General features: G+C 37.8%; 7 protein-coding genes across 12 annotated transcripts; 4 read left to right on the forward strand and 3 right to left on the reverse strand.

Annotated features, from left to right (window-relative positions):
• Positions 1–10,840: 10,840 nt before the first annotated feature.
• Positions 10,841–17,370, reverse strand: LOC137732355 (growth-regulating factor 5-like). Of its 2 annotated transcripts, none has more exons than XM_068471664.1 (5): positions 17,287–17,370; positions 16,977–17,182; positions 16,463–16,811; positions 11,320–11,744; positions 10,841–11,226 (listed from the first exon to the last, which is right to left on the reverse strand). In XM_068471664.1, the coding sequence occupies exons 2-5, from the start codon at positions 17,167–17,169 to the stop codon at positions 11,213–11,215; spliced, it is 981 nt and encodes a 326-aa protein (XP_068327765.1). In that variant the 5' UTR covers positions 17,170–17,182; positions 17,287–17,370; the 3' UTR covers positions 10,841–11,212. The 2 variants fall into 2 exon arrangements, with proteins under 2 accessions (XP_068327765.1, XP_068327766.1); XM_068471665.1 differs by having other exon boundaries at positions 16,977–17,175; positions 17,287–17,347.
• Positions 17,371–18,713: 1,343 nt separating this feature from the next.
• Positions 18,714–20,635, forward strand: LOC137732941 (uncharacterized). Its single transcript, XM_068472178.1, has 3 exons — positions 18,714–19,655; positions 19,958–20,106; positions 20,443–20,635. Exons 1-3 carry the CDS (start codon positions 18,714–18,716, stop codon positions 20,633–20,635), a joined length of 1,284 nt encoding a protein of 427 aa, XP_068328279.1.
• A 3,694-nt stretch (positions 20,636–24,329) lies between these two features.
• LOC137730777 (cyclin-dependent kinase F-4-like) lies at positions 24,330–32,112 on the reverse strand. The gene is made up of 18 exons (XM_068469737.1): positions 31,908–32,112; positions 29,768–30,074; positions 29,072–29,674; positions 28,920–28,998; positions 28,759–28,827; positions 28,587–28,676; positions 28,354–28,492; positions 27,802–27,904; positions 27,644–27,696; positions 27,477–27,543; positions 27,167–27,275; positions 26,854–26,919; positions 26,649–26,717; positions 26,485–26,548; positions 26,269–26,382; positions 25,295–25,326; positions 25,099–25,180; positions 24,330–24,853 (listed from the first exon to the last, which is right to left on the reverse strand). Exons 3-18 carry the CDS (start codon positions 29,125–29,127, stop codon positions 24,633–24,635), a joined length of 1,413 nt encoding a protein of 470 aa, XP_068325838.1. The 5' UTR covers positions 29,128–29,674; positions 29,768–30,074; positions 31,908–32,112; the 3' UTR covers positions 24,330–24,632.
• A 532-nt stretch (positions 32,113–32,644) lies between these two features.
• On the reverse strand, positions 32,645–37,423 carry LOC137731029 (probable methyltransferase PMT21). 4 transcript variants are annotated; one of them, XM_068470079.1, is made up of 8 exons: positions 37,067–37,423; positions 35,547–35,817; positions 35,306–35,454; positions 34,981–35,176; positions 34,495–34,705; positions 33,606–34,281; positions 33,391–33,468; positions 32,645–33,189 (listed from the first exon to the last, which is right to left on the reverse strand). In XM_068470079.1, exons 2-8 carry the CDS (start codon positions 35,796–35,798, stop codon positions 32,967–32,969), a joined length of 1,785 nt encoding a protein of 594 aa, XP_068326180.1. In that variant the 5' UTR covers positions 35,799–35,817; positions 37,067–37,423; the 3' UTR covers positions 32,645–32,966. The 4 variants fall into 4 exon arrangements, with proteins under 4 accessions (XP_068326180.1, XP_068326181.1, XP_068326182.1 ...); XM_068470080.1 differs by having other exon boundaries at positions 35,547–35,833; XM_068470081.1 differs by lacking the exon at positions 37,067–37,423 and adding an exon at positions 37,020–37,039.
• A 15,318-nt stretch (positions 37,424–52,741) lies between these two features.
• LOC137732243 (uncharacterized) lies at positions 52,742–56,351 on the forward strand. 2 transcript variants are annotated; one of them, XM_068471543.1, is made up of 5 exons: positions 52,742–53,075; positions 53,400–53,530; positions 54,189–54,314; positions 54,491–54,618; positions 55,874–56,351. In XM_068471543.1, exons 1-5 carry the CDS (start codon positions 52,883–52,885, stop codon positions 56,172–56,174), a joined length of 879 nt encoding a protein of 292 aa, XP_068327644.1. In that variant the 5' UTR covers positions 52,742–52,882; the 3' UTR covers positions 56,175–56,351. The 2 variants fall into 2 exon arrangements, with proteins under 2 accessions (XP_068327644.1, XP_068327645.1); XM_068471544.1 differs by lacking the exon at positions 54,491–54,618 and having other exon boundaries at positions 55,874–56,004.
• A 4,381-nt stretch (positions 56,352–60,732) lies between these two features.
• Positions 60,733–62,642, forward strand: LOC137732445 (protein BUD31 homolog 1). Its single transcript, XM_068471753.1, has 4 exons — positions 60,733–60,802; positions 61,449–61,549; positions 61,668–61,855; positions 62,278–62,642. The coding sequence occupies exons 2-4, from the start codon at positions 61,456–61,458 to the stop codon at positions 62,431–62,433; spliced, it is 438 nt and encodes a 145-aa protein (XP_068327854.1). The 5' UTR covers positions 60,733–60,802; positions 61,449–61,455; the 3' UTR covers positions 62,434–62,642.
• Positions 62,643–64,575: 1,933 nt separating this feature from the next.
• Positions 64,576–69,280, forward strand: LOC137730474 (protein CYCLOPS-like). The gene is made up of 11 exons (XM_068469463.1): positions 64,576–64,929; positions 65,298–65,347; positions 65,513–65,656; positions 65,762–65,810; positions 65,877–65,929; positions 66,106–66,782; positions 67,218–67,261; positions 67,369–67,417; positions 67,907–67,955; positions 68,465–68,593; positions 69,046–69,280. Exons 1-11 carry the CDS (start codon positions 64,627–64,629, stop codon positions 69,167–69,169), a joined length of 1,671 nt encoding a protein of 556 aa, XP_068325564.1. The 5' UTR covers positions 64,576–64,626; the 3' UTR covers positions 69,170–69,280.
• Positions 69,281–69,668: the final 388 nt, after the last annotated feature.

Below are 69,668 nucleotides of genomic sequence, written 5' to 3' on the forward strand. Positions count from 1 at the left end.
CTAATGCACAATGGACGGCTGAGATTAAATCTCAGCCGATCCAATGGTCACCAATTTTTTAAATATAATTATAGTTTTTAGGGGTATAAAATTGTTAAATTAATATATATAATTATTATAGTATTTTTTTTGAGTTATAAAATTATAAAATTAATATTTTGCTTATCGTATATCGTTTTACCCACGTGTATACTCAAACCAACCCGTTATCTTAACAGGTGCTTATCGGGTTGCACAATAACGATCCGATTTGTTATCATGTCAACCCGAACACCTGTGTCGTGTCGAGTTATCAGGTCGTGTCAGGAATTGCCAGGCCTACTTGAGATTATCTTCGATGGTATAATTCTCATCCTTCCTTACTGTACTTTACTTATGCTCTGACATCACGTGTGAAATGAGTTCGCTCCCACTCACTAGCACACTCTTATACTTAGGCACCTTTAAGTTTTAATTAATTCACATCTTCCACATCACTACACTTTATGACTTCGTCACCTTCGGGTGATGGCCAGCACAGCTCAATTCGGAGTCCAGGTGAACATTCCGAGTCGGGGTGTGTCATTTTTCAACACCAATAGCCAGTAATAATATCCCTATTAGAAAAAATAATTTAATTATCTAATTAGTTTTAAATTTAGCTGAAAAATTAGGTCAAGTTGAAGAACAAATAGCATAAATTAATCAAGTTTTACATAACGCATCTTCATTACTTCCACCACCTTTGTTAGAAAAATTAGAAAATTTAATTTTAGGTACAAATAATCATATTAGAAGACCTAAGATAAATCCTTTTGATAACAGAAAATAGAACTCTTTAGAAGAAAAGGAAAAGAAGTAGTTAGAGCTAAAGATGTTTATCCAAACAAAGAAGAAGCACAAGAATTTATTAGAAAAGGTTTTGAAAGTACACAAAAAAAATAAATATAATTTGTATCAATTAGGTTTATTTGAAAATAGAAGTAGAATTGTAAGTAGCATCAGTCAACAAGAAGTTATACTTAATTTACTTAGTAAAGAAGCAGTTACCTATTTGAGAAAATCACATTTTAGTCATATTCACATAAGAACAAACTTAATTGGAATAACAGGATTAACCAGAGCACAAGTAGGTACAAAATTTTTAGTATACATATATGATGATAGATGGGATAATCACCAGCAAGCAGCAATAACAATAGCTGAGGTAGACTTAAATTCAAATTTAGTAGTCATAGGTTGCATTTCTAATTATATTTATGACGATTAATGAATTTAGTAAATATATTAAAGTAAGCATAAGAACAAAAAATTATAATAGGAAAGGAGAACATAAAAATTTGTGTATTAGCTTAATGTATATTGGTAAAGTTTCTGATAAATACAATCATAAGTTTAATTTAGAATTTCAAATTTTAGTTCAAACATTTGGTAGTAAGCATGACAAATATGGATGAAATTCTAATGGAATGACTAAATTGATGTGTGTAGTGAAACTCAGGGACTAAATTTATCGATTTTTGAAACTCAGGGACCAAAATGAGGAGTTGGACCAATGTCAGGAACCATTTACGATAAAAATCCTTATTTTGTGTAAATCCATGTGTCACCATTTTATTGGATTTATGGGTCCCACATACAAACTAACTGAATAGTTGAGGGAATGACCAAATTGATGTGGGGTAGTGAATGTTATGGACGATATTGATTGATTTTGAAAGTGATGGACCAAAATGATGAGGTTGATCAATCTCAAAGACCATTTGTGATAAAAACCCTAAAAGAAAATATATAGGTCATTATTATTTGAAAGCGACTTACCGAAGCAAACCCCGACCCTGCTTTTTGATCTTATCTCCTCCACTTTCTTCCAAGTCCTCTTCCTTCTACTCTAGTCAACTGTCAAAATCTCACTCTTCCTTCTGATGAAAAACAAAGTTGAGGAAAAGAATCATCTTTGTATATGGTTTGAATTGATTACAAGATATGTTGCTTTCTTTGAAGAAGAAAGAAATGGCAGACCTAAAGCTCAAAACATAAAGAGTAAAACGATAGTATTTATACACATGACTACATTTGAAACCTTATAAGAATATTCTTCTTACACATCCTTATCTATGCACAGTTATCCAAGCCTTGCTGTCATTGTACCGTTGAGGTGACGCTAGATGAGTGATGGGTGTTTTGATCAATTGAATAGGTGTCTTGGCAAGGTGAAACACCATGGGCTTTGTTCACTGAACTATGGTTAATATTCCCCCTTAAGCTAAGCTGCGAATATCAAGCAATTAGCTTAGAACTAAGCAGCTTGAAATGAGCTTTGGGCAAGCTTTTAGTGAATATATCAGCCAGTTGATTGTGAGAGGTCATATATGATTTGACAACTAACTTGTTGATGCCCAATTCACGAATGTAATGATCGTCATTCTCAATATGTTTTGTTCTTACGTGAAAAATGGGATTGGCAGTAAGAGCACTTAGATTGTCACATAAGAGCAGCGGTGGATTATGGAGATAGAAGCAAAGGTCATGGAGGGCGTAGCAAATCTATGATACTTCAGCAGCTATTTGGGCTAGAGAAGAGTATTCACTTTCAGTCGAAAACCGAGCAACAATTGGTTGCTTCTTCGCACTCCATGAAATAAGGTTGTTTCCAAAAAATATGCAGAACTAGGATTTAGAACGACAATCAATGGGACAACCAGCCTAGTCGGTGCCCGAAAAAACAGTGATGTTTATAGAGCCTTTGGTGAGAAGAAGTCCATGATCTAGCGTCCCTTTAAGATAACGAAGAATCCGCTTGACGACTATGAAATGAGTTGTTCTAGGATTTTGAAGATGCTGACAAACTTGATTAATAGAAAAGGCGAAGTCAGGCCTTGTCCATGTAAAGTATTGCAAAGCAACCAATGATCAGTACATGGTAGGATCTTGAAGCAATTCACCATCGTAAGGAGCAAGTTTAGAAGCAGATGAAGGTGATGCTCATGGTTTGGAATCCACCATGTTGGCTTTTGTTAGGAGGTCTTGGACATACTTGGTTTGACATAAACAAGATCTTGTCTGATGTTTGATAAGCTTGAATACCAAGAAAAAAGTGCAATAGACCAAGATTCTTTATAGCAAACTGAGTACTGAGCTTGTTGATCAGAAATTCACAATGAGGAGAAGAGTTACCTATAATCAGAATATCATCAACATAAACAAGTATAAAGGTGAGTAAGTGATGAGCCTTGACAAAGAGTGAAGGATCTGCTATAGAAGAACGGAAACCGAAAGCTATAAGATTGCGATAGAGCTCCTCATACCAAGCTCGTGGAGCTTGTTTGAGACCATATATAGACTTGTGAAGCTTGCACACAAAATGAGATCTCAGAAGATCTACAAATCATTGAGGTTGCCCCATGTACAAATTGTGACAACCCGTCCCTAAAATTTCATTTTTATTTATTTTAATCGAGGGAATTGACGAAAATGCCTAGAAGCAAGGATTTTGATTTCTGTTGACCATTGTCTAGAGGAATGTATGACATATTCTTTTGGTGTAATTATGTAGTATTCGTTTGTACGAACGCATAGACGAAAGCCGTTTGCGAGTTCGGATTTTATTGGTATAGTTACGAATGTTTGAAATTGGTTATTTGAAGTTTAATTATAAATTAAATTGAACTTCCATCTCGTGGGAGTGGTAACCAATCGGTTTTAAAAGGAAGGAGAGGAACCAATAAGTTAAAAAAAAAAAAAAGGAGGTTGCTTGATGGCAGCGAAGGAGAGGGGAGGAAGAGAACACATAAGGGAGATGGACGAATTAGGGGAGGGGAGATGAAGAAACTGCCCAATTAGAAAGAGAAGGAAGGAGGGGGAAAAAAAGAGAAAAGGAAGGGAAAACAAGGAAGGGAAAACGGGTCATCCTATGACCCGCGCGACCCGAAGAGAACCATGGCCAAATTCGGTCATTTTTCCTGCAAATCAAAGCAAACCACTACCTAGAAACTACTCCCTAGTCTTCCCTCTTCCATATCCATCTAAAATTTGAAGGAATTTGGGTGTAAATTCATCAAAGGGTCGACGGCAGGGCTAAGAGTTTGTGGTGGCCATCCCTCAAATTCTGAAACAAAACCCTCAAATTACCACCACCAAAATACTCCTTTGAAGCTCAGGAACAAAGCCCAAACAAGTTTGGGGGCGTCGGAGTTGCTATGGAGCCGAATTGAGGGCACCTAAAACTAGGGTTTCCGACAGGTTTTAGCATTGGGGCTCTTTCAGGCCAAATTTGCCTTGGCCACAGGTATGAAAGTTGTTTCTCTCTTTGAAATCTTCATTCCTGTAAATTTTGGTAATTTTTAGAAATAGTTGAATTTTCTAGCAAGTCGGGGCAGCCGACTGCCACTTGCGGCGGCGCGTGGGCTAAGGTACCCCTTGACATTCCTAAGTTAAATTTGATACTCCAATTCTATATGTGAAGTTCGATTGACGAAATTTCAGTCATTGGAACCTAGTTCCATTAAGGTCCACCACTTGAATATTATAGCAACCGACAATCCGACCGTTGGATCGTCATCAAACTTTATTTCATTATAGTACATAATATTTGAGGACCATAGAAACTTACGGATAGGGAATCCGACATATGGATTTTCCCGAATTGGATTTGTAAGTTATAAAATAAAATGTTGACCGCTATTTGGTTTTGGCAATTAGCGGAGATCCGACCGTTGGATCGTAATGAAACCTTAGGACGTTATTCTAGAAACAAAATGTGGATCCTTGGAAGTAACTGATTGGAAATCCGTGATGCAGATCTTTCGAATTGAATTACATAGGGATGTGTTTTTATGTAAATTATGTATTCTATCGGTACGAACTCTGAGATGTGATTTGATAATTGCTCTAGGTGATGATGGTTCGTGATGTCTCGATATTCATGCTAGAGAGTCGTAGCGCGGACCTAAGGTGAGTGAGTCTTTTCCTTTCTATTGTGTGTGTGTGTGTGTCTATATATATATATATATGATTGACAATTCCTTAAACGTTTATAAATTGATTATTTCATGTAATTACTATGAATGCTTTGAAGTACTAATGTGAACTATGAATGGCTTGATCACTGTTTAGGGTATGTAGGCAGTCTAACGAGACGTTAGATGCAACCATACAAGAAGTGAGATTAAATAATTGAGACAATAGCCTTGTTTAGGGAATTGAGTAATGTGAGGGACATTGGTGGAAAATGTGAGATTTAACCTTATGATTGGTGGTTAAATGTTGGTCATAAATCAATGTGTGAAGAATTAAGAATTTGAAGTAAGGAAACGTAAATAATGATAGTTAATTAAACTAGTGTCTAGTTGGGCTTATGACCGATAATTATTCCCGAAAATAAATAGTTCGGGAGTAGGGCGTTACAGCTTATGCATTTTTATGCCATATTATATATATATATATATATATATATATATATAGGTATATAATTGAAAATGCTATAACATAGTTGAGTATTAGATTGCATCATGGTTTATCTATATGTATATTACCTGCACATAATTATTGTGAACGCTTTGAAGTGCAAAGGTGAACGTAGGACACCCAGGTAAGTTCAGGTGAGTTTATGGTATTAGTTGAAATGATAGAGTTATGGCATGACTACATGTATGTTTTAGGCAACTCCGACCTTGTCGTACATGTTGCAATGATAGGCAACTCCGACATTATCGTACAGGTTGCCCATAAGTCGTATATGTTACAATAGATGCAGTTAGAGCTTACAAACCTGCACCCCGGTGTTAGTGCTCCCGCCCGTGGTCAGGGCACAATCCTTCACATGATGTTCACCTCCCGCACCTCACGCTTACCTTGGATCTAAGGTAGGTGCACCATTTTTTCGTACAGACCACTATAGGTTGTTCCAACTCGTAGATGACCTGCGTTTATTCGCACAATCTTCACGTGATCGTAACACTTGTGCATACTTATTTACACCCACTCCTGTCATACAGACCACTATAGGTGGTTCCAACTCGTGTGCAGGGATATGTGATGAGCTATAGGTTCAGCCGTACAAGCCACAAGAGGTGAATCCGGCTGACATATTACAGGGATATATGATGAGCTATGGGTTTAGCCGTACATGCCACAAGAGGTGGATCCAGCTAACATGTTACAAGGATATGTGACGAGATATGGATAAGTCGTACAGGTCACTATAGGTGACTTCGACCTATGTGTTAACATTGATTGATGAGATATGGATAAATCGTATAGGTCACTATAGGTGACTCTGACTTATGTGCTAGTATTGGTTGATGAGATATGGGTGCAGTCGTACAGGGCACCATAGGTGATTCTAACTTGCGTCCTCGTATGGGTTATTAAGCACATGATTATTTATATTGCTAATGAGATGCTGAGTAGTGGTATATTTCTGGATTTACTGTTAGTATACATTTGATTTCATACTTCTACGTAGTCTGATTTTCTGGAAACTATACAAGTTTTACAGCGAGGGGTTACTACCTTTGATAATTGAAATGATTTTGAAAATCTTTGTTTTTTCCCACTCACACTTTCCATTTTGCACCCCTCCAAGTTCTAGTAGCAAACTTCTGTATCAATGAAGACTTGTGGCACTCCCAATTCAGGTGACTCCTTGTGATGGTATAATTATCATCTTACCTCACTATACTTTTCTTATGCTCTGCATCACGTGTGAAATGGGTTCATAACCGCTCACCGCGCACTTGTGTATATATGCACTTTTAGATTTAAATTTATTCACATTTTACACATTATCACATTGTATGGCTTTGTCACCTTCCAGGTGTTGGCCAGCATAGCTCGATTTGGAGTTCTAGTGAACATTCCGAGTCGGGGTATGTCACACATCTTCATGAAGTGTGCCATGAAGGAAGGCATTAGAGACATCCAATTGAGTCTGATAGTTGTTGGTTTAGCGACCGGATTGAATGTTTCATGGTAGTCAATATCATGTTGTTGAAGAAACCCTTTAGCAACGAGTCGCTTTGTATTGATCCAAACTACCATCTGCCTTGTATTTAACTTGATACACCCATTTAGATCCAATAATGTTGTGAGAATGAGGTGGTGGGACAAGTGTCCAGGTGCGTGTAGACTTGAGAGCTTCGATTTCAGCAGTCATTGCTTCTTTCCAGTGAGGATTAGAAGAAGCTTGTTTGAAGGTGGTAGGAGTAGATGTTTGGAGAGTAGTGGATAAGGCACTAGAAATGGGATGACGGGTAGATAAAAGTTTAGGCATATATATACCTGATTTGGAACGGGTTTGCATGGGATGAATGTTGATAGTTGTTGGTGGGAGTGGGGGAAGGTGGGTCAAGTGTAATACGAAGTGGTGAAGAAAGATTTTGATCAATTGAATGGGTAGGAGGTCCGAAAGAGGATTGAGGAAAGGTTACGGTAGGTGTTATATTTGGCGGTGATGTGGGTGAAGAGGTAGGTGAAAAAGTTAAATTTGATATGTGAGTGGGTGATGTTTCGTTGGTATTTGTGATCAGGTCAGTGGGTGATGTTTGGTTGGTATTTGGGATCAGAGGGCTATGAGAAGGTGAATAGGATGTTGGTGGGGTCGAATATGATGGTGATAAGGTTGTAGTGGTTGATGGCATGTGAGGTGGAGGGTGGGGAGGATCAGGTAGAAAAGAGGGCAATTGTTGTATATGGTGTTCTTGAACATGCTGTGAAGTGGAATGTGACTATTGAAAGGGAAAGCTTGCTTCATCAAATGTTACATTTCGCAAAATGTAGACATTACCAGTGACAAGATCCAGACATCTATATCCTTTGTGTTGAAGCCCATATCCAATAAAAACACATTTTTTACTTCGAAAATAAAACTTGTGTTTGGAGTAGGGTTTTAGCCATGGATAGCAAGTGCAACCATACACCTTTCAAAATGAATAATTAGGTGGGCAATGAAATAGTTTTTGAAGTGGTGATACAAATTTAAGTGTAGAAGATGGTGTTCTATTGATAAGATACACCAAAGTTTGTACCACTTCTACCCAATATTGGAGACGAAGATTTGATTGAGCAAATAAAGTTCTAGTAAGCTCAATAATGTGTCCATGCTTTCTTTCCGCTAAACCATTTTGCTCAGGTGTGTGTGTGCAACAAAATTGTTGTGTTATTACATGAGATGTGAGAAAGGACTTAAAAGCATTGCTTGTATAATCTCCCTTCCCCCCACCCCACCCCCCAAAAAAAAAAAAAAATATCACATTGAATAATCCAATTGATTTTCAACTTGTAGTTTAAAATTCTAAAAAGTTTTAAAAGCATCAAATTTTAATTTTAAAGGATGTAGCCAACAAAATCGAGACCAATCATCAATGAAAATAATGTAATACTTGAAACTAGAAACGGAAGAGAGAGGACCCGGACCCCAAATATCAGAGTGGATTAATTGTAGAGGAGATGTTGAATTACATTGAGCTCTTGAAAAAGGTAACCTAGACTGCTTTCCTAAAGGACAACTATTTCAAAGGAGAGATCTTTAATGTTGCCAGTAAGAGCAATATTTGAGGAGGAGACAATCCGTTGAAAAACTTGAAAGTTAAGGAGCCCGAGGCGATTGTGCCAAACATTGGGTGTTGCCTTGATACTCAAACAAGTAAGAGATGATGGTATTTTTTAGAAACGAATTTTATAGCGGCAATCTTCAGTAGGGCCTTGAAAAAGGGGTTTCCATGTAACCATGTCCTTAATGATGCAAGAATATGGGATAAGTATCAAGCAACAATTATTGTCATTGGTAAATTGATAAATAGACAACAAATTATGAGTAGTTTGAGGTGTGTGAAGAATATTGTTTTGGAAGGGGTGTAGAAGTAGGATTTACCAGAGTGCTCAAAGTCAAGAGATTGACCATTTGCTACACTTTGTCTGGTCCTGTGTAGTCCGACCGAAATGAGAGATTGGAAAGGTCATTGGTAATGTGATGTGTGGCCCCAGACTCAACATACCAGGTAGATGTGGAGGGAGAAGCTTGATTCATGGAGGAGTAGGATGCAGACAGAGAAGACGATGGAGGCTAATAGTAGTTTGGGGAAGGTGTAGTAAGTTTTGATGGTGGAAGGAAATCTTGGAAACCCTGGTTCAGATGGTTACAGTATCTAGCAGTAAATGACCATGGGTATTGCAGAACGTACAAAAATGTCTGGTGTTGTTAGCGGTGTTATGACGGAAGTTGTGGGAATTGTTGGAAAAGTTGGGATGATGGAAGCGATTTTGGTTAAAGGTGGGAGTTTTTGTTGGGCCTGTAGTGGGAAAAACAGGATTGAGAATTATTGTTGAAAGGCTTGGAAGGTGCAAAGGTGTGAAAAGCTTTCTTATGAGAATCAAGGGGATTAAACTGGACCGTTCATTTGGGGTTGAACGGTAGAGATTGAACAATCCAGTGGACCTAAATCCTAAATTTAAAGGAAAACTAATAAAAATGGCTTGAAAACTATAAGTTTTAACGAAAAAAAACAAAATAAATGGTAAAGTGAATAGTACCAGGATTGACTTTTTAGTATAAAAATGTGATTTTTCGTTTAAAATAAACAGTACCGAGAGCTTTTGGTTAAAGTTTTCTAAATTTAATTGTTTAATAAAAATTTATAGTTTATTATTAATTAATTAATTTTCTATTCTAGTTGGCAAAGAAGTGGGACCTGCTCCTGCCACATCATCATTTAACAGCTAAATTGACATAAAATTTAATGGAGGTTTGACATTGCAACGAATTCATAAGTTGAGGTATGACATTACAATGTTTAAAACATGGGATATAAGATTGTGGTTCGACCAATAGTTGAGGTAGTTTTGTGTAAATTAGCCTTTTTTTTCATGGAATTCTTAAGATTTTTATTTGACTCCTACAACATAAAATGAATTTCTTTCTTTGTACACATCTAAACATGAATATATATGAAAATACAAACCAATACAATATGTCTTTACGTTTCGCATTTGAATTATAATTTTTTGATGGAAGTTTTTAACAAACCAAAACAGAGATCACTGGGTTTCAGATGACATCTAGACCAAGCTAAATCCCTACTAATCGAACCTAACCCAAGCATACAAAATTATATCTTTGCTTTAATAGCTAACAACTCCAAGTACAGGACAAAAAGCTCCCGAAACTGAAAAAATGGCAACCCAATTCACCATTTTTCACCTCAACTCCCAAGTTACTCAAAACCCCAACATCCCATAGTCCAATCCCTCCAATACTCTCCATTTTCCCACAGGTTCCTACATTTTCCAGGCTACCAAACAGAGTTAAAACACCCGACTAAACAAAAGACGACCAAAAAAGTAGAGAAGTAATATACGCAGCAGAATTGGGAATGGGGATTTTGTGATGGGTTCTTGGATTTGTATGTCGTCTTCTTCTTTACTGAGAGATGGTTCATCTTCCTCTCCAGAGAGAAGAAATGAAATCCTAGGGGTGGAGGTTGGATTGTTTAAGGTCCTTGGTATTTTATACCACCCACCCTCAAATCCCTCAAAATCCCTCGTACTCTTGTGGACTTTTTAAAATCATAATCGACTACCCATGGATTTTGATGTATGATTTCAACCTCTTAAAATCTAATTGACTACACCTAGATTATAAAGTCTACTAAAATACTATCAAGACCTATCAAATCCTAATTTGACTACACCCAGTTTAAGGCAATGTCGTTCGACTACCGTTCCAGGTAGGAGGAGCAAGTTTTGTCTTCACAAAGATGATTCATGATCAACGGCTGGGGATTGTTTTGTTGCCAACTTACTGCATGTTCATATTTCTCAAAGTGACTGCTGATTATTACGCAACGACGGCTGACCCAAGGTATGAGGGCAACTGAAAAACTAGTTATGTACGTGTTAATGAAGAGACCATACGTCACTCCAGAAAGAAAAACAAACAAAAAACAAAAACATGCCGGGAGTCTATGAAATCCATAGCAGTCGTGGAACTGCACACAAAATACAGACAGACCAACAACATTGGATATCGATTCCTAGCAATATCTCCACAGTATGCTGACATATAAGAGTAGATAAACACATTCTTACGCTCCACGAAACGTACCACCCATAATGGTCGAGTGCAAAACACAAGCCTAAGAAACCCCAGAAATTATTAAGTCTAAATTACAGAGAAGCAGGAACTTCGCAAAGTACCCGGACATCCACGAGAAAGCACACATGTCAGCTCCCGGGTTCAAGTATAGGCATCTGCATCAACACGTAAATCAAATGTCAAAACTTTCCTTGGTTACGGGGATCAAGGGTGTCTACAAGATGTTATAGATGAAAATAATAACATACCATGGGGTGATTCAGCGCTCCTTGGGAAAAATTTAGCAGGAACCGTTGCATTAGACATTGACAATTCAGTTATGTTTGATCTATTATCATTTTGATGGAACCCCAGATCCTTTGACTTAGGCCACTCGTCAAAGAAAGGTTGAAGAGAATGCTGTTCGTGTTTTTGAGATCCTGGTAAGCCAAACTCTTCACCAACATACTGCTGTTTGGTAATTTCAGCATTAACGCTCAATGGCTCCATATTTTGTAATGTCTGTAGATGAGAGCTGTTGTTTAGCCAAAGAGAACTATTTCTCGGTTCTAATTTCAAGGGAACTTGAGGCGCCATTAGAAGCCACGGATTATCTACATTACTGTCTGCCCGAAGACACCTCGCACTCATAGCTTCTGACACGAAATTGTGTTCTTCTGATCCATTGAAGCCCCTGCATTTGCATAAAATTAGCACACCCCTTTGGTTCCTAAAACGATGTCCGAAATGATTAACAGTAAATTCATAACATGTCTTGAAATCGATTTCTAACTGCATATCATAAATTACTTTTATTCAAGTACCAACAAAAGAAAAACAAAACAAACAAAAAAAAAAATGTCTCTTTGTTTACCATTAGTGTAATGCACAAAACAATCACCATCCTAAATTCACATCAAATTCCTTTTTAACAGAAAAGAAATATACATATACATATTACACACACACACACACATATATATATATATATATGTATGTATGTCTATGTATATTGCGTTCCTGAAATCTTCCACCTTTGGACCTTCATTTCACTTATTCTAGTCCCGTATATTTCCTTCTGACAAACAAAGGAAAGGATCATTCCCTCCTTCCCCCTTTATGCTTTGGGTATACCAGCTTAACTTGGTGATCAATGCTTGCCATTTGTTGTTCTATCTTGTTTTCTCGATAACTAGATTGCAACAGACAAGAAATTTTGACAAAATTTGTAACATAGGAAACCAGAAAAAGAAAATTGAAAGAACAAACAATGATTACAATTTTAACCAAAGATGGTAGAGCTAGATTTCATGTCATAGATGCAATTTGGGAAATTATCCAAGCTAAGGTCTAAAAGCTTATCAATCAATACTTAGGAGACCAAGAAAGGAAACTCAAAAAACAAATGATGATTAAAAATGATAACCAAAGATGGTGTATCAAAGCCTAAACTAAAGTAGTGTCATGGATGCATTTTAAGAAATAATCCAAGCTAAGGTCTAAAAACAATTTATCCATCAGCAAACCATTGATATGTATCAATTCCATAATGATACAAAAATCTTAATTTTAACCCAATATTCAATAAATTTGTTATTTTGATCCAATAACTTTTATTTACACATGAAACAAAACTTTAAAATGGAAAAATGCAGGGGCAACAACGAATAAGTCCATCTCAGAAGAAAAAAAAACAGAAAACAAAGGACCATAATATGCCATTGCTAGAATGTATTGTGTACAGATTATACTGGATTATACCGTGTAAAATATGGACTGATCTCTCTTTTGCCGTTAGTGGACAGCTTGTCCATTGCAATTGCACCTCTAATTCCGTATTAAAAACGATTACTCATCAGATAACAGAAAAACAGAAAACAAACAGAAGAAACCCAGCAAATAATACATCACACACTCTCAAATCAAGATCAACCAAAAATCTGCTGCTACCCTAATAGAAAATTCATCTCCTTCCACTTATCTTCAAAAGTCCTATAGCTTCTTCTGCCTAAACAAACTATTGTCACAAAAGCACAGCACCCAAACGTGGCAGCCATCTTCGCACTAACCCATAAAGAACCTGCTAACAGGGAATAACAATGTCGCAGTACCCCCAATACCAACCACATGAATCTTCTCTAAAACCTATTAGCTAAAGGGCGATGCAGAAAGACATGATGAAAACTCTTAGCATCTCTACAAGAAGCATCCTCAAAACAGAAGAATTTCAAACATATCATCTCCAGCTACTCTCAAAACTTTCCTAGCCAAAAACATTTAAGAATCCAGATCAATATGCTGCACGATTTTATTTGCAAGTGAGACCGCATCTTAGATCTGTCTAGCTTCAACAAATTGGTGCAGGAGCTTCTCTCAGGGACTAGTAATCAGATAACCAACTTGGCTCTAGCTTTGCTTGTATCTAGTTTAGGGCCTTAGTTGTTTCCCTATAATTTCCTTCTCTATTTTGAATTGCATGTTATTTAGTTTGGTAGATGATCGTTTTACTCCTAGTTTTTAAGTGCTCATGTGAGCTTTTAACTACTTTAGAAAGCAAGGATTTAATAGTTATTTAAGTAATCATGGCCTAGGATGCCAGGGCTGCTGCAACACTAGTGGAGATAACTTTTTTATGAGGCTTTGCACACAGTTTCATGCAGTTTAACAAGTATTTACTTGTCTCAAAAGAAATATGTCCTTGGCATTCTAGAGGCACAGGCTTTATTGGGTAAGCTCTCGTTATCCAATGGAGTGGTCTCTGTAGTATGATGCCAGTTACTTAGTCGACGATCCTCCAATGTAAAGTCAGCTTGCAGGTAAACTAATCTACCTGACCAAATACTTTATGCCAATAGTGTTGTAAGTAAATTTATAATGTACCCATGAGTTCCTCGCATGAATGGAGTGATACATATTCCAATGTACTACAAGCATGGTCGAAGTCACCTTCAAGACATCTTTGTATTGATGGATATATTGATGTAGGACAGGAAAGTTCACGCAACATGAAAAAAAAATAGAAGCACATTGTATTGCACTAATTATCAAAAGAGTACATGGGTGTTTGTAAGACACCAAGACATAAATCTGCTCTAAAGATTCTCCTTGAATTGAGTTAATCAACAATAAACCTCGAATTTAGCAAATTGAACAGTTAGACCTTAATTTAAGCTAACAAACCTAAATTAGGCTAAATTCTTATCAACGACAATGTCGATGCTTCTCCTCTTTCTAATTTTTCATCAAATAACAGTAATGAAACTAATGGGTAAATGATTATGAACAATATGGATAACGAGTTCTGGTGAAATTCAATTTGGAGATGCCTAAGTGGTAGAACAGGTGTAAACGGTACAAACATCAGAAAACAAATCAGATGCTGTTACAGCCACCCAATATCACCCAAGAATTGCTAAAATATGCCATTTGGCAAAGGGCTAACCAAACAATTTTAATAATTTCCCAATTTAAATCCATTCATTTTGAAATTCAGAGGAAGATAAATTCCTAATGCAAATATAATTTAAATGTCCTTGCTCCTCAATTCGCATGTACGCATTATCATTCTTCAACAATTTTATCTTGCTAACTTGAGTCATGGGATAAATAAACAAACACGAATGCACACAGCTTAAAACATGAAAAAAGAATCATTATTTATATACTTTCGGTCACGTGAAATATTATATTCACGTATGGATTCTCCATCATGCCAAATTGGACATATTGGGATAACCTAATGATGAAAAGTAAGGCCCCTTTAATAGCCATTTAACTCTTAGTTTTCAGTTTTTACTTCTTGTGATTAAGATATGGGAAAATATAGGGTGGAAATGAGGAAGAGTAAGGAAGGATGTAAAGAAATGTAGAAGGAAAGGAGACAAAATAAAAACCAAAAGCTATTTTTTGTTGATTTACTTTCAAGATTTTGTTTTTCATCCATCTTTCTTTACTTCTTTCCCTTCCTCTCTCCATCCTTCTTCGTCACTTCTTTTCCCCATATCTCAAACACAAAAAGTAAAAACTAAAAACCAAATGGTTATCAAACGGACCCTAGCCTTTTTATATTTTCAAGCATCCATTTGATGTTAAATGAATTTACAATTATATGGAACACGTAAGGATTTTTCATCATGCCAAATTGGACATATTGGCATAACCTTATGATAAAAGGTGAGGGCCCGTTTGGTAATTGTTTGGTTTATAGTTTTCAACTTTTACTTCTTGTGCTTCTGATATGGGGAAAGTATATTGTGAAAATGAGGAAGAGTAGGGAAGGATGTAAAGAAATGTACAAGGAAAAAAGACAAGATAAAAACTAAAAACCAAAAGCTATTTTAAATTGTTTTCATCAAGATTTGTTTCCAACCATCTTTATTTATTTCCCCTTCCTCTCTCCATCCCTCTTCCTCGATCCTTTTGCCCATATACTTTCCCATATCTCAATCACAAAAAGTTAAAATTAAAAGCTGAAAACCAAATGATGATCAAAAGGACCCTAACCTTCTAATAATTTTCAAGCATCAATTTGATGTTAATGACTTACAAGTATATGGGACACGTAAGGTTTCTCCATGATGCCAACTTGGACATATTGGTATAACCTTATGATAAAATGTAAGGGTCTGTTTGATAATCATTTGGTTTATAATTTTAAGTTTTTACTTCTTGTGCTTAAGATATGGGGAAAGTATATGGTGGAAATGGGAATAGTAGGAGAGGATGTAAAGAAAGAAAGAAGACAAATTAAAAACTAAAAATAATAAACCAAAAGCTACTTTAAGTTTTTTTTTTTTTTTTTTTTTTTTTTTTTGGAGAAGAAACTATAACAGTTTATTAAAAAAGAAAAGAGAAATACACAAAAGTGGATAAGAAATCCACCAAGAACAGAACAAGAAAATCTCTCAAAGATTTTTTTCACTTTCAAGATTTTGTTTTCTTCCATCTTTCATTATTTCTTCCGCTTGCTCTCTCCATCCTTCTTCAACACTGCTTTTCCCCATATACTTTCCTCATATCTCAAGCACAAAAAGTAAAAACTACAAACCAAATGGTGATCAACGGACCCTAAACTTCATATAATTTTCAGTAAAACCCCTAAATTTGACGTTAAAAACTAACAAGTAAAGCCCTGAACAATCAAATATACAACCCATCACTCCCCAAATAAGCATATAAGGCTTTCCTGGTCATGTCTTTCTACTTTCTATATCTCTAAGATGATTATTCTAAAGCCTCTCTATTTAAATCCCCGCCTGTAGCATCAGAGGTATTGGATAACCTTTATTCGGGAAATAAGCAATTCCACATAGATTATGCACGAGATACACTTCTCGTCCTACAGAAATAATAGGAATGCAGCGCAAACTCATGAGACATTCTACCAATACAAAAGTAGCATAATGGATATACCTGGTTCCCCTGTTAGATACCCCATATGGTATACCCTCCATCTTCAACTCAGATGCATTGCTTCCAAAGCATAGAGCACCACTATTTCCCATTGAGTGTAAGGGCATGCTCTGGAAGCTCCCACTGTGGCTGCAGATCCCAATCACACTGTCTGACGTCACAGTCGACAAAGATTGAGAGGAAGTTTGTGATTCCACAAGCTTTCTTGAACGATAACGGCCTCGGTTCATGTGCCGCTCGCAATACTTGGAGTCCGGATGTGCATCTTTGGAGCACCTCCATTTCTTCCCATCCGTCCTCCGGCACCGCCCTGGCTCCGGGTCCATCTTCTTCCCGCTATAGGAAGCCACTACAATCACATCAACGAGAGTCATCTATCTATACCGAAAATCCGAAAGATACAACAATACAACATGCATATCACAACAACAGTTGCCGAGTAATTCTGCAATTAGAACCAATCAAATAGATAATAAGAACACAAAAAAGATGGAAATTTGGAGGAAAGAATTACAGGTGGGGTAGTGGCGTAAGAAATTGGGGGAAATGAGATTGAAACTGGTGCGAATAGGGGCGAGGAGTTCAGAAGGAACAGGGAGTCCTGCCTTGAGATACTTGAATATCAAAGCTTGATTCTCCATCTCAGCCCATTGCGCCACTGTGAAGAGCGGCGCGTGACCTCCAGTGCCCACCGACGACCAGCTCATTTCAGTCTAAATGCTAACAAAACCATCCAAATCTCAATTTGTCACAGAATATTATATGTACATATATACACACAATACACAGAGAGAGGAAAGGAGAGGAGAGGAGGAGGTTGTTACCTTGGAGACGGTGATGGAGAAGAGGGGTTTGCCATATTTTTTGGGGAGTAAAGAAATGAGAATAACCATCCGTGGACCACCCATTCTCTTTTTCGATTGCGTTTAATTTAGCTTAGGCGGCGGTCGTTCGTTTACCTTTTCTTTTTGGAACTTTAACAAAAAGTTATGATACTATTCATTTTAACGAAAAATTATATTTTCATATTAAAATGTCAATCTGGTACTATGCATTTTATTTTTTTACTTTGTCCTTATGGTTAAAACTCAAAGTTTTCAAGTCATTTTCATTAGTTTTCTTTTTTTTTTCTTTTTCTTTAGATCTACCAACGCTTAAAAAAAAATTCAAATCTAACGGTCCAAATTTAAATTTAACGATTAAAATAATCAAAAAAAATTCTTTCATGTATTTAATATTCTTTCATAGTGTTTCACGAGTTTTATAGTGCTGATTTAATAATTTTGAATATATATCGAAATATAAATATTTTTAGGTTAAAATGTTCATAATATTAAATTAGGATAATCTGCATAATTTTTTTTATTTTAAAAAGTTACTTTGATAAAAAAAAAATTCCTAAATTCATTTTTTTACTAATCTTGGGCTAAAATTTTAACCTGGAAGGGTTAGAGCAGAACAACTGTTTCAGAATTATAATGTAAATTTTCTGAATTAAAAATTTTAAATTTTAACCCAAGGATTAGAGACAATCTTAGTGTGACAACCCGTCCCGAAACATAATCTATTTTATCTTTGCTAGCATGGAATGACGATTTTGCCCTTGGACGATTGTTAGTGTCATGGGTGATATGTTTTGGTTGTGGTCCAATTCCTAACTTTCCTATACTTTTGGAATTACTTAGGACTTAGGTTTTATTTTCTTTTATTTTGGTTGGCTGCCATCTGGACCACACACACTCACACACACCCATACCCTTACATGTTGACCCTCTCTCTCTCTTTCCCTTTCGGATTCCTTTCCGTTTCCATGCAATTGTACAGACAACTTCTCAAACCACTTTATGCTTTCATGGATCAAGGTTTTGGAAGCCATCTTCGTGTTCCTTGTGAGCTTAGGAACACATCCATACTATTTTAAGAACGTGAATCCTTCGAAAACCCGAGAACCCAGAAATCCCAAATTTTGACCACTGTTCATGTGATCGTGATCGTGGAATTTTCAAGGAGTTTGGAGGTCCTAAGAAGCTTTAGAACATCTTCACGAAGCTCGGGGAAGAAAGTTGGAGTGTTTTGGACGTCGGGAAGCTTAGTTTTGGAGAGTTGCAGTGGTGGCCGGATTATCGTGGGTTTTTTCGGAGAGATCCTGTGAGTTTTCGGACCTAAAAGTGGTAAGGTTTTGTTCCTCTCATCCTAAGCTTTATTTTGGTTTAAATTTCGACAAGTTCTAGGGTCTGGTAGTTATGATCAGATGGGTCGAGGTGGTGCTTACCATTATCAGGGTGATGTCGTTCCTTATGCTTCAGGGCAGTATCAGTATTCGCAGGATCCTTATTATCAGAGTGAGTATCCTCAGTATTCTGGAGGTTATACGCCGTATCATCCCATTCCAGCTGGTGGATCTCAGTGGTATCAGGGAGGGCAGCCCCAACAAGGAGAAATTGCTTCCAGTAGTGCAGGATCTTCAAGGCAACCTGGTCAGCTAAGTCAAGGCCGTTGTATGCATGGGCGAAATAATCAAGCTAGTAAAGGTCATGGGGGACGACAACAAGCCCAAGGACGTGTTAACAATATATCTCTGCAGGATGCTCAAAATCATCCGAACTTCATCATGGGTACATTAAACATTCTTGGTCACTTTGCTAGAGCTTTAATTGATTGTGGTGCTACGCATTCTATCATTTCTCAGACATTTGCTCAAGTAACGCAAACTCATCCTACACCTCTAGGGTATGATTTAGAGTTTGCTATGCCTAAAGGGGAAAGATGTTATGTTGATTATGTATATCTAGGATGTCCAGTGATGGTGGAGGATATAGTTATGCCAGTTAACCTTATCCCGTTAGATATTGTTTATTTTGATGTGTTTTTTGGTACATATTGGTTGCATTATAATCGTGCCAATATAGATTACTATAGGAAAACAATTACTTTCCATCGTCCTGGATTACGTGTGGTTACATTTGTGGGTGAGCAGAGTGGGGTGAGGCATGGCGTTATTTCTGCTATGAGAGCAAAAGGATTATTATCAAAAGGTTGCCAGGGATATTTAGCTCATGTGGTGTTGAATGATGTTGCTCCTAGTAATGTGGACTATGTGAAAGTAGTCAGACATTTTCCTAATGTTTTCCCTGATGATTTACATGGATTGCCGCCAGACCGGATGTGGAATTCATTATTGATTTGCTTCCAAGTACGAATCCTATATCTTTAACTCCTTATCGAATGGTTCCTGCTCAATTGAGGGAATTGAAAATCTAGTTGCATGAATTAGTTGATAAAGGTTTTATTCTGCCTAGCACTTCACCTTGGGGAGCTCCAGTGTTATTTGTGAGGAAGAAAGACGGGACTTTGAGGCTATGCATTGATTATAGGCAATTGAATCGGGTAACAATTAAAAACTGTTATCCATTGCCGCGTATAGATGATTTATTTGATCAACTTCGAGGCGCATGTGTATTTTCTAAGATTGATTTAAGGTCTGGTTACTATCAGTTGAAGATTAAAAGTGAGGATGTTCCTAAGACATCTTTTAGGACTCGATATAGCCATTATGAGTTTCTTGTGATGCCATTGGGATTAACTAATGCACTTGCAGCCTTTATGGATTTGATGAATCGAGTATTTCAGCCATATTTAGACAGGTTTGTCATTGTCTTTATTGACGATATTTTGGTATACTCTAAGTCTAAATCAGATCATGTTCGACATCTCACTTTGGTGTTGAAGAGATTGAGGGAACACCAATTGTATGCTAAGTTTAGCAAATGCCAATTTTGGTTAGATCAAGTGGCATTTTTGGGACATTTTAGATCCGCCCAAGGTATTCTGGTGGATCCTCAAAAGGTAGCAGCCATTGAGAATTGGGAGCAGCCATGAACTGTCACAGAGGTACGGGGTTTCCTTGGTCTAGCAGGTTATTATCGACGGTTTGTTAAAGATTTTTCAATTATTGCTTTACCTCTGACGAGGTTGACAAGGAAAGATGTTAAATTTGAGTGGGATGATAATTGTGAGCGGAGCTTCCAGCAGTTGAAGTATTGTCTCACTCATGGACCTGCTTTGGCACTTCCAGATGATAGTGGTAATTTCGAGATCTATAGTGACACTTCCTTAAATGGTCTAGGTTGTGTGTTGATGCAGCATGGTAGGGTGATTGCTTATGCTTCATGACAATTAAAGCCTCGTGAGATGAATTACCTTACTCATGATCTGGAATTAGCAGCCATTATCTTTGCTTTGAAGATTTGGAGAAATTATCTTTATGGTGAAAATGTAAGATTTATACGGATCATAAAAGTCTTCAATATCTTTTCACTAAGAGGGATCTTAATCTTTGGCAGCGGAGGTGAATTGAGTTGCTAAGTGATTATGATTGCACGATTAAGTATCACCATGGTCGTGCAAATGTGGTGGTTGATGCACTTAGTATGAAGACTCCAGTTAGACTTAATGCATTATATGCTTGTCATATTCCTCTTCTTGCCGATATGAGGTCCACTGGAGTGAAGTTAGGGGTGGAAGCTCGAGAAGAAGTTTTGCTTGCTAATTTCCAAGTTAGACCAATTTTAATTGTTTGTGTGCTTGAGGCTCAGATGATTGATGAAGAAATCCAGGAGTTAATTGAAGCAAGAAGTCAGGGGAAAAAGAAAGATCTCAAAGTTCAGGAGACTGATGGCATGCTTATGCAGGAGAACAAAATGTACGTGCCAAGTAATGCAGAATTAAAGAAAGAAATTTTGGATGAAGCGCATTGTTCGGCTTATGCAATGCATCCTGAAGGTACTAAAATGTATCATACCATTCGACCATTTTATTATTGGTCGGGTATGAAAAGAGAAATTGCTGAGTATGTGAGTAGATGTGCCATTTGTCAGCAAGTTAAAGCTGAAGGGAAGAAGCATTTTAGGTTGATGCAACCACTTCCCGTTCCACAATGGAAATGGGAAAACATTACTATGGATTTTGTGTACAAGCTTCCTCGTACACATAATGGTTATGACGGCATTTTGGTGATAGTTGATCGGCTTACTAAGTCAACACATTTTATTCCAGTGAGGGAGAAGTATTCTTTAAGTTGATTAGTTGAATTATTTATATCGAACATTGTGAAGTATCATGGAGTTCCAGTTAGAATTGTCTCAGATCATGATCCTAGATTTACTTCTAAGTTCTGGGTAGCATTCCAGGAAGCTCTTGGTTCAAGGTTACTTTACAGTATAACATATCATCCTCAGACAAATGGACAATCAGAAAGGACTATTCAGATGTTAAAGGATATGCTGAGATCTTCAGTTTTACAGTTTGGTGACGCTTGGCATAAGCGGTTGGATTTAATGAAATTTGCCTACAACAATAGCTTTCATTCAAGTATTGGTATGTCACCATTTGAGGCACTTCATGGCAAATCTTGTCGTACACCTTTATGTTGGTCAAAGGTTGGCGAAAGAGTTTTGGAGGGCCTTGAGATAGTGGATGAGACTACTCAGAATATTTAGGTGATTAAGTCTAACCTGAAAGCGGCCCAAAATTGACAGAAGAGCTTAGCGGATAAACATGCCACTGACAAGGTGTATAAAGTGGGTGATTGGGTAGTTTTAAAGCTTTCATCGTGTATAGGTGTAGTACGGTTTGGGAAGAAAGGTAAGCTAAGTCCTAGGTACATCAGACCGTACGTGATCACCAAGAGAGTTAATGAAGTTGCTTACAGGCCTAAGTTGCCTCCAGATTTGTCTAAAGTGCATGATGTGTTCCATGTTTCCATGCTTCGTCATTATGTTTCAAATCCGTCGTATGTGATACCTCATCAACCTTTGGAAATTAATCCAAATTTGACTTATGATGAAGAGCAAGTGACTATTCTGAATTGGAAAGATAAAGTTCTTGGTGTCCACTCTTTGCAACATTCTCCGTCCAATTATTCACCTTCGTTTTTCTTCTGGAAAATTGCTCGATTCGTGAATGGTGGAGGGGCTACAGATTTCTGCCTTTTTCAATTCGATTGAAATTCGTATTTTGATTGCGTAGTCTAACGTGTTTGGGTGATTTTTGCATTTTTTCAGTGTACGTGATTTCGTTTTTTAGGTAACCCTCAGACCTGGTTTGGTACTGATGTGATTCTGAAAAAAGCTGTTATCAAAAAAAGCTGGGAGCTATTTTTGTGTTTGGTAAACACTCAGCTTCAGCTTTTTTTCACAGTTTTGGATGAAAAAAAGCCAAAAACAAGAAGCTGCAAAACCTAGCTTTGAAAAACCGGCTTTTTTTCACATCTGTTTTACATAAAAGTTTACCAAACACTCTAATACTGCTTTTTTTCTTTTCAAAAGCACTTTTACAAAAAAGTTTACCAAACACTTTGCTGCTTTATTTCACAGCTGCTTATTCTCACAGCACAGCAGAAGCAGCTTTTTTTCAAAGCACAGCAATACCAAACCAGCCCTTAGTTGGATTCCACAGTAAAACCCAGAAACTTAGAGGTATGAAAATTTCAGTTTTTTTGGATTCTTAATTTATTTTCAATGTTAATTTCTGATTTATTTTCAGTATTAATTCCTGAATAAATTATTATTTTTGATAAACCCACTTAGAATCTGATCTGGGTTTTGCTTCGATTCCATAGTAAAAACCTTGAAACTTAAAGGCACAATCTGCATGTCGTTAGAAACTACTTGAGCAGCCGCGATCTCAGGTAATTTACTCTTTTGTGTGTATTGGGTTGGTGAGTTATTGATAAAATCTGAAATGACTTGAAGATTTGATTTGGGTTTTGCATGTTTGTAGTTTTTAAAATTATGGTTTGTTTTTGGGACTGGAATTTGGATTATACATGATTTAAAAAAAAAATCATATTTATATGATTTGAGTTTAATTCAGGAAAATTATTATCTATGCTGTATATTTCAAAACTCAGTTATTGGTTGGTGAGTTGGTCTGTTTTGGTTTTGGTTATTTCTTTTTTCAATTGGTTTGGGATTTTTTTATGTTTGGAGTTCTTTTGCTGTAATATTGTTTTCAATTCATCTGGAATTCAGTTTATGTTATGGGTTGCTATGCTTCTGCATTTAATTTGGTGTTTGGATGTTTATGTTACAGTTGTCATCGATTTTCTTAAAGAATTAATCCAAGTCATGATGCCATTTTTTATATATGTTTAAATGTTAACACTTTACAGATTTTCAGTTTCCAAACAATGAGATTATCACAACTCCTCACTTTGATTCCTAACGTTGAAAAATAAAATGTTCTTTGAGTTTGTCCATTGTGGTCCTTTCGCTAAAAAAATCTGTTAAATGAAAAAGCAAATGGAGGGGTTTATTGGACAAATAATTAACAGAGGTTCTTCACAATATCCCAAATGATTGACAATAGATAAACTATAATTCAGTGCTCAACGTTGGAAGAAGTTCGGAAGGTTCCATTATATTAAGCGAAACTAAACGAGTGAAGAATCCAATCCAAATATTTTGCAATGCACTCAAGTGTGGAATGCACCGGACCGGCACACTACACGACTGGAATTGCGTGATACGGTTTCAACAGTCTCACTCAACCGTGCATTGGTCTATTTGTCCATGGCTTTCATTATGGCCAACTTTCACTTTCGTTCTTTCCGAATCCAAGTTCCATGCTAATGAAATAACGACATGTGGACAAAACTACTTATATGTGCCTTTATTTCATTGATACAAAACACCACCGCTGCAGTATATCTTCTCCACTTTTGGATGTCATATTATACACTTGCAAACTTGACCATTATAAAAGTCTCATGACACGTGCAGGAACAGGCAATCCACGAGCTCAAGGGCAAAACCACTCTTACCACAAACCACAAGGGAAGCCGCGTAAAAGTAACAAACAAACAACCTCATACAAACAGCGCATTAACTTCATTTATTCACTCTGAAAATACAGGTCATTGTTTAGAAAGCAACAGGAAATGCCGAACTCTCATCCAGCCCGGCTAACATTCATGATAGAAAACTGGGCAGTACATGCCATTTGTCATACCACACTTCTTCACCAGTAAACAAACCAAATACCTGGGCAACTACATAGGCTTTCAGTACTAAACAAGACGAGACAGAAAAATCCGCACAGCTGCAGGTTGTGATACCACACATAAAACGGTCTATACATAAGACCTGTTAAAGAAGCTCATCGCCTTCAATCATCCCGCAACTTTCCTTGAATAGGTTCTACCAGGTTGAATCTCTTGAACGGGCCTGAGATACAAGTTTCCAGACTCACCAATCCACTCGACTCCAGCCTTCATGGGAGGGGGCCGCATCTGCTGCCCGACAGTCTGCCTGCTATGACCAATTGTCATATTTGCCAGCTTCTCAGATGTATCTGAAACTCCGCGTGCAACCCTTACCTTGTTCACATAAGCTGTGCCAGCCAACATTGTATTCTCAGTTAAATAGAAAGTCAAATAACAAGCACTCTGACAAAACAAAAACAAAAACAAAAAAGAAAATCCAGGACCAGGGGATTGAGAAATAAAACTAAAATCCAAAGAAAAAAAGACAACATCACGCATTCTTGTGGTTCATAAATGTGATCGGTTTGGATATTAAATCGAAAACAATTCAAGAAAGCAACATAATCAAATTCCTTCTAGTCATGGAACTTACTAGGACTGCTTTTTCCCGGTGGTCGATATTTCTGCTGCTGCTTGGTGGAGCTTTTCAAATATTTTTCATTCTTTTTCGCATCCTTAAATCATAAAGATGAGGAAATTATTTAAAAGGAACAAGAAAATGAGGTATGTCCACGTTTGGCATAAGCACACAATCAAATTAAACAGATAAAAGTAACATGTGCTCTCACCTGGTTAGCCATATCCAGTTTCCGCTGCACCCCTGCAAAGCCAGTTCTTACATAATGAGAATTCATCTAGAGAATTACCAGTTCTTTCGACAAAAGGATGGCAATATTTCCTCCACTAAGAACTATAGAACTAGAATTTTTAAATAGACAAAAAGCTAAGAGCTTGTTTGGTAGTCTACTTAAATTCAACTTTTTAAACTCAAAAACAATTTTCAAGTTTTAGGCCTTAAAAACTTGTTTGGTATTGACTATTTTCAAAAAAAGAACTCAAGGCTAACTCAAAAATATAGTCTATTCTCTAAAAACACATAAAGTGAGTTTTTTGAGTTTTTAAACTTAAACTCACTCGTTTCTTCTCTCTCTCTTCCCCTCCCACTCCAAATCTCTCTCTCTCTTTTATTCTCTCTCGCCCATCTTTTTCTTCTTTTTCTACCTTTTTTGTCTCTCCTCCAATCCGCTGTCTTCATTCTCTCGGTTCTTTTTCTCACTCCTCTTCCTCTCTGTCTCCTCCGATCCTCTCACTTCTTTCTCTTTCCTCCAATCATCTCTTACTTTATTTCCTCCTCTATCCTCTTTCTCTCTCATACCCCCTCTTTTTGGATCTCTTTGCCCAGTTTAAGTTGTATGATTTAGAATTTTCAAATCGCATACCAAACAAGTTTTTTAGTCTTAAAGAAAATTGTTTTCAAGAAAAAATCTCAAAAAATGTTTTGAGAAATTATAAAAAAAATTAAAATAAGATACCAAAAAAGCCCTAAATTTTATAAGGATATTCTTGAGGAGAAATAATTTTTTCTGACCACAAGGGTTAGTACAAGAAAAACCTACGACAACACCACCTGGTGAAAAGACTCAGTGGAGTAATTTACAACAACTGCAGATATTGATAAATACAGAACACAAAAAAAAAAAAAAAAAAAAAAAAAGCAGCATTTAAAGTCTAAATAAACTCCACAGAACAATATCCAACCAACCTGTGCCTACAGAGGCATGCAACTTGGGGGAAGGGAAGTTGCTAGCAAGTTTTGAATGAGATACAGTCCCAGAAAGTCTTCTAGCACTTTGCTGCTCCACTCCCCTTGCTCCAGCTGTGCAATATAATACAAATAAATTTATATCCGACATTACTTGAATACCTAAATAACAATCTCAAAGCTGATGCACTTCCATAAATTATCAGATGGACGAACCTATTGGATGCATCCTAGCAACAGTTGATCTGGAACGAAGGGATGGAGGAACAGAATAGCAACTCTGCCACATGAAAGGAAGTACATGTTAGAATACACAATATTTACAGACCCCAATTCATCATAGGAAGTTGCAGTTACTGTATTTTGTTCCAATACACTACCTGGAAGAAACGATGTTGGAGGGCCTCTGCAGCAGTTGGCCTCTTGGAAGGGTCCCAAGAACAAAGTGACTACAGCAAAAGGGAAGGAAAAACATAAATCACACAGTAGTAGACATTCTTTAAACAAAGTCACCACGTGGGCTGAGTTGAGGAGTAGGGAGGATGGAATAAGAAACAGCTACAGTAAATACTATATAGGACTTACTGTTATCAGGCTGATTGCACCGTCACTAGCTGATGGAATCCGTGTAGAGAGATCAGCACCAGCAAACTGCAATGTTCAAAGATACAAAACCAACTTAATATATATGGTTGTTTTTTCAAGTATGGGAACAACATAATCTTATGTTTCTACTAATACTAGAAAATAAGAACGCAGATAAAATTACATCCTAAATTTGCATGCCGCTTTAAACTGTCTAATAAATCTCTCATAAAATACGATGCAGCAATGACAAGAGTCTGCTAAAACAAACAAATATGAGGAAATGCGTGATGCAAAATCAGAAACAACTGACCTGAGGAAATTGGTAGTTGATATCCCTTGCAAGGCGAAGCCCGTCAGCCCATGAGTCCTTGGTTGGGCTTCCAATCACACTGCAAATTTTATATATCTCATCTGCTTCACTGCAAGAACAGTGGAAGAGGGAGGCGAAGGTGAGAACATTTAAAATAAACCAACTTATATTAGTCGCTAAATTATTAGCAAAACTGCCGCTAATATCTTCCAAAACACATCTAAGTTAATTAAACAATTACTGCAAAGATTCAAAATTCTATCCTATGGGAAGCAAACCACTTGATGGTTAGGGAGTATGGAATACATACCTAACACCTGGAAATAAAGGGCGGAGAGAAAACAACTCAGCCATTATAGCACCCATTGCCCACATATCTGACAGTCAGAAAAAAACTAATAACTTAAGAAACCAATCATTGTGAACACATGTTTTCACAAAGAACAAAAATTCGAAACTTTAAACATATAAACTCACCAACTTTTGAGCTATACAGGTACGACTGAAGCAGCACTTCGGGCGCTCGATACCTAGCAGACCCACATTCTAGAGTCAATAACTTACAGCAACATATTAACACCCAAGCAGAGATAACCTATTACCAGAACTGTAAGAAAAATTAAATTAACACCCACCACCGTGTCGACACGTATTCTGTATATGGTGGTTGTGAATTGATTTCCCGAGCAAGTCCAAAATCAGCAATTTTGATGACATCTTTGGTAACCAATAAGTTCTCTGCAAAGGAGTGAATGTATACGTACAATTATGTCAGTCTGATAGCAGAAGAAAAATCAAACACAACAGGTGACAGCCTGAACGACTTAATCACAAACCATATAAGCAAAGAAATTGATTGAGGAAAGAAAATAACCACACGAAAAAAGTAAAAATAAAATTTGAGAAGATTTTGCCACATGGGGATTCAGAATATGAGAGGAAAAAAGAAAAAAGAAAAAAAAAACTATATACAAATGCAAGAAAGTATAGCAAGGGCATGCAAGCAGCAGTGATTGAAGACAAGGACCGGAAAAAAAAAAGACAAACAAAACAAAGTATATAACACTTTTGGCATTCTGAATATCATGTATACCTTCACTTCTCCAAATTTTTATTCAGCCCTTCTGCTACTCTTTGAACATTTTACCCACTCAACCGAGGTTATGGATAATAATTGTAACAGTTACCTGGCTTAAGGTCGCGATGAAAATATCCACGCTGATGCATGTAAGCAAGGCCTTGGAAAACTTGAAAACACCAATTTCTGACTTCAGCTTCGGGGAAAAGCTTTTCCTTATCTTTCATAAGTTGATACAAGTTGAACTCCTGCAATGTACATATGACAACACCGAATATCAACAGTGACTCTTATCAACGGTATCATAGTAAATAATATCAAGTTTGTCAACTATACCCTTACCATGTATTCAAACACGAAGTACAACATGTCATTTTCTCTGATGACTTCCTTGAGCTTCACAATATTTTGATGATTCATTCTACGCAATGACTGCATGGAGAGGAAATGATATAATTAAAAAGTATACATCATACCAGGATATTAATAAAGAGGAGGTAGTACGTTAAAACACCTTCACTTCCCGTAGACTTACGCACTCCTCCCATGAAAAATAACTTTTCTTCATTTTTTTAATTGCAACCTGTAAATTGTCCAACTGATTATGAACAGAACAAAATGTAAAGCACTAAATACATTCCAAAGGGAATGGGAAACGGAAAATAAAACACTTACGACTTCACCAGTTTGCTTATTAATAGCTCGCCAGACAGTCCCAAATGTGCCATCACCAACTTCCTTTATTAACTTGTACCTAGAGTAACCACATACTTATTTATTAGTATGAATACAAACAGATAAACCTAAACTCCCCAGTAAACACTCACCTCTCCATTCTTCCTGTGGAACACAAACCAGGTCGTTCTTTATTCAGTGAAAGCATAAAGACTCAAGATAAATGGAATTTATCTTCAGAAGATGATCCTTAAAATACAATGTATGATATCAACAACTGCCTTGCTGGTCCAGCTGAATCAAACCATCAATCTTCTGAGGCAACACGCACGAGCACAAAACCAGACTTATTATGATGGATAGGCTGCACGGCCTTATTCATTGCTAACTCCAGGGCATCAGGACCACAGCATGACATTAATGGCAAAAAAGGACAAGGATCACCTAACATATCGATGTTAAAAATCCAAACAGACTGATTTATCCCGCCAAAAGAAAGACTTCTAGCTCAAGATAGTGTCACCCAAGGCTTAATAAACTTAACTAAAAGCAATCTCATCTAAATTACGCAGAGATCAGTGTGGAATCTGCAGGTAACCGATATCTTGCCACTTATCATAGCACCCACCAGGAGCAACGATGAAATAATAACTTTGAAATAAACAGTTTGCACTGGTTTGGTTTGACGTAACTGATTATCTAATAATAACTATGTAGAGATCTTCTCTTCAGTCACAGATTGCCGGAATTTAACCCTGTCATAATAATCAAAGAATAAAGTTTAGGAATACTAAGCAGGCATCGAATAAAATAGTATTAAGTATAAAACTGAGTTGTATATGCTGTACCCCTGATGAAGTTTTCCCAGAAATTTCAACTGGATGTTGTATCAGCAATGCGCTATGCACTAAAGATCCAACACCTGACTCAGAAGTAACAAGCATCACGTCTCCCGTATTGATCATTTGAGAGGAACTGACCACTAAGTGCAATTAACAAAAGAAACCCGAAAAAAATCTCCAAGGACAAGAAATCTCCAGTCAAGCACTTCCTGGAAAGAAAAGACCCGGTACTGGTGGCAATTTGACCAGAAGCGCATTTGCTCCATGTCTTGAAATATATATGAAATCCCTTTAAATCTAAGCCCGGCACAACCTGAAATTAAGATTAAATGCATTGAAAGAACATCAGACAATCATGCAGATAAAGATACCAAGTAACAATTTACTGATTTTAATGGCAAGTTAAACCGAATCTCACGTAATGTGGCAAATAATGATGCAAATCCAAATACTAACACAAGATAACATGTAATCATTAACACAGCTTCTTAATAGCTCTCACATAAAAATACAAAACTTCCAGCACATTTCAGAACCAAGTTCAGACAAATAAATACCACAAACCACACAACGACAACATACAACAAACTTTAAGGCACTTAAGCTGTATGCTGTATCATATAAATAAATTACTACAAAACTTAAATGTGATGTACAGATTCTTTCCTATTTCATTGTTGATACACATACCCAGGCCAACAAATGATTTCCGATCCTAAGCCGCATGCTACAAAATCACAACTTTGGTAATAGGATAACCTAAAGTCACAAAGGAACATCAGGGACAAAGTACATAGACCCCCACGATACGGTCATGAATTTCAACGATAATTTGTATAACCTCTAAGCCACCAAATGACCTTCAGCACAAAATTGGAATGTAGGAAAGGAAGGAAGAAAAACCAAAACCAGAAACAAGTCTATAGAAAAAATTGTTCCGGTTAACTTCGAGGTGCAGCAAATTACAGTTTTAGCCACAATACACTTTTAGCTAATGCTATAACCCAAGTGATCAATAACATTAGCAATTTATACAAGAGAACACAAACAGAATACAACCAATGAAAATTTACAAACAAATAAATAAAAGCCTCAAATTACCAATTGGAGTTAAGATTAACAAAAATAAAAACCAATATAAGCCGCGATATATCTCTGTTAAATAATACAATCAGAAAAAAAAAATCACCAAACCTTAGAGCATGTTTGGTACTCTACTTGAATTCAACTTTTTAAACTCAAAAACAATTTTCAAGTTTTAGGCCTTAAAAACTTGTTTGGTATGACTATTTTAAAAAACTGAACTCAAGACTAACTAAAAAATATAGTCTATTATCTAAAAACACAAAAAATGAGTTTTTAAACTTAAAACTCACTCCTTTCTTTTCTCTTCATCCTCCCCTCTCACTCCAAATCTCTATCTCTCTCTCTTCTTCTTTCTCTCTCCCCCTTCTCTCTTTTTTTTTTTTTTTTTTTACCTTTTTCGTCTCTCCTCCAATTCGCTCTCTTCATTCTTTCGGTTTTTTCTCTCACTCTTCTTCCTCTCTATCTCCTCCGATTCTCTCACTTCTTTCTCTTTCCTCCAATCATCTCTTACTTTCTTTCCTCCTCTCTCCTCTTTCTCTCTCAACCCCTTTTTTTTTTTATCTCTTTGTCCAGTTTAAATTGTAAGATTTAAAATTTTTAAATTGCATACCAAACAAGTTTTTGAATCTTAAAGAAAATTGTTTTCAAGAAAAATTCTTAAGAAATGTTTTGAGAAATTATAAAAAATTTCAAATAGGATACCAAACAAGCCCTTAATAACCCAGAGGATGAAAACCCTACAAGCCCCAAAATAGTCAAACTCTGAACCCCCTTCATTTCCCAGAACTTCTCAGCAACCAAACATACTTCAAACCGAAATCGAAGAATCACATCCAGCCGAATACGTTAAAAAGCTAACCCTAATCCTAAAATCCTAAAATCCCAAAATCCCAAAACAGAAATCGAAAAAAATCGCGATACAATCAACAAGGAACAAAACCAGAATATCCAAAACAAACAGAATAAAATTAATTACAAAACAAATCAAATTCAGAATTAAATCTAAACAAGAAGGGCAAATAAATTATAGGGGATCAGATCGGGAGAAAAGGAATCGAACCTGAAAGCCAAGCGGCATAACAACCGTCGCCTAGGACGGGAGGGGGTGGAATCCAGAGTTTCTTTTATGTCAAACCGACTTCGCTTAAACCCACCGAATTCTGATATGCTGCCACACAGAGAAATGAGAGAGAGAGAGAGAGAGAGCGCGATGAGAGAGAATGAAAGCCTTCGTGCCAACCAAGGAATTTACGTAATTTCTGCTTCCGTTTCGGCTATTTAGAGCTCCACTCCACGTTCTCACGGAGGCAAGGGATATTCTTGTCCTTTTATCGCGTGCTTGATCTTTTATGGGTCCTCTTTCTTTTTTAAGCTAATTGTTTGGTGGGTTGGATTTTTCCCTTTTTTTTTTTTTTTTTTTTTTTAATACATCGATATATTTTTACATTAAGAATTAGATTTTTTCTTTCTTTGTTGTATTTTTTTTTTTTAATACATCGATAATATTTGCCTAGAGGGAGATTCTAATCACTTGCACTATTCCCTGAAGATTGAGACCAAGCATTGACAATATTCGATAAATGGCTTCTTCCTTCCACTGTGTTAAAGTGGAAGCATATCTCTTGTAGTTGACACCAGAATTAAACTTGACTCTCTCTCTCTCTCTTGTAGTTGAGGTTTCACAACATGAGCACACTTGAATTGAACCAGTAAGCACCAATAACAAACAAACTAGAGTTCAACGGAAGCGGTAGATTTCATTTAAGAAACAAAGAATCCTTCGTTCCTTTGGTACACACACACACACAGCTTGCACATATTCAAATCATCGGATCACAGCTTGACGCGAAAAGAGAACAAATTATGAAAAATGGGAAAAGGGCAAAGATGAAAGATGAATTGTTCCAAGTACATTATAAAGAATATATCTATACGCAAAGCCCTTGTGGTTGATTGACTACCTTATTGGGTAACCGAGTCTTCAATGACAAATTTGTGTATTCTCGGCTTCTTATAGAATGAACTAATTCTCTGTGAATGGTATTCAACTTGCTTCTTTTGCTTCTATTCCTATTTCTGTCCCTCCAATAAATCAGCTTCCTTTGGGTTTCTCTGTTCATCACCTGGAAGTTCGATTCGATGAATACCAGAGTTTTTTCTGGCATATCAATATTTTCTCCTTCTCAATCCCATACTCAGTATCTTCTTTGCGGCATCCCCATCTCATCCCTTTGGCAATAGCCGCAACAGCATCCACTAAGTAGCTCGATTCTCGAACTATTGCATAGCCATTAGGTCGCAGGATTCGGTCCATCTCTAAGAGCACATATTTCATTTCGCATCTGCCCAAGTTTACTATTATTAGAACCATTTATACAGTTGATTACCTACTCTGCATGTGTTATGCACTTCCTATGTTGAATTAGGCAAGAGTGCATAAAAACTTAACGTCTAAGATTAACTAGTTAATTCAATATGCCGAATTAACATAATTTTTCAAAATATATTTCATGTGCCCATATAAAGACAAGCCCATTTTTTACCTGTGGCTTTCGGCAGTAAAGAAGCCATCAAGATGTAGAAGATCATAAGTTCGAGGATAAGTAGAAAAAGCTTCACACCTGCCAAAAGAGAACAAATAAACCAACACAAAAAACCACAGGATTTTATAACAATGACCAAAATGAGAGGTGCACCCAAAGTATGCTATTTATGCAGATCAAAGCCTTAATGCCCATATAAATGAATTTCAAATTACCAATCATGGAAAGTTCCGATAAGGCCTCGATCATAGACCACAGGTAATGTATTTGCAGCATAGGAAGAGACGACATTCATGACCCACAAGGGATATTCAATCGTGGCCGCGGCAAAACCACCATATACCGTATTCATGTCCATAACATTTCTGATCTTATCTGTTCCAATTGCCGGGAGCAACTTTTTGTAATGCTTCATTCGAACCCTCCAATTTCTGTCATCACGCTTGAAAGCACTAGCACTCCCACCATGCACATCAGATATACGCTCTGGTGCAACATGCAACCGCTCTGGCCATCGAGGGATGGCTTTCAAAGCTGACTTTTTTAGCTTTGGGTCTGGAACTACAACACAAGAGCGTAATGGAGTGTACCATCCTGAATCTGGTTCGAGGCTATCATCACACTTTGCAGGATAGGTGTCTGGCTCAGAAAGTTTATTGTAGCAACTGCTGTCTGACTGTTTCTGCCAAACAGCAATATCATCCTTCTTGTTGTACAATTTAAAGCACAGTGAAGTTAGCAGTTCTTGCAACTTTTCATAATCTGATTTCTGCTCTTCTATGGTTGTGTTCCACCCACGCCAGTGGTTTTCGTAGTTGACAGGTGGACCAGACAGGACCCAGAAACCTCCAGGACGGAGTATACGATGAATTTCTAGAAGGTAAATTCCACCTGACAGCAGGACACTAGTCATTAGCACAACTGGTAACACCACCACCAACCCCCAAACTCTAAAAGATAAATAAAATCTCCAAGTTCCTAAAGTTGGTACTATGCTATTGCTAATTTGAAAACTGGTTCCAGCAGCTGGACATTAAGCTCTATAAAATGAATTATATTCTTTAGAACTGAAAGAGTTTTTAAACAATTTCATAGAAGAAATACCAAATTCCGTCCATGGGATGAGGCATCTTGAGCAGTGAGCCATATCAAATGAGTTTGAAGGGAAAGGAAGTCTCTGTGTAGAAATGATGCCAAGAATAGCAGGAATTCCACGCTCCAGAGCAAACTGAACCTGAGCTTCATGATTATCTCTTGGGGCGAGAGAAACAGTTAAAATCCCACGGTCTAACAAATCACCTCCCCAACTTGCAACCTAGAAATTATACAATTAAAGAGGTTAACTTCTGTAGATTCTCACAACTTTAATTACTTAGCAGTTTGTGCTGCTTCAAGCACAATAAGGAAATAGATTATTACATTAGTAAATAAATTTCAATCATGAAATAGGGAAAGAAAGGTGCGATGAAATTTAAACTTGCATTTTACTAATATCAAAAAGGCAACATGCTTTCACTCACCAGAAATTTTCAGCTAAATTTGAACATGATAAATCGGGAAAATGTAAAAGAGGATGAAAGATGGACTCACCCCACACCCAGTATCAATGGCAGTTCGAACAGTCCCATCTTTCATTTCTGGAATAAGATCTTGCATCAAATCGACATATGCAGAAACGCCTCTAGGAAACATAGTTCCCCCACCAGGAAAGAAAAACTTATCCCCTTCTTTTCTCAGCCAATTCTGATTGGACTTCTGTTTGTTAATCCAATCATATGGCACATTCCTGAAACCAAATCCACATGGTAAATTCAGTGAAACTTTTAACTCTTTTTAGGGAAAAATAATAATTGAGACTTAACTGGAAACTTTTGACTGTACATAGGTCTTAGGCATCAAGCTGTCAACTATTTACCTGTACCAACATTCGTCCCTGCTATTTGGCCATCTGATTGGTAGCTTGTAGCCATCTGGAGGTGGAACTAAGCATTCTTTCCTCTCAAATACTGAAGGGCAGTGCCGTTCCATGAAAGTAAGCCGATGAACACCATACTTTCTCCACCTCTGTACAATAAGCAGCCACAATCTGATAAGCATCTAGCAGTGTGTAAATTCCGAAAAAGGATAAAGTACCATAAAAATGATTAAGCAGTTACCCTTGGATCCGTGCACGGGGTGTAGTCTTGATAGTCACTGCTGCATTCAGCAAAGGTAACAGGTTTTACATGGAGAGATGATTGAACTGCCTTTTTGACATCTTCGACCTTGACAGGCTCAATTTTGTTCTTCTCAGAGCAGAAGATTCCACCAAGATAGAATGAAAACCCGCATAGCAAAACAAACAAGATTGTCATAGGGACAATCCTGGTACCTTGGGTTCCCGGTTTTCCATCTTTATGTTTCATCATCTCAGAAATTATTAACTACCTGCACACATACAAGGCTAGATATCTTCATGATTGTGGGATATACGATTTAAAAAATACTGATCTGCTACGATTCACCGCAAAGAGCACGCACAATTTTATTCATGTAATCAGGCACCCAAACCAGACTGGTCACAAGCTACAAGGGATTTATTTTGTTCCTCAAAGGCAACTTCTTCTACATTTACAAACCAACTTCACTAAAAGAAACACATGTTCAATTTCAACCAATCTTAAACCTTGACCGAAAAAAAAAAAGAAAAAAGAAACATATGACTCAAATATTAAACACGGGAAGCACAAAATACGTTGTGGATCACACACAGAAAAGGTGAGACTCAAATTCGGATCGATCCAGATCCAGCTCATGGATAGCAACTGCACTAAATTCACCAAAAAAAGTAACGCAGAAAACATAAACGACTGGAATGATGGCAACTACCGACACTTTCTACTTTCCATGTCAAACCTCCCTTATGTCTTTCACATGGTAATGGGCCCTAACTACATCAAACTCCACCTTTCCTGTATTTTTCACTTCCCACTGAGCCAGAATGGCCAACCAAATATCAATCAAGCCATGGAAATCAAGAAAAGCAAAGTATTCAATAATTTCATCATTTCTTGAAGCCTAAGAAATGTTTTTTATGCATGATTCATCGTAACCACTGCTTGCCAATCAGCTACTGCTTCCTTTCTCAATCATCAAATTGCTACATTATATGACCTCATATCAAAGAAACAAACAAACGCTCAAAATCATGGCAAGAAATGCACCTCAATTTCGTCGAAACGAAGCAAAAAGAAAAACCAAAAGATTAAGTGTTGAAGGCTGATTGCAGGCCTCCGAGTGCTTCATATTCATACAAAAGAAAAGGAAAGACAGATCAAAACTACCCATTTGCCAAAAAGATTTACCAAGCATTGCATAAAAAATAAAATAAAATAAAATAAAAACGAGAAAACCCCAATTTTTGAAAAACCAGGAGATAAATTAAGCATTTTGCAATTGGCAAAAGTGAAAAATCCCGTGCGATCACCGCCGTCCAATAATAGGAAATTAAAACAGAAAACAAAGATGGGGTGCTGTCAAAAACCAGATCCAAGGTGCAGAAGAAACCCATTAACAAGATGATCGTAATGTGTTCGACGAAATTACACAAAGAAGAAAAACATGAGATCTGACGGAGCAAAGGTACTAACAGTAAGAGAAGAATAAGAAGCTAACACAGCAGATGGATAACTAGTACCTTTATCTCTTTCTCTCTCTGCGTACAGTGACTATCTCTCTCTACAATATCTCTGCAATCAATGGTTGTTTCATGAATTGAATCCCACAAACCCCAAATGGAGGTTGAAAATTAAATGGGTTTTTAATTTTCTGGGTGAAAATCTCTCTGTTCAAGAGAAAGAAGAAACAGAGAGAAGAGGAATAGAGATTCCTGGGGTGGGCTTTAGCTTGGATAAAGGGATATGGGAAGAACACAGTGGAAGGGATCTCTCTCTCTCTCTCTCTCTCTCTCTCTCTGAGCTTTAAGCACAGGAAGGGATGAGCGTCATATAAAAGCATACAAACAAGCTTGAGCTTTCAGACTCCTCTGCTTCGCAGCTCTTTCTCTTTTTCTTTGTTTTTCTATGCGGTAATAGTGGTAACTTCTTTCTTTGTCTTCCATTTCATTTTCACATGCATTGCATCCTCTCATTATTATTTGAGATATTTCTCGGTTTTTCTCCTCAATTTGTAAAAAGATGTCAATTTTTCTTTTGAATTTTAATTTTTATCGATTATCTTTGAATTTTTTTAATTAGTCAATTTTTTTCTGAACTTTAATTTTAGCCGATTGTTCATCTAAAATTTTATAAATAACCAATTTTCCCGTAACGTTAGATTTTAAAATTTTTTATCCAATTTTTCATTCATTTTGCTTCTATACAATTATCGTGCGTTGTCTGTGTGATCAAAATGGATGCAAAATTTGATGAAATTTTTTTAAATCTAACGTCAAGTGGAAAATTGGATATTTATAAAATTTAGGAGGATAATTGGCTAAAATTAAAATTCAAGGAGAAAATTGGCTCATTATAAAAATTTAGAGGATTAATCGGTTAAAATTAAAATTCAGAAAAAAATTGACAGACTTATACAAGTTCAGATTGCAAGTCGACAAATATGTTGTGGTTTTATCCTTTCTACTTTTAACTAATTGTTAATTTACTTTTTAAACTATTTTTTTCCTCCAATTTACTATGTGAACTATATAAAATGACCAATCTAGAATTACCGTTTAGTTTACCAACTGTCCCTCGAATTTACAACCGTTTTAATCATGTATGATATTTATCGGGGCAGATCCCTTGATATACGATTAATCACATATTTTCAAACAAGTAAATATGGTCGTTAATGGTTTTGCTAATTATACGCATCCCATAACCAAACTCGTAATTGTATTGATAATTTTTCTCATGTAATAGTTTTTTTTTTTTTTTTTTTTTTACATACTATAGCGTTGATGAGTTAAATTGTTGAAAGTTAGGAGATAGGAGGATCGTTGGGGATTGAATTTGCATTAGGGTGTGTAGGCATTATTACTTTCTTTTATTGTGGTAAAACATCACTTGCTCATTGTGTAATAATTATGTTACATTCTGATAAGTTTGAAAATAAGATTGGTCGAAGATTCTCTCTAGAAGTTATTTTTTTCTTTCTAAAAAAAAATATATATTATAAATACATTCCTTCAAGTATTTATTTTAAAAGTTTTGAATTTTTATCCTAGATTAAGGACATCTAAATCAAGCTTTGGTGAATATTTTATTTTGCAATGGGACTTATATTTTCTGGTTAAGAAGTATGGCTTACCTTAGAAATATTGATGTCCATATACTTGCGTCAGAATCTCCATATAGTGTAATCCAATTTTACTTTACTTTGTTGCTTTTTATTTTCCTTTTTTCTCATCAAGCAATAACATATTCTTCACTTCCACCTTTTATCTCTAATAAGATTGTATCAATTTATAACCCCTCCCTCAAACTTTACCAAACTCAAACCTCAATGTATAAGCCCTCCATCAAACTTTAGTAAAATGCATAACACAACGGTTTAACCTATTTAGTAAACTTTCAACATCATGAACATGACCATCACCACCACAGTCACCATTTCTCCACCACCATCACTCATGGATTGGCGCTACCTTAGAATCACCAACACCTTTACTACCACCACATTTTTATAGCGATAAACACACTCCTACAGTTGTCGCGGCCACCACCAACACCATCATTACTTCCCACCACTACTAACTCATTTGCTAACTATTACCTATCATCTATAGGTTAACAACTCAATACACATTAAGTGCATTATTTAAATTTTATTATACATCTAATTAGTTAGTTAAACAAGAAAATTTGCAAATCTTAATAGTCTGCTGCTGTTATTGTCAATGTTGAAATAAAAATGACTTGTTTAATTTTATTATTATCAATTTTCCAACACTAGAACTTGTTTTCTTGGTGCTTGTGGAGAGGAGTTGGCAGTACAGGTGGTGCGGTGGGAGAGTTGAAGCACCCCTCCACTAAAAGCCACGAAGTCAGAAAATCACAAGGTTTCTGACAATTTCCATATTAATTTATTCCTTGGATCAGTTAATCTTTCATGATGGCAACACCAGCGATCACCGCACGTCAACCTTAATTTTCTTTGTTTTTTTCCTTCCGAAGAAATTATTAAAGTTTGGTATTTTAGCAGCAGAGAGTTTGGTGTTTTGGCAAATACGTGCTCACTGGTCCCGACTCACCCAAAGCCGGATGGTTTCATGCCATCCCTTGTCGAACATGCTTCCAAACTATTACGTATACCTTGTCTGCATGCACTTTAAAATATCCGCTTTCACAAAAGTTATGGGGATAGGTAAATGATTTTTTTTTTTTTTAAACAGTATATTTACACTTAAATATGAAAGATAGAGCTATCTCACCCAATGAACCAACAATGATAACTTAGTATGACTGTAAAACCTAAGATCTTTCTTTTGCAAGTGTAAAAAATATCACTAGATGAACTTTTGAAAATCCTTAATGACCCAATACTTCATTATATAAACTAGTAAACTTCATAAGAGCATCTAGAATGGGTTATGTAAATAAACTCCTAACTAGAATTTAGTAAAGATTCCAAAAAAATCAACTCCTAACTAGAATTTAATATTATTTCAAATAAATAATTCATTTTTATTGGCTAATTATTAATGCATATATTTGTACTCACCAACCTACTTATTATCTTTGGATGAGTTTAAATTTTGAAATTGGTGTTTATGTAGTACATAGATTTCAAAATTTAAACTTATCAAACGTTGATAAATAAGGTGGTGAATATCACCATCACTTGAGCATTGTAAGGAACAATATTCCCAATTATTGGTGTGACATCCCGTCCCGGAAATACCGAAATGTACGTATGGAATTACAATTTTACCCCTAGTGTGCTTTCGTCACGTTTTGGTTGTTTGTTGTGTTGTGGCATGTGTTTGGAACCTCACACACTCCCACACACACACGGACACTATCCTTCTCTCTCTCCCTCTGTCTTCTCTCTCTCCCGAGTCCTCTATCCTTCTTCTTCTTCCTAAAAACGTACGGACCAACACACATACCCCTCAAACCGTGACAGATCGAGGAAACTAAGGACACCATTCAACTCGTGAGGTCGAGGCGAGCACAACCATACCATTTTCAGGTAGGAACCTCAACGTTTTCACGTCGAATTCACAAGCCCCGATTTATGTACTGTTCATGCAAAATTTATACGTTGAGTTTTTGGGATTTCTAAGCTCATGTGGACATCGAAATTTCGGTGAAATGAATGTTGACCAATAATTAAAATTTCAACACTCACGTGTCACATAAATTTTACATGTAGCGTGTGACTCAATGAAAAATCGAAATAAATTGGAAAAGTCATCAAATAGGACACGTGTCATTACTTGGCAGAAATGATTTATTTCATCTGATTATTTAAATCCAAAAATCAAGTTTTGGAATTCTATAAATAGGAGGCCAAGGCATTCATTTCAAGAGGAAGGAAGAAGAAAAGAAAAGAAAGGAAGAAAAAAAAGAAAGAAGGGAATTCACATCACACCAAAACCTTGAAGCCTTGAAACTCTAAAGCTCTCAAGCAAATCTCGAAGGACCAAGAAAGTTATCTTTGTTCTTCGTCAAATCTTCCTTCAAAATCAAGCCCCAACGGCCCTTGAAGAACTTCCACCGACTCAAGATCAAGCCCCGACGGCCCCTTGAAGAAAGTGTTCATCATCCGTTCGTCCTAAGATCAAGCCCCAACGGCCCTTTGGATCAACAACCTCAACAAATCCACACATCCAATCAGTCTTCAAGATTAGGCCCAAAAGCCCTTGAAGATCCGCTCGTCCATCAACCCTCAAGATCAAGCCCCGACGGCCTCTTGAAGAAATCCATACACTCAGTCTTCAAGATTAAGCCCAAAAGCCCTTGAAGATCCGCTCATCCATCAACCCTCAAGATCAAGCCCCGACGGCCCCTTGAAGAAATCCATACACCCAGTCTTCAAGATCAAGCTCAAAAGCCCTCGAAGATCCGTTCATCAACTGTTCATCCCTAGATCAAGCCCCGACGGCCCTTTGGATCAACAGCTCATCCACAAACCTACACCCTACGAAGATAGAATCAGAGGATCAAATTACAAAGAGATTGTAACCCCAAAATCATTAAACATAAAATATATTTTGTACACGTATTCTTGTCTCTTGTTTCAGGAATTTTTCGTGTTTACAAATTTGGCACGCCCGGTGGGACAATCTCTACCTCTCATCTCTGTCTCCGTTCAAGATATTCAAGCACAGTCCATGGCTTCAAACAAAGAACAAGTCATGACTATCGGCACTACCTCCATTGAAAGACAGCTGGTTCAAATGAAGGAAACAATTGCAAGGCTGATAAAGACTGCAGAGGAGAAAAACTTGCAAACCGCCGGACTCATCAACCGTCTGGAGGCGCAACATGGTGTCATAGTGAAACCAAGCTCTCTTCCAACTAAGAGGACCGAAGAAGGCTTCAACCCAAATGCCTACGAACTCATGTCAAAGGCTAGGCATGACCTTGCTTCCTCTTCAAATCTTGGAAAGAAGGTTTCAAACACCGTCAACGACAAAGATCGCAACCTCACCAAAACTCAAAAGAAGTTGAAGGAGCATGGTTACGGAGTTGACAACAACCAAAGCACACCTCCAAAATCAATGGCATCAAGCAAGGGACAAGCCGTTCTTGCAACCACCAAGGGAAGAAGCATAAGCACTTCCGCCACGAATGGAGCATCCATTGGCACCACAACCACTCATCAACATGCCGCTTCAAAATTGGTACCGCTAAGCGAGCAAAGGGAACATCAAAGGCGCGAGTCTATCATCAACCTAACCTTGCTGGGGGCACCAAAGCATGCTGCTAAGGCGCATAAGATGACATCCCAAAATGGCCAATGGGTTTCTTCATCAGCACCCTGGATGTCTGAAGGAAAGTCATGCCTATTGGTTGCACAAGTCATGACCATCGGCGTCACCTCTGTTGAAGAACAGCTAGCTCAGATGAATGAAGCAATCGCAAAGCTCACACAGACTGTGGAAGAGAAGGACTTGCAGATTGCCGCACTTGTCAACCAACTAGATGCGCTGCCCGACGTAAAAGTCGACCCAAATATTGGCCTATTAAAGAAAGAAGGCGACGAAGAAGAGGAGCCACCAGTGGAGAAAGTGGAAGAGAAGCCGAAGCTAGACCAAGCAACGGCATTCATGGGATCTCTCTCTATCCAGCAGCTACAGGAGATGATCGCAAGCACTGTCAAGACACAGTACGAAGGAAGCTCGCACGACTCCGTACTGTACTCAAAGCCTTACTCCAAGAGGATTGATGCTTTGAAGATGCCAAGGGGTTATCAGCCCCCAAAATTCATGCAGTTCGATGGAAAAGGCAACCCGAAACAACATGTCGCCCATTTCGTTGAAACTTGCAACAATGCTGGGACAGAGGGAGACTACCTCGTCAAACAGTTCGTGCGTTCGCTGAAAAGTAATGCTTTTGACTGGTACACTGACCTCGAACCTGAGTCTATCAACAGTTGGGACCAGCTAGAAAGGGAATTCCTCAACCGTTTCTACAGCACTCGTCGTGCTGTAAGCATGCTAGAGCTGACCAGTACGAAACAGTGGAGAGATGAACCTGTCATCGACTACATAAATAGATGGCGTTCATTAAGCCTGGATTGCAAAGATCGGCTTTCTGAAACCTCCGCCATCGAGATGTGCGTTCAAGGCATGCAGTGGGGACTACACTACATCCTTCAAGGCATCAAACCACGAACATTTGAGGAGTTAGCCACCCGCGCCCATGATATGGAGTTAAGCATCACCCGTCATGTGAAGAAAGAGCAGATCGCCGACTACAAGAATGACAAAGTTTTGGGGCCAAAGGTGGATAAGGCTGCGTGGAAACCTACCAAGGAAGCAATGACGCTCAACACAACTCCAGTCAAAACCCATACACGAGGCAAGGCGATTCAAACCGAAGCTTTTCGTGATCAAGAGATACGTAGACGCACTTTGAAGGAGCTTGAGGAGAAGACTTATCCATTCCCCGACTCTGACGTGGTTGCCATGTTAGATGACTTGCTGGAAAAAAAGGTGATCAACCTACCTGAGTGTAAACGGCCGGAAGAGATGAACCGTACTGACAGTCCAAGGTACTGTAAATTCCACCGCTTCATTGGTCATCCGACGGAAAAGTGCTTTGTGCTAAAAGATCTCATCATGAAGTTGACTCAGAAAGGAATCATCGAGCTAGATCTTAATGATGTGGTGAAGTCAAACTACATCACCGCCACTTCTGGCTCTTTGAACTCAAAATCTTCACCTCAACCGCTGGGGGCATGCTCCAAAACCATGCCAGTCAAGTCAAGTGAAGTTAAAGGATGGACTTATGTCACTCCAAAGAAAATGCACAAGAAACATAGGTCTCCTCCACAAGTTCACCAATCGGAAAGGGGGCAAAGCAGCTACCGTCAACCTTCAAAGCTACATGAAAATGTTGAGGATGATGAAATTATGACACAAAGATCGCCCGTTGCCATCACGATGCGCGATTTCTTCCCCAAAGACTTCTTCAATCACTCAGTCAAGACTCCTTGCTATGAAGATTGCAAGGAATGCCTCTCTAAGATCGTTTGACAAATTCCAAACGCTCCTCGTTCGCACGAGCCTAAAAGGCGACAATCAAAAGCTCCTCGTCTGCACGAGCATAAAAGGCGACACCAAAAGCTCCTTGCCTGCATGAGCTGAAACTGCAAACGGCACCAAAAGCTCCTTGTCTGCATGAGCTGAAACTGCAAACGGCATCAAACGCTCCTGGCCCGCAAGAGCATAAACTGTGTACGGCAAAATCATCACCAAAATCATCATCAAAATCATCACTTATTTGAACTACGTTATGACTTGATCTCTTCTTTGGAAGAGTACGTAGGCAACTTGAAACTTCAAAACTTCAAGTACAGTCGTATCAAAATAAATAAATAAATGTTTCATTAAAGAAAGTCAATTTTATTACAAGAGAAAAAAAAAAAAAATACATATGTTACTATGAATTAAAAATATATATATATATATATATATATATTCTCTACTAAAAAAAAAAAATAAATAAAAAAATACATATGTTATAATGTATTACAAATAATAATAATGGCGTTGGGCTGGATTGTTGAGGATAAAAGCCCAAACCGTGGGCTGGATTGTTGAAGATAAAGCCCAAAACCGTGAGTGGGCTGGATTGTTGAGGATAAAAGCCCAAACCGTGGGCTGGATTGTTGAAGATAAAGTCCAAAACCGTGAGCCTATTGGCATCAGCCCAATGGCGTCCTTCTTCTTCCTCGCACCCATGCCCAGCAACCTCTCCACCACCAGTCACCATCTCCACGCCAGAAAAGATGCAATCCCACTACCTCAACTACGCCGACTCCCTCGACCCTTCACCCTCAAGTACCAGCTCCCCAGCGAGGACCTCGACTCCTTAATCTCCCTCACCACCGACGAGGACCTCGACAACATGATCGACGAGTACGACGGCACGGCCGACCACAGCGGCGCTTCGTCCAAACCCTCGCGACTTCGTCTCTCTCTTTTCCCCCCACGAACTCCCCAAAGTCTTTGCCTTTACTCTCTCCTCCCTCGGCGCCCGCATGAACGCCTCTGCCGCCGCCAGCTATGCCTCTGCGCTAGCCGACGTGGCGAACTCGAACAACACCCTTGAAACCACCAGCGGCGACGTGGAAAAGATCGAGAAGTTCTTCGGCGAGCCGTCGGTGTTCGACTTCTTCATCAACCCGACCATCGGCCTGGAGAAGAAGCGGCAGGTGCTGGACGACATCGCCAAGTCGTCGGCGCTGCAGCCGCACACGATCAACTTCCTCAACATCCTGGTGGACGCGAAGCGGATCAACCTGATAAAGGACATCATGAAGGGGTTCGAGGTGGTGTACAACAAGATAACGGACATTTCAAGCGACCAGCCATTTTTTTCCATGAATTGCCATCTGGGTCGACCCCAGATCAGAATCTTGCCGTCTCTGCCATCGGATCGAAAGCGCGATTCGAACATGTGCTTATGTGGCGCGAGGGTATATGGTCTTGGATACGACGCTATTCAGGATGACTATAAATTGGTGAGGATTTCTCAGTTTATCGGATTGGGTTACCTGTCGTTTCAGTCCGAGGTGAGGGTTTATAGCCTGAGAAGCAACGAGTGGAAGCAACTCGAAGACATGCCTTATGTGCTCTGTTACACACGAAAAATGGGGATTCTTGTGAGCGGTTGTGTGCATTTGGTGGATGAGCAAGCGAGCCCAGTGGATTATTTCCCAGAAGAGGAATTAGCAGAAGACAGCTTTAACAGCAACGTTTCTTCGTTTAACCCAATAAAAGCTCCAATCTTAGTCGAGCAAGACCTGTTCTGGGATAATGAGGAGCTAATCTCTCTGTTATCCAAAGAATCGGAGCAAAACGAGCTCCAAATTAGCCCCTCTCTGGCCGGAGCTCGCAGAGAGGCGGTGGACTGGATGCTGAGAGTCGCTTCCCACTACTCTTTCTCCGCCCTCACGGCGGTGCTCGCGGCGGATTAATTCGACAGTTTCTTGTCGAACCTCCATCTTCAGGTTGAGAAGCCGTGGATGACCCAGCTCGCTGTCATGGCTTGTATCTCTCTTGCTGCCAAAGTTGAGGAGACCCAAGTTCCCCTTTTGCTGGATTTCCAAGTGGAGGATAGCAAGTATGTGTTTGAAGCAAGAACAATCAAACGAATGGAGATTGTGGTGCTCTCTACTCTCCAATGGAAGATGAATCCTGTCACTCCGATTTCATTCATCGATTACATCACCCGAAGACTCGGTCTAAAAAAAACATCTCTGCTGGGAAGTCCTCAAAAGATAACCGTGTCTACTTATGGAATACCAAAACCAGCTCTTGGGAATTCTCGGAATCGATAAGGACAAAGTGGATGAATGCTCGAAGCTCATATCCGAATTAACATCTTTCGGAGGCAATGGCAGTGGCAAACAATCCAACAATGCATACATTTTTCCTGGATTTGGTCTGGGTTTGGTTATCTCTGGAGCAATCCGTGACATGCTTCTGGCAGCCTCAGAAGCCTTGACGGGGCAAGTTTCCGAGGAGAATTTTGCACAGGGGCTGATCTATCCACCATTGTCGAACATCAGAAAGATCTCTGCCTCAAGATTTGGCTGCTTCTGCACTTCCGCCATGGTCTAAACCACCCTGTGAATTTCCAATCAAATCCAAGAGCTCTGCTCCCCTTTTTCTGCAACAAAAGAACATGAAGTCAGTAAGAGAGGTTAAGAGAAAGTGGCGGAAGACATGGCCTCTATCTCCATCCATGCAGCTCCTCGCCTGCAAGTCCCTCAGCTTCACTTTGGCCACCGTGGTCAAAATCGGCGAAGAACTTCATTGACCGCTGTCAAACGACTAGCCGATCGTGAAGCTCGACGCTTTGCACTACTTCAAGCTCTGGCTGCTTCTGCACTTCTGCCATGGCTGCTGCCTGTGAATGTGATTAACAAAAACAAAGTTTGTCAACTCACATCTGCTTGCCTCTGCTGCTGCCTTTGAATGTGATTGACAAAATCAAAGTTTGTCAACTCACACCCAAAGATCTCCTCCGTCTTCTCTCGGACTCGGCCTGGGTTTTCACCCACGAACTCAGCCTTGCAGATGGCTATATAAAGAAAAAAAACAAAAACAAAAACAAAAAAAAAAAAAAAAAAAAAAAAAAAAAAAATTTCCTGTTTTTCCTCCCCAAAACAAGGAAAATGTTTCTCATTTTCTTCCTTTATAATTTTTTATAGCCAAAAGCATTTGCAAGTTGTGGTCTAGCTCCCAACGGATGTTGAAGAAAAAAAAGAAAAAAAAAAAAAAAAATTCCTGTTTTTCCTCCCCAAAACAAGGAAAATGTTTCTCCTTTTCTTCCTTTATAATTTTTTATAGCCAAAAGCATTTGCAAGTTGTGGTCTAGCTGAAAGCATAGCCAAGTTGGCCACTTTTGAAGAAAAAAAAAAAAAAAAAAAAAAAAAAAAACTTTGGTGGATCAACGCCACCGGGAAATAAAAAAAAAAAAAAAATAAATAAAAAAAAAAAAAAATCTTAGTGATGTATATGTTTTATTTGTATTTAGCACAATACACTGAATAAAATAAAACATGTCCATTAATCTCCAAGAAATTACAAGTGTGTACAAAAAAAAAAAAAAAAAAAAAAAAAAAAAAAAAAAAAGATGGAGCTTTCACAAAGGATGTTCACGTGAAGCCCCATTACTTGGTAAAACTCTAGAAGCGGAAGGCATCGGAGCAGAAGGCATCGGAGCGGGAGGCATTGAAGCTAGAGCATTCCAGGCCTCAATACTTGGCCAAACGCTGGAAGACCTAGGAAAAAGGTGCCTCTGGAGGAAAGACGAAAACCTTTGACGATCACTTTGAATCCGACCTTCAGATTCTTGCAGCTCATCAAGCTTCCTCTTCATGCCCGTCGAATAGTTGTTTGCAAGCACGTGCAAACTTCTATTCTCATACTTCAGCTGCTTGATCTCTTGCTTGAGACTTTCCACCTCTGCCATCAACGATTCAACCTGACGGGAGCGAGCAAGTAGGCGTTGGCCCATGTTGGACACAGAGCCTGCACACTGAACGCTGAGAGCGAGGGACTCTTGAACGGCCAACTCATCGGACCGTCCTGACAGCAGCCTACTATCTTTTGGAGTGAGGAGGTTCCTAGCTACTATTGTAGCTGTTGTGGCGTCCTGCATCACGGAGTCTTCACCTGTAAGAGGACCGTTAGAAGATAAAAAAGAAGGGCGCCATACATTACCTTGACCGGGTGCAACCGGATCGCTGCTGAGACTCAAATCTAAGCAAAGGTTCGATGAGTTAGTCATTTTTTTTTTCAAAGGTGTTCAGAGAGAATGGGTGGATGAAGATAATTCTCAAAAGGCCGGAGACGATTTTCAAGAATGGGCAATTTTCAGAGTGTGTATGTTGGAGTGATCGATACCTCTGTAAAAAGCCAAGCGACACGACCACCGATTCAAAAATCCGGATTTTCCTGCGTGAAGTTCGGCGACGCGTTCGTGGCTTTTCAGAAAATGCGTTCAACTTTGTCAAAAGATATCTGACAAAGTCGAGAACACGTGGAGGCCATCATCGCAACTACACGTCTTTAGCCGACAAGCGCAAAGTTCGGCGACGCTTTCTCTGCTTTTCAGAAAACGCGTGCAACTTTGTCAAAAGTGGCGCTCGTTCAGAAATCGAAGAGGCGTCGTTCAGAAATCGAAGAGGCGTCGTTCAGATATCGAAGAGACGTTTGTCGACAAGGGTAAAAGAACGGTACCACCACTTGCTATTAAGAAATCCCTATATGTGTCGACCTTCGTCTTTTATGGCAAGGCAGACCTGAAGAAAATGCCCAACTCTTCCTCACCTCTGAGGGCGCACTCCCAGCAAAGCCTCTCGAAATACACAATTCTTCTTCTTCCTTTGAGAAAACCTATTCAACCTTTGAAGATACCAGATGCCTGGAGTACAGATGACCCAGGAGGAAACGATAGATTGAAGCATGTGCTGATTCATTCACCGCTTCTTCAAAAGCAAAGGTATCTCATATCATCAAGGGCGAAAGCAAAGGTATCTCATATCATGCTTTTTCCCTATCTTTTCCTTTGCCCTTGTTCTCACCTGCCAAGACAAGGACAGAGAAAGCAATATGTCGGAACCTCCACTCAAACCAGTTGCCACCAAGAAGTGAAGCACCATTTAAATGCAAAGGTTGCATTCAACTCCTGCATCGGAGGACAAATACTACAAGAGAAGATGCTAAACCTGCATAAGGAAATACCACTTCTGCAAAGGGGAGCAAGTAAGGCAAGTGAAAATGATACATCGAAGCATGTGGAGACAAGCACAACAAATATATGTGTTGATTCATTCGCTGCTTCTTCGAAAGTAAAGGTATCTCATATCATGCTTTTTCCCTGTCTTTTCCTTTGTCCTTGTTCTTACTCGCATGGCAAAGTGAAAGAAGCAATCAGCCGGCACTTGGAGTCAGTCTTCCGATCTGGAACCGACTACTTGGAACCTATTCCTGATTGCTTACCTAGTATTGCTCTCGAGTAGTCATCTTCAACGGTTGATACACTGCCAGAGAAGGGACAAGGAAACTTCAATCTTTCCGATTCGTATTCAATACGAATTGGAAAGATTGAACAAAGAAACAGGTCAGCACCTCCACTTCGTACTTGCCTGCCATATCCTGAAACCGCTCGTAGACCTTCGGGGGGAGACCAAAAGAATCCTGCTGCCCAGTTCAAGAGTAGCACAAAGGAAAATCAACGAGCGGAGGAGACCAGAAGAATCCTCCAGCCCAGTTCAAGATCAAGCCTCAATGGCCCTTGAAGAAATCACAAGTCCGATTCAAAATCAAGTGTTCACCACCCTTGAATCAAATTCAACTCCAGATAAAAGGAGTAAGTTCAGACCTTCGGAGGAGACCAAAAGAATCTTCCAGCCCAGTTCAAGATTAAGCTTGTGGAAAATCAACGATTGGAGGAAACCAGAAAATCTTCCAGTCGAACTCAAGATCAAGCCTCGATGGCCCTTGAAGAAATTTCCAGCTCAATTCAAGATCAAGCCTCGACGGCCCTTGGGTTGACATCTACATTAAGGGACTTCAAAACGCATCTTCTACACGTGACAAGCACATGTCTACGACGCGCCTTGAAGTGGGGGCATTTGTGGACATCGAAATTTCGGTGAAATGAATGTTGACCAATAATTAAAATTTCAACACTCACGTGTCACATAAATTTTACATGTAGCGTGTGACTCAATGAAAAATCGAAATAAATTGGAAAAGTCATCAAATAGGACACGTGTCATTACTTGGCAGAAATGATTTATTTCATCTGATTATTTAAATCCAAAAATCAAGTTTTGGAATTCTATAAATAGGAGGCCAAGGCATTCATTTCAAGAGGAAGGAAGAAGAAAAGAAAAGAAAGGAAGAAAAAAAAGAAAGAAGGGAATTCACATCACACCAAAACCTTGAAGCCTTGAAACTCTAAAGCTCTCAAGCAAATCTCGAAGGACCAAGAAAGTTATCTTTGTTCTTCGTCAAATCTTCCTTCAAAATCAAGCCCCAACGGCCCTTGAAGAACTTCCACCGACTCAAGATCAAGCCCCGACGGCCCCTTGAAGAAAGTGTTCATCATCCGTTCGTCCTAAGATCAAGCCCCAACGGCCCTTTGGATCAACAACCTCAACAAATCCACACATCCAATCAGTCTTCAAGATTAGGCCCAAAAGCCCTTGAAGATCCGCTCGTCCATCAACCCTCAAGATCAAGCTCCGACGGCCTCTTGAAGAAATCCATACACTCAGTCTTCAAGATTAAGCCCAAAAGCCCTTGAAGATCCGCTCATCCATCAACCCTCAAGATCAAGCCCCGACGGCCCCTTGAAGAAATCCATACACCCAGTCTTCAAGATCAAGCTCAAAAGCCCTCGAAGATCCGTTCATCAACTGTTCATCCCTAGATCAAGCCCCGACGGCCCTTTGGATCAACAGCTCATCCACAAACCTACACCCTACGAAGATAGAATCAGAGGATCAAATTACAAAGAGATTGTAACCCCAAAATCATTAAACATAAAATATATTTTGTACACGTATTCTTGTCTCTTGTTTCAGGAATTTTTCGTGTTTACAGCTCATAGGTACTGCTGCTGTAGGAGCACGTTAGAGGCATGAAATGTGCTCAAAGGTTTTTCCAGCATATCTTCCTCAATGATGGTTTCCTCACAGAGTTTTATCTGGGAGCTAATTCTGAACATCGCATAATTATACTCAGCCACTGACTTGAAATCCTGGATTCTTAGGGGAGTCCACTCATAACGAGCTATTGGAAGGATCATCGTTTTCTCGTGATTGTATATGTTTCTCAATGCCTTCCAGAGAGCTAACGGATCTTCAACCATTAGGTACTCGTTATTTAGTCCTTCATCAAGGTGGTGACAGATAAGGATCATGGCCTTCGCTCGATCTTGAGAAGATGCACTGTTCTCCTCCTTGATTATTTCTCCAAGATTCCCTGCCTCCAAATGGATCTTGGTATCCACTACCCAGGTAAGGTAGTTCTTCCCAGTAATGTCCAGGCAAAAAAATCAAGTTTTGCCAAGTTCGTCATTTTCTTTTTTGAAAGAAAAATGAGATGTGTAAGAATTTCCAATAATATGTATTCTGAAGGCTTGTAGTACTAGAACTTTTGATTCTTACAAATTTTTCATTTTGATCTTCAGGTCAAAATTATAAGCACTTGAAACTTCTAGCTCAAGATTTACATGATAAATGAGAAGGGTTATTCTACCGCACCATTGTCATAACATAGGATGTGCGATTATTCCACACCATTCAAGTAGTAGAAAATTTTTAATACGCAAAGTAAGGTGGGCGCTTATATCGCACCACCTAAAATTGCAATAAAATTAAACAGCAGACAAATTTAAATATGCAGGGTAGGATGAACGATTATACCTCTCCACCTAAAATTTGTAGTAAAATTAGATCTGCAATCCAAGATAGGCGATGATAGCACACCACCTTAGATTGCAATAAGATTAAATTTGCAGTTTAAGATGGGCGATTGTACCACACCATCTTGGATTGCAGTAAAATTAACATAAATAAGCATTGGGTTAGTAATCAGGAGCCACACCAAATAAAAAAATCAAAGATATAAGTAACTGTTAGGTTGAAAACTAAAAGCAAGTATGGTGTAAACAGTTCTTCGCGATGGTATTTCAGCAGGTGAGGCTGAGGAAGAAGAAAAATAGTAAAATCCTTAGAGGAAACTTTTTTTTTCTTTCGGTGAAGAGAAATGAGAAATAGTTAGAAAATCGTGAGATAACGTGTTATAAATAGGTAAAAGTTAGAGAGATAACATTTACTAGTGACAAGAGCAAAGCAAGTGTAAAATATCACACTGTAACTATAACATAAGGGAATGACAAGTAAAAAAAAAAAGAGATAGATATTGACGTTATTGATCTTTTCATTTTCTCAATCTATTTTGATAGCACACGAAGCGTTCTATTTATAGAACAATTCCAAACAAGCGTAATAATTACATCTTGAAATTTACAAAACACACCTTTTGAAAATACAATCCTCATTCATTTTACTAGTCAATATTATTGTGTAGGCATTCATTAACCTACAAATATTTTTAATAAAAATATGATTTTCCGTTAAAATGGAGAGTCCGTTCAAACACCAAAAAAAAAAAAAAAAAAAAAATTTCCTCTTCTTCTTGTGTTCAGCGCTCTACTGGGGTTTCCATTCACCGGATAAATGGTTCCGGTGGCTGGACCTTTTGCAGAAAACTCCACGAATTCCCTTTAATTTACGCCAAGTACCAAGCTTAATGGATTCTGAGGAGGTCTCTGCGAAGGGCAGCGTGGCCAATTTAATACTCCGGTGGTCTCTGGGTCTCCTTTTCCTTATCGTTGCTTTCTTTTCACTATCGCTGTTGGTCGCCTTCGTCGCCGTTTTCGTCGCCAATTCTTCAATTCCGAGCTCAATTTCAGTGTCCTCTCAGTGCAGGATCGTCTCAAGCAGTAAGTTTATTTATTTTAATAGTTTTGATGTTCTTGAAAATCAGTGTTTGTTGACTTCGAAATGAGAATCGAATTAGCAGAATAGAGTTTTTCAAATTTGTTTTTGTTTGTTGAGGTGCAACAAAAGGAGTTGGTTTTGCTGTGGTTGCATAGCATATATAATGATTTTAATGCAAATTTGTTAGTTGGAAATTTGGAATCACCATTTTGTGTTAGAATTGTGTAGATATGTGTTAAGTTTGTGGAACACAAGGATCTGTTGTTAGTTTATTATCGATCACGAAATCATAGTAATCGAGTGGGAGTGGTTTTTCATTTTTGCAGGTGTTGATCTTAAGTCATCTAAAGTGTGTGAGCTTGGACTGTTCAATTATAAAGCCAAGCATGTGTTTTATCCTTTTCAAGGAAGAAGGTTTCGATGCCGTTATGATTACTACTGGGCTTCAATTTTTAAGGTACTCTAACTTACTCTGAAACTTTTAACGATATATATCAGCACGAACTCATGTTTTTTAAATCAGTTTGTATGCTAATCATAATAGCAATTTCTGATTGCATAGCTTTAGCTTCCACACACAATTTGTAGTTGGAACTTTATTTTGTTAGAGATTTGGATTTGAGTGCATCTCTGTTAGATTTTTCTTCAAGTTTGAGGTAAGTGCAGTTTATCCATGAACCAAAAGAGTACTATGAAGATTCTATGTAGTGGTAGGATGGCATTTGTGAAGCCTTCTTTTCTTGAAAAATTGTTGGTAATTGGCAAGGAGGCTTCATAGGTAAACTGATAACGTCACTGTTGTGTAGTTTAAAGAAATTATGCTTTACGGTCATGCTACCATGGTTCCTCTAATTCTTGATAAACTTGACTGGAGTCAACCCACGAAATATTAACACAAGTTATATCTGTTTCTAGATGTCTAGTAATACAAGATAAACTTTATAGAGACTCCATGTATGAGAAGAAAACCCAAGGGGTTCAGAGCAAATTCTCTGTTTTTCCCCTTTTCTTGTTTAGGTATTTTCGTACTTCATGAACTGGACAATGGTATGTAGCAGTTTCTGCTTTGCTTGTCTGTTCATTCAAATATTAATTCTTGGGTTTCCTGATTGCAGGTGGAATACAAAGATCAGTCTTCTGGTCAGACTCAGCTTGCATTGGCTGAGGCTCCAAATGAGGCCCTTCCTCTTAATTGCAGACCTAATTTTGGTGCTGCATGGTTGACCAAAGATAAATTCAAGGTATCTTGTAAGGCCTTTCAATTGCTTACGCTGTGGTCGGCATAAAAATCGTTTTTGAATTTTGGTTGAAACTAATATATATGAATATCATTTTTACCATGGAGGTAACATCATAGTTGAACATTACGGTTCTTTAACTCCGTGATAGAATTTTCTTAATTTCTCATGTTTGTTAGGTCAATGAAACTTATGACTGCTGGTACACGAATGGCATTTCCAAAGTTAGCTTATATCATGATGGTTTCTTCAGTTGCCAAGCTAAAGATCCGTCTATATTTGAGATGATTAGAAGATATCGCATCCTGTGAGCAAACTAACTTTTTTCTTATTTCTTTTAGCTTATCAGTTTGTATATTGTTTCATGGACTAAATTAGTTCCAAAATGTGAGTGTTTAGATAACTGCACTTAATCACATAAATATGTTAGGATAGCCTTTCTAAATAGATTGCTTATCTCAAAAAGAAGGTAATATATCAGCATGGATGGATATATTGGTTCCGAAAACATGGAGATAATATCATAAAAATTCAAGAAACGATATGTGAAAGTTCCAAATGAAATTCCGATCTACTATCTGATTAGAACAGTGTGATGGGTGAGGTGGTTTAGGCGAAGTCAATATGGTATGCGTATGATTACTTGTATTTTAAAATTTTAAATACATACAAGCCACAGCTTTCTTATCAAAAGAAGCACTTGGATGCTGCATACCTGTAAAAAAGGTTCTGTGGAACCATGACAGCAGAAGAAAACTTGTAGAAGGAAAATATCTTTCATGCTTCTGCTTGCACTACATTGGCACATAGTTTCATAAAATCTGAAGGAATGGAGGGAGTATTTGTGTTGCAAATCTGAAAAATAGAGGACAGCACCTTCGTTGTCACTGTTATATAGTGCATGTACTCTCTCATCATGATTGTTCCCTACAAAAGAGTTTTAGTCTCGTCCACTCTCTTTTTTCCATGTCAATCTATTGCATTTACATTTGTTACTTGTGTAGCCAGGCCATCTGTTTAGCGACATGATTGTTCCAACCTTTTCATAATCTCTAGTGTTTACTGTACCGTGTAAATTTATTTGTAGCTTTATCCACATTATTATTCACTCCCATAGGAGATAATCTTAACTAGTCCAACAATTCTCTCTTGGGCGATGGTAGTATTTTTAATGTTCCAGAGTCCAGACTATCCCGATGTTCTTTCTTCTATAGACCATTATACCAATCAACAATTTCTTCTTATTTAGGAAAACTTTATCCTGATAGTAGTATGTAGAGGATTAAGTGGAAACAGTTGTGATGCTATCTTTTGTTGAAGGCTTTTGACAACGCACTAAACCATTGTAACCCGCCTTTCTTTTTCTTTCCTCTTCCTGTCATCTCTGATAAAAATTAGACAAAGAAGGAATTTAATTCTATTAAGCTAAAATGAAAAATAGAGACACTATGTCTCTGTTCTGATAATGGAGTAGAACTTGATTAAAGCCTCTGTTTATGTTTTGTGTTTTGTATTTTGTTCTTGTATGGTATTACTTAGTAATGGTGTCTCTTATATTTCAGGGCGACGAAGATTTTACACTCCTGGATTGTCAGCCAGAAACGAGGCGGGTTTTGGAGGTGGGAAACGATAGCTGGAGTTATTAGTGGGTTTTTAACTTCTTTTATCTCCATAATCTTTGTTAGACTCCTGCAGCAAATGAAATTTAGGTTGCCTCAGATTTTAGCCGCAAGAGTGCTTACTACCGGCTTCAGGCGCACTTGTTTACTTGTGGTATACATTTCTTTTGCGGGTTGGCTGGCTATCCAGTATGGGAAAAGGCTTGGCCTCCCGGAGATGATCATACATTTTAAGAACTCTTGAGAAGTAGGCAGCACAGTTTTTTGAAAAGTTGTAATTCCATTTTTGTCTGCAAGGGGTCGGTCTTGGATTCTACAGATTTGGAGTTGCAGCGACGGAGTGTATCATTCATTCTCTGTACAATGATATACAAATGACGATTGAGTGGGCACCGAGTGCGCTTAGTCATCGTCTTCGTCTTGTTGGATAGAAGCATATATATATATATATATATATATATTGAGCTAAGGTAGATATTGTATACTATAGGTAACTTACATGGAGGTAAAAGAGTGATAATCTTATATGTGGTTTGTGAAAAGTGTCTCACAGAATTGAATCTATTTTTCAACATTGAAATTTGAATAATCTTTTGTTTTATGTTTTATTTGGGCTACCTTGTTAAAATTTCAGACAATAATACTGCTGATGAATTGTTCAAGAGCTACAAAGCTCTTACTAGAAGCCTCTACTCGACATCCGAACATAGGGTGTGGTTTGTGATTTGAATTCATCAAATAATCGCAAGTGGCTCTCTATAACAACGGTGGAGAGGAGTGTTGTCCTTGCACTACAGTGTGCGTCCTTAATCTAACATCTATTGTTTGACAAAAAAAATTAAATAATAAATAATCAGATAATCAATCATATTTTAAATTTAAATCAATAAATTTACTTGATTTAAATTAAAACTAATCGAAGAATTAATAAAGAGAATTCCTTAATTAATTTTAGTCAAATGTCGACACATGTCACTTTTGATGACTCGTCTAGTTTTGATGAGTCACGTGCCTTGTGCACGATATGTGAGACTCATGGTGCGTGCCACGGAAGCCTTGACATGTCGAAATTTAATGTATAATTGAACATTTATTTCATCAAAATTATGATGTTTAGAGGTCTCTGCTCCAATTGAAAAACTATGGATGAATTATCTTCTGAACGAAGAGAGAATAATCAACACTTGGAGGTGAATCACATTATATATGGAAGAAAGTATTTGGAGAATTTGTGGCAAAGCACACATTTGAAGGTAATTTCAATTTGAAGAAAACCATCAGAAATGATTTATAAGTGTAGGCCCATGATTTTCTAAGGACAAAGTAAGGTTGATTCAAATACCGTTACCTTAGAAGTTTGACCATGGACTCATAGAAGTTTGACCTTTGGAAAACCATCCAACCCGTAAGACGTGGCATTCGTTCTAAGTGAAATTACAATTATTAACCACAATGAGCATCCATCAATTTACATGTGGCATTCCAAGAAATTGCATCCAATTACTTATCTAAACATCCTAATAATGATCAAACATCGAGATACAGAGATAGTTTAAACACAGTGATTCACAATTCAAAGTATGCATATGTAACGACCCATCTCCAATTATTACAATTTTTATAATTTTTAAGTGTGAATTTACAAAAATGCCCTTCGAGGCAAAGTGTTGACTTTTGTTGACTGCCGTGTCATGTCATGTAAGGTTTAATTTCTTGGCATATCCTCGTAGTACTCGTCGCCACTAACACGTGGGCGTAAACGGATCATGATTTGGAATTATAACGAATGAGTTATTAACGTTTAAAGTCGAGTGCAAAATTGCAAAATTACAAAATTATTAATTTTTGGAATACTCCAGATTTTTGGAGAAAAATCTGGTAGCCACATGTGTGGCCCAGATTAAAGCAGAATGGTGATGGGCAGTGGAGATGGTAAGTTAAGGAGAGAAGGAGGGAGAGGTGTAGGCAAATGGGGAGATGAGAGAAAAGAAAGTGCCCAATCAGAAATAGAGAAGGGAGGGAAAGGAGGGAAGGTGAGAAGGAGGGGGAAATCAGGTTCCCCTTGACCTGCGCCACATAACCCCATTTTCACCATATTTTCCGGTGGTTTTTCAACGGATTTCTGGTGAATTGCCGCCATCTGTCACCTGGAAAACATTCCATTACCCTCCCTCTTCCTTTTCCACCTAAACTTATAATGAATTTGGTGCTATTTTGGGGAAAAACCAACAGTGGAGCTTATGGGTGTACGACTGTGATCCGCAAATCGTGAAGCTAAATCAACCCATTTCCACCACCAATAGACTTCCCTTGAGGCCTAGAACCAAGCCCAATCAGTTGTAGGGGCGGCGGAGCACCGGAGATAATGAATCAAGAACACCCATCTTAAGGGTTTCTGGCGGGTTTTCATGAAATTAAGGCTTTTCCCGGCCAAATTGGCCTTACTCACAGGTATTAAACTTGTTCTACTCGTTGAGATCTTCATTTTTGTAAAATTTGGTAATTTTTAGAAATAGTTTAATTTTCCGGCAAGTTGAGACAAGCAACCGCCACCTGCGGCAACGCGTGGGCCAAGACTTCCCCTGACCTTCCTAAGTTAAATTTGAATACTCTGATTCCATTGGTGAAGTCCGATTGACGAATTTCCATCATTTGGATGTAGTTCCATGAAAGTTCGCCGCTTGATTATTATAGCAATCGACGATCCGACCGTTGGATCGTCACCAAACTTTGATACGTTATAATACGTAATATTTGAGGATATTAGAAACTTATGGATAGGGAATCCGACGTGCGGATCTTCCCAATTAGGACATGTAAGTTATATGTTCTATTGATAAGAATTCTAAGACATGATTTGATAATTGTTCTAGGCGCTGATCGTTCGTGACGCCTTGATGTTGTGCTAGGGAGTTGTAGCGCGGACTCCAGATAAGTGGGCTTTTGGTTTTCTATATATATATATGTATGTATACTTTACGTTTTTTCCAAAAATTGTTTTAAATGAAATGTGATTGAAATGTCATGTCATACTTGCGTTATATTTTAGTATATGCATTGGTGTAGTCATGTATAATGTTGCATTATGCTGCGAAGCCCAGGTAAGCTACAGGTGAGTACATTATGATGTTAGTGGTTGTGATATATATGGTTATGCCTGGATGCATTTGGTACTCATTATCTTGCATCCGGGTGTTAGTGCTTCGTTTGAGGTCAGGGTCAGCCTTCACGTGATCGTTCACCTCCCGCACCGTATGCTCACCTTGGATCGAAGCTAGGTGCCAGCCTATCATATAGACCACATTAGGTGGTTCCGACTCGTAGGTGACTTACGATACTTCGCACAACCTTCACGTGATCGTAGCACTTAAGCGTATTTATTTACACCCAGCTTGTCGTACAAACCACATTAGGTCTTTCCGACTTGTGTGCAGGTTTAAAGCCGTACATGTCACGTTAGGTGATTTCGGCTAGCATATCATTGATTTATTCCACCTGACTTACTTATTTCATTGCCGAGATACTTGGCATGGTATATACTTGGTTTTCATTACTCTTGAGCATGATTTCTATATACATATGTATTATTATTTTCTAGGAAATTATACGGGTTTTACGGCGAGGGGTTATAATATTTTCAAAAGGTTTTTATTAAAAACTTTATTTTTAGATTCACTCACCCTTGTTTTTGTGCCCTTCCAGGTTTTAGCTGTTGGATGTCCGTATCGACGAGGATTCGTGGTGAATCTCAATATAGGTAACTACCTCTGAAGGTATGATCCTTACCCACACTACTGTACTTTACTTATACTCTGATATCGCGTGTGAAATAGGTTCATTCCCACGCACTCTTATCTTTAGGTACTTTTAGGTTTAAATTTATTCACATTTTCCACATCACCGTACTTTATGACTTCGTCACCTTCCAGGCGTCGGCCATCGCAGCTCGATTCGGAATCCTAGTGGACATTCCGACTTAGGGTGTGTCAGCATACATAATTAAAATCAAAGGAAGTACTATTAAGAAGAAAAAGATTGAAAACATCTTGTATGAAAAATAGATTAGTTATGCATATTCATAATTAAAATCATAAGAAATACTATTAAGAAGAAAAATATTGAAAACATCTTGTATGAAAAAGTCTGCAAATCTCCATGAGCTCTAGCCAAATTATCTCTCCAAAATCGTATAGAGAAAACCTCAATAGCCGGCCCCTTTATTTATATTACTACAAATTAAAAGCTTTCATAAAAGAGGTCACTACCCCAAGTGCCTAATGTTATGAACACAATCATTTATTTAGGGCCAAACAGAATGAGCACATGAGTACGGTATGGGATGCACAAGTTTATTTGTCCTTTGTATAAATGATTTTCAGAAAGACAAGCTATATGATGTGATTTTTTAGGGCGCAAAGTATAGGTTATCTGTTTTATAGGTTAAATTAATTAATTTAATATAACTAAACTTTGTTGGGAAAAAAATTGGCTACTTAATATTATAAAAGACGAGGAATTGTTCCTCAAAAGGTTCCATGATTGGAGGCCGAACCTTCATGTTTTTTATTGAAAAAAATTAATATTATAAATTATCCTTTAAAAATTGTTTTGTTAAAAATTAATTAAAATAAAAATTATTTAATCAATTAATTGTAACAAATAGATAAACGATGGAAATATTTTACTGAGATTCATCCATCTCGATTCTGTCTACGAAGTATTTATTAAGTAGGCCAGCATTATTTTTCTGTTGGGCACCGAAACTTGTTCGTACCAATTACGAAAGCCCAGTTTGTTCCATCCCCTTCCTCCTCCACACTGCAGCGCTCTCCACTGCTCCTCCGCTCCTCCCTCCCTTCCTCACCTGTAACTGTAATTCCTTCTTCTTCGATCCTCCACTTCTCTCTTCTTCTTGTTGCTCAATTCTTCATCTTATTCTAGTTTATTTTCTTCTGATTATTGTTTCTAAATTCTGGTTTTCGGCCTAAACCTAGGAATTTAGGGATTATTGAGTTAATGCCCGATTTCAGATTTTAGTTGATGAATACTTTGGGGATTAAGTTGAATTTTGGAATTGAGTTGGAGCTCCAGCCTTCGTTTTTAAAACTTTAATTGATTTGCTTGTATAATCGTATCACAAAATCGAGCACAGTAGCGTTCTAATATATATATATATATATATATATATATATAGCCAACCCCACTTAGTGGGATAAGGCTTTGTTGATGTTGTTGTTGTTGTTGTGAATTTTCAACTAGACTCATTGTTTTATCATTTTGTTGGGAAATTCCATAAAAAGCAAATTAGACTCTACCCAAATTTAGAGAGAAACTTTCGACTTAGGAAAATTGGCTTTAAAGTTCTGTCCAATCCAGTTTCACCTCCTGCTTCGGTGCTGGTGCTCTTCATTTACGATTTTGGCTGATTAATATATTCTTGGAAATGGCTTCTTTTCTTGTTGATTCTGTTGCTCCTTCGGATTGCTTTTTTGAACTTATATGTTGCCACTGATTACAGGTAGAAAATGCCCAAGGTAAAGACTAACCGAGTGAAATACCCAGAAGGTTGGGAACTGATTGAACCTACTCTTCGCGAGCTACAAGCTAAGATGAGAGAAGGTTTAGTCTTTTTTTTTTTTTCCGTGTTTTTATTACATTGTTCATTGAACTTTTAAAAATTGATGCGTATAAGAAATCAAAGGCATACTAATGTATGTTTCCTTTATCTTTTGGACAGCTGAGAATGATACTCATGATGGTAAGAGAAAATGTGAGACCTTATGGCCTATTTTCAAAATTGCACATCAAAAGAGCCGCTATATTTTTGACCTTTACCATCGAAGAAAGGAAATTTCCAAGGAATTATATGAATTCTGCCTGGACCAAGGCTATGCTGACCGCAATCTAATTGCAAAATGGAAAAAGGTTTGCCTCAGATCACTTCTATCTTTATTTGCAATTAGTAGGCATTTTCATTCCTAAATCTGGTTTATGTGTGTATGAAGATGACTGCATGTTAGATTGAACCTTGGAAATAAGTTGCCTAGTTTTGAATTGGAATTTACTTATTAATCATGAAAAACCTGTAAATACGGTTGAAAGAATGCAAGCATGAATATTTAATATAAGAAAATTGGAGTAAACTTAGCATTGCTAGAAAATTAGCAAACTCAGGGGGAAATACATAGACATGGGACATGGGTAGTATGACATGGATGTGCAGACGATGAGGATAAAGATATGTATTGGATTTTGCATTGTCAGCTGTGTTTGTAAGTTAAAAAGGAACTTCTGTACCTCAATTAGGATACTCAGAATGTTAACGAAAATATAGCAAACTCATGCAGCCTGGATACGAACGCCTCTGTTGTTTAAGATGCATGCAGCCTCGGGATCATAACTTTGCCACCACATGTGTTTGCCGAGTGCCCAAGCATCTGAGGGAGGAGAAGGTTATAGAGTGTGTGCATTGTGGCTGTAGGGGCTGTGCCAGTGGAGATTGATTAGTGGTATGTCGTTCAAATTGCAATACAAGTGAGATGTTGAACCACATTATCCTTGTTATTGTGGATTGTTGGGAATTTGTAACATTTAGCTGATCTTAATTAATCTAGGCGATCCCTTTATAAACGGTAATACTAGTATGTTGTCTCAGTAACTTTTCCTTAGGCCCAATGTTTTACTTGTAATTGAGTAAAGTTTGAATTTTTTACGCTTCGTTATTCCTGTTGGTTGAAATAGTGCATTCCCTACTCAGTACATTTCGTTATTCGAAGTAAAGTTTGAGCAATTTGTTCGATTCCATGTTTCACAAATTGAGTTGCTAAGTTTAGGGACATCGCTACTCTGAAGAGTCATTGCAAAATCCTACATATACTGAATCTTGGAAAATAATCGGGCGTATAGGATAAATGCGGCATGTTTAATGTGGTGTATCGAATGCACCAAATTTTAACCCATGTCTTTAGCCTTGGATTTAGGTTTTAGGGTTTGTATATTCATAAAACATGTGTTGTAATTTGAGTGAATTCGAGATAAAGACGTTAATATGCCAGGTGCGCTATGGATTGAGAAGTATACACAACAAATGAGGTTATGGTCTTAGGAATGATGGTTGAATCATGGCTTATGACCAATTTATAGGCCGGTTTGACACTTAATCTGATAAGGGTCATAAGCCGCATTGCGTGGCTTAGCACCGTCGTATTTTCCTTAAAGTAGAATACAGTTGTATAAAAAAAAATAAAAGATAATCTCCTGCATCTCATAAGCGCTGTTCTAAAAATTTCCACTTAGCGTTGTCTATACCCTGCTTATACGCTAGGCGGGTGGCCACCGTCCCAATTAGTTCCTAAACATTTGAAAATTAAGAAAGTGCACCTAGATCTACTTAGGGGCCCACTTAAACTTGCCTAGGTCGCTACTCTCACTTAGAAAAAAAATTGATAACTTTAATTTTGCATTTTATTGTTTCAATAAAATGTAAGGGACATGTTGAATACTTGGATGAACACTCATTATATATTCCCCATGTTTTCAATATGTTCTAATACTTTATAATCTATATGTCATTTTATTTACAATTTATGTATACAATCATGTTTTTTTTTTTTAATATATATAAGAAATTTACTTAAATCCGCATAATCCGACTAAGCCGCCGCCTAGTCGCCTAGGCCCTCTCCTGCATGCTGCCGGCTAGCGCCTAACGTCTTTTAAAACCTTACTCATAAGCCTTCAAATTGATTAGAAAAAACAAAACAAAATCAAATTGGCTTGTATTGGAGCCTATGATTTTTTAATCCAATAAAAAATGGCCACTTGATGGATATTAAATTTGTAAATGGACCATTACCAATTTACCATATTATATAAAGTCCACCACTCGATTGGTACCTCCCCAACACTATGACAATGCCCTCCCAACGGCTACACTTATTAAATAAACATGATCAAGCAAGTCCCTTTCCTTGCTGCCATCATTCCATTGCTGTTTCTACCCTAAGTAAATTAATTTCGTGAAAGCGGAAAAACTCGTACTATTCTGTTTACTGAGAATTTTTCTTGATACGAGCGATACTGGGAAGTGGGATATGAACACAAAACTCAGGTGTAGGAATAAACACTCTTAACATCTTGAGCTACATGCCTCTTGCATATCTTACTGAGATTACATTGAGCTTAATAAGTTTCAATTTATATCTTAATCTTCTTGTGTTACTTACTGCTGTAAGAATGAAGTTTCATGAGAAGGAAGAGACAATGTTTGGTATAAAGAATCTTTAGATAACCCGAAATCAAAGATACCGCAGTTTTTGTTTATAATAATCTTGTTTTGATGATCGCGGCCCAGCATATGCTTGTAAAACTGTTCAAAAGAAAAATAAACGTAACGCTGACATATGAAATTATAATCTGGGTACTTGGGACCTGTTCTTTAGCATATACTGGTTGGTTTTAATGTTTGAACTCTTGCTCAGCTGGTGTTAGTGTTGATCAGTTCAGACTTGAGACTGCAGAGACAGACATAGTTGCTTTGTCTAACTGGTTTAAAGTCGTCACGTGTAAGTAGCTGGTTTCAGAGGGATAATCATCTGCTTGAGTACATAGTCTGCTTATAGCTCGTGCAGGTACATAAGAGTTGACACTTTTCGGGTGGCTTCTAATTTTTTGTTTGTGGGAAAAAGTTATTTAGTATGGTCAGTGAAAAGGGAAGCTCAGTGAATGATTCTTTTGTGAAACCAGAAGGCAGTTGGCAGAGTTTGATAAACTCATTCCAGGGTCAGGGGGTTCCAAGAAGTCAGGGGCAGCAGATGGAAGGAAGAGGGCTTTCCGACTTCTATAGGAATACAAGCGAGGAGTTGATCGTGAGATCTTATATGGAAGGCTCAGTTGCAACGCCTCTACCGACCATGGAGATGCTTGGTTTTAAGAATTTGTCTCAAAACTTTCGTACAGATAGCGAGGAACTCTTCAAAAGCTGGCTCACAACTGGAGAGGCAAGCAGCCGTGTTATTCCTATCCTAAATATTCATTTACTTGTTTTTCTTGTTGAAAGCTTTATCATTCATTGAATGTCCAATAGAACATCATCTAGGTTTGAGTCAGTTAAAATGGCTCGTAATTCGCATTCAAATACCATTCATTCCATATGAACGCGATTCAACGTCTCTCTCTTATGGTTCAATATTTGTTTTTCCCTACCAGTTATTACTCTCTTTTATAACTCTACAATCTGATGCTCAAATAATTGTTTCACATAAGATATACAAAATCCATTAGAAGCTGGATGATATGCACTTGTGGATTCTGCTCTATCCCTTTCCTGATTGTCTTTTTTGTTTGATTGACATGCAACTTTTTCCAGACCAATTGCTACAATTCATCAAGCATTGCGCATCGTACCCAATCACGGATGTAAGTAGTTTGCAGTTTGAGCAACCCTTAAATGGAAATCGTGTGCTACGCCTTAAAAACGTTCTTATTTTCCAGACTGCATAGTTTTTTTTACCCTCAGACTTCCGGATCTTTGATCTTCTTGGCCTTCTTATTATAAGCTCATAATTGCTTTGTACATCACAGGATATCTACTGAAATAGCTAGCTTGTCATCGGGTCAGCAACATGTCGGTATTCTTCAAAAGAAAAGAAGCAATGAGTGTTTATATCCACCAATTAATACCATGCCTGATGAAATCTCAGGTGAAAACAATCAAAGTTCAATCAGGTGGCTACTGCTCCCTTCTAAATAAGCTGCCTTCTAATAAGCTGTCTTGTAGCATATTTGATTTTATTTACACGGTGACGATAACATTTGGTCTCAATTTTTCAGGCATGGTGTTGAACGAGGAATGCAGGCTAGCGAGCTATACTTGGCTAAGGCATGTTAATATTGATTCATTTCAAGGAAGCTTCATCTTGTATCTAATATTTTACTGTCAACGCAGGCCTGGTTTCACAGTTCTCAACCAATGACAAGAAGCCGATCCTCTGAATTGCGGTAATTTTTACACACTTGTTAATAGATAATAACAGCGGAATTTCTGTTAAACTGTCTGGTGGATGCAGTCCTTAATCCATTCTAAATCGTATTTAATTTATTTTTTTCTTATTTACTTTTATGGAGGGCACATGTCATCATCTCATTTCATTCAATGAGTATATACTAAAATGCAGGAGGAGGTATGTTGCCATGCAAAACGCTCAAATGCCAGGAGGTCTGGAAGTGATGCAGACTGCTTCAGGGAATAGCAATCTAGCAAAACACGATTTTGCATTTTCAAATGGTTTCAATGACCCTTCTATTTGTGTGGTCACCAATCAATTGGCGACCTTCATTTCTCCATCCAACTCATCATCGTCCACTTTCAACACCCCACAAACGAGTGAATTGGATAGAGTTTCATCTGTGGTGAGCATGCTAAAGGGTACCTTGGAGCGCAAAAAGCTTAGCAATCAGATCGAGAAAGAAGGTGTGGATGACGATAGCTCCAATGGACGTTTCTCTGTTCAAGAAGGTATCGTCAACATCGGTTTTGATCAAGGGAAAAGGGATCAAATTCATGAAATGGCAGGGGGAACATTTCAGGAAGTATCTACTATCCAAGTTAACAATCATAGAATTAAACAAAATGTTGAAGGTTCACTGGATCTTGAGATGGAAGGTTTTGTAAATATCACAAACCCGAATCCCATAAGCAGGAATTCTCAAGAACCTTCCCAAAGTGAATCATCTGCTGCTGCACCAGTAGTTTCATCTGGTTTTGATGCATGTGACGGTCCCAGCAATTCAAGTCAAACGCTGAGCATTTGTGAAAGTTCAATCAAACGAGCTGGAAGCTCTAGGGCCAAAGGTGATCCTTTTTGAGTCACTGTTCCCTTCCTATGAAAGTTGTATTGCAGACTGATATCGGTGACCTTTAGTTTTAGAAGCCTTTGAGTTATCTTATGCAAATTTTGTTGACAGATAACTAACATACAAAATAAAATCGATTAGCCCAAGATACCATCACGATAGATCTTAAAATTGTGAAAGAACCATGATCAGAACTATTTGTTTCCATTTACCAGAGTAAATGAAAATTTATACAAAATTAAAAATGACTCGGCACAAAATGTAATTGTATGTCTGTGCAGACGTTTCAGATACACACCTTTCTTTCTCCTTTTGTGATTAAAAACGTTTTTGAAGGCATATTGGCGGCACTAACAAAAGTTAATACTGGTTAGCATCTAGTCAGTGTTTCATTTAACTAAAGTTTAGTATATATCTTGTTGTGAAACTGCAGATTTCAGAGAACGGATAATTGGAAACTTGAAAGATGATCAAAAGGTAAGACTCTACTCTTCGATATTGAGTATAGCATGTTATTATGAAAGCTTCTAAAACATTTACCAGGTTTCATTTTTCTTTGTTCTTTAATTTGCCATATTCCACAGAGTGGGAAACGTTTAGACCGCTACGGATCAGTGACATCAGCTGTTTCAGGTATCCAATTATGACTAAAACTTCAGCATAATGAGTTATGGCTTTTATTTCAATATTATCTCTATAAATAAATTAAACCAGAATGTTCTTGTTTCTTAAAGCATACTTCTGAATTGGACTTTACGAGCATATGCTCATGTGTGTTTGTAAAAAAAAATTTAGAATGGAATGTACTCTACTTTATGGGAGAGGAAAAACCAAACTCTTTACTTATGATGTGCACAAAATATAACGGAATGTTCTTATGTTCGAGGTGGAAAACTAGAAAGCCTTTGGACTTACCTGACATTGATGTTTCTTTAGCTTGAATAAAGATATAATTCTCCTTTCTGTTGCCCCGTATAAGTGTCTCGAAAGCCTTTTCTTTCTGTTACTACATTCTCATCTTGATAATTATCCGCAGTTGGAGAAATTCTGTTAAAGTAAAACGTTACTGTATTTTTTCCCCTCATGGTATTCTACTTTCTAACAAAGAAAAATGTTATGCAGTGGACAAGGAGGATGCAACAAAAAAACGCAGGGTGGAGAGGTCACGGAAGTAAGTACGGCAATACCTACAATGGGGGCTAGTATTGTCTTCCCCCCAAAAAACCTCTCTTCTTCGAATTTGAGATCTTCTTTTCTTCATTTCCGTATTCTTTTTAACAAATGGGAGTAGACTGAGTTAATTGGCTATCCATTGAATCTTAATTCCAGTCTTTCCTTAATGTGGATGCTCATATATGAGTTAAAGTTAAAGGGGTTGATTTACACACATGGGCACACACAGATAAGACCGCGAAAAAAAAAAAAAAAACACTAGTATGCATATCTCACATACTGTCTGACATCAGATTGATTGTATCGAAGATCGTAACTTTTATTAGGAATTCTAGGAAGAGAAGTTGAGGAGGATTTTATGTTAAAATCAACCCAAGCTGGGCAGCTTCAACTGATGCCAGAACACATCTTTGTAGGAACATGAAGCAATAGAAATTATCTAGAAGGTGCTACATGTCTTTTAGAGATGAGAAGGTTATATTTACGTTAAGTTTCTTGCTGATGTAGAATGGCGGAGGCAAAGGAAAGGAACTCGACTCCAGTAATTCCATCTGATATACAATCTGTCTTGAAGCGGTGTGAAAATCTTGAAAAGGAAGTGCGATCACTCAAACTTAACTTGTCCTTCATGAATAGGTAATGGAACAAACTAGCTTTCATTTACTCAGAATTTTCTACTTTGATGTTTCCACGTATCAATTTTTTTTCCTTTCACTCGAGTCACATTACGCATACAACCGTTAAATATGCATCTCTAAGATGAACCTGTGCGGTTGTTTGCTAAAGAACATAAAATTTCTTGTTGTATTGGACAATGACGTCTACAATCAATCAAGAAACTTGTTGTGCATTAGAGCTTTTAACTAGCTTCTGTGAATAGTTTTGTTGGTCCGAAACTTAAGCCTCTTGGTGAAGTGCTAGAGCTAGTAAATTGTTGAGAAAAGTATTTGGCAAGTATTGACAGTTAGATCAAATCAACTGGCAGGGTCTTTTTTCAGAGCACGAAAGCTTTTGGTTTGACTGCTAGAAACGCGCCTTGATGTTCTACTGGAAAAATGATTGATTATCTAAGTCTTACATTGTTTCAGGAAGGATTCTGAGCAGACTACGCAGATAGAGGAGCTGCAGAAGCAAAATGAAGATCTAATTGATGAAAAAGAACGGCTCGTAGAGGAGATAGAGAGAGTCCTTTCAGAAACTGGAAAGATTTGAAACTCTCATCAACTTCTGGTTTGCAGTTAACTTCAGGATCTTGAGAATTTATAAAGGTTCAATTGTGGACAAAGCAAACAGGCAAATCTTAATGCTTGATGCACAAGTAAATCATGGTTTGTTTGTTTTTTTCCTTCTAAAACTAGAGTTTGTGAATGTCAAACTATCAGTTGACCAGTAAATTCTACAATGTCTGGTAAATTCTACCAGTTAACCAGTGAATGTCAAATGGAGGTTACTTTTTATACAATGATATTCTGGTAAGGCGAGGCTGGATTTGGACAAGTAGCAATAACCTAATTACGACTATTTATCGAATTCAATATAAATGTTAAATCTTCATCTTCATCTTCATCTGTGAGTCAAACCTAAGACTCATCACGTGCAGTACATAAGGTTTTAATTAATAACTTACAACTAGTTCTTTGTGGCATCTGTCAGGTGCTTGAGTTGATTTCATCCAAACCACTTTAAAACCATAAAAAGTTAACGAATAAAC

Source organism: Pyrus communis, chromosome 4, assembly GCF_963583255.1.
Source record: "Pyrus communis chromosome 4, drPyrComm1.1, whole genome shotgun sequence".
Taxonomy (NCBI): Eukaryota; Viridiplantae; Streptophyta; class Magnoliopsida; order Rosales; family Rosaceae; genus Pyrus; species Pyrus communis.

Excerpts from the sequence above, each read along its gene's own strand:
- LOC137731029 (XM_068470079.1), bottom strand. The coding sequence starts at position 35,798 with ATGATGAAACATAAAGATGGAAAACCGGGAACCCAAGGTACCAGGATT. Across the intron at positions 34,282-34,494 it reads CATCCCATGGACGGAATTTG|GTGGAATTTACCTTCTAGAA; the intron begins GTATTTCTTCTA and ends TCCTGCTGTCAG. Across the intron at positions 33,469-33,605 it reads ATCGGAACTTTCCATGATTG|GTGTGAAGCTTTTTCTACTT; the intron begins GTAATTTGAAAT and ends CTCTTTTGGCAG.
- LOC137732243 (XM_068471543.1), top strand. The coding sequence starts at position 52,883 with ATGGATTCTGAGGAGGTCTCTGCGAAGGGCAGCGTGGCCAATTTAATA. Across the intron at positions 53,076-53,399 it reads GTGCAGGATCGTCTCAAGCA|GTGTTGATCTTAAGTCATCT; the intron begins GTAAGTTTATTT and ends TCATTTTTGCAG. Across the intron at positions 54,619-55,873 it reads ATTAGAAGATATCGCATCCT|GGCGACGAAGATTTTACACT; the intron begins GTGAGCAAACTA and ends CTTATATTTCAG.
- LOC137732445 (XM_068471753.1), top strand. The coding sequence starts at position 61,456 with ATGCCCAAGGTAAAGACTAACCGAGTGAAATACCCAGAAGGTTGGGAA. Across the intron at positions 61,550-61,667 it reads ACAAGCTAAGATGAGAGAAG|CTGAGAATGATACTCATGAT; the intron begins GTTTAGTCTTTT and ends TCTTTTGGACAG. Across the intron at positions 61,856-62,277 it reads TAATTGCAAAATGGAAAAAG|CCTGGATACGAACGCCTCTG; the intron begins GTTTGCCTCAGA and ends AAACTCATGCAG.
- LOC137732941 (XM_068472178.1), top strand. The coding sequence starts at position 18,714 with ATGGGTCGAGGTGGTGCTTACCATTATCAGGGTGATGTCGTTCCTTAT. Across the intron at positions 19,656-19,957 it reads CATTATTGATTTGCTTCCAA|TTGAAGATTAAAAGTGAGGA; the intron begins GTACGAATCCTA and ends GGTTACTATCAG. Across the intron at positions 20,107-20,442 it reads TTTCAGCCATATTTAGACAG|GAAAGATGTTAAATTTGAGT; the intron begins GTTTGTCATTGT and ends GAGGTTGACAAG.
- LOC137732355 (XM_068471664.1), bottom strand. The coding sequence starts at position 17,169 with ATGAGCTGGTCGTCGGTGGGCACTGGAGGTCACGCGCCGCTCTTCACA. Across the intron at positions 16,812-16,976 it reads CTTACGCCACTACCCCACCT|TGGCTTCCTATAGCGGGAAG; the intron begins GTAATTCTTTCC and ends ATGTGATTGTAG. Across the intron at positions 11,745-16,462 it reads GTATCTAACAGGGGAACCAG|GGGCTTCAATGGATCAGAAG; the intron begins GTATATCCATTA and ends ATGCAAATGCAG.
- LOC137730474 (XM_068469463.1), top strand. The coding sequence starts at position 64,627 with ATGGTCAGTGAAAAGGGAAGCTCAGTGAATGATTCTTTTGTGAAACCA. Across the intron at positions 65,930-66,105 it reads AGCCGATCCTCTGAATTGCG|GAGGAGGTATGTTGCCATGC; the intron begins GTAATTTTTACA and ends ACTAAAATGCAG. Across the intron at positions 66,783-67,217 it reads TGGAAGCTCTAGGGCCAAAG|ATTTCAGAGAACGGATAATT; the intron begins GTGATCCTTTTT and ends GTGAAACTGCAG.
- LOC137730777 (XM_068469737.1), bottom strand. The coding sequence starts at position 29,127 with ATGCTTTCACTGAATAAAGAACGACCTGGTTTGTGTTCCACAGGAAGA. Across the intron at positions 28,828-28,919 it reads ATAAGCAAACTGGTGAAGTC|GTTGCAATTAAAAAAATGAA; the intron begins GTAAGTGTTTTA and ends GACAATTTACAG. Across the intron at positions 28,677-28,758 it reads TAAGTCTACGGGAAGTGAAG|TCATTGCGTAGAATGAATCA; the intron begins GTGTTTTAACGT and ends CTCTCCATGCAG.